The following is a 72,089-nucleotide window of genomic DNA, read 5'->3' as shown; positions in this document are numbered from 1 at the left end:
ATTTTCTTTACAGAAGAACACATCGAATGAAGACAAACACTATCATTATTTTACAAATTTTACATTTGACTAATAAAAATAGCGAAATAAAATCATGATAAAATAGCCTGCCTCGATTTAATGTCTTTTGGGAACATTAAATTTAGCTCATAATTAACTGTCAGGGCGCAATATATTAAAATAGTGCTATATTATAAGATTCCAAATAATGAGGGTGGAAGCCATATTGTTAAATTAAACCAATTTGCAGTGACTGAAGTGATAATAATGTAGCAATATATTGCCCATATACTAATCTCCTTTTAGATGTGTATTTAAATGTTTTCCAATGTCTCATTCATGTCATCATATTCATCTTTTTTATTTTTAATTTTTACATTTTCTCTTGCTTTTATATTACATTGAATTACATGTGAGAGCAATGTAGTCTACATCTTCTCTCATCAGTTTTTTCTGTCTTAAATGTAATTGTGTATACAGGCGGTGGTTTAGATGGTATTGAAAAACTCTTTTACTTAGGAAAAAACTGGCAACTTAGGAAGCATGAACTACACACAGATAACTTTCCCCATATAAATACTGACATAACACTTAAATCACCAACTCTGTATATGCCAACAGTGATGAATTCAGTAAAGAAAAATAAACCAGTTTTTTACTATATCATATCAGTACTGGTGACTGATGAAGCACTAAATCTAGATTGTTTCACTGATTTCTGATTAGCATTCTCATTTGATTATGACCAATATTTTTATTAAGGCTAGGTATGGTTCTCCTGTTAGCTTATCAACTGTGGGTACCAGTGGATTAATACAAATACTTATTTCTGAAAAATGCTTTCAGTGCTCCTTGACACTACAGTAGTCCCATTTCCATGAGGACATAAATGGCTTCACCACCAGGACTGAAAAAAGCGTTTGCATTCAAGGGCTAAAAGCCATTAGCATAATTTATTGTGTACAAGTGGATCATTAATGGAGTGTCAGTGGCTACACTCTTCGGGAACTTAAGTGGCATTCTTTTATAATCGATGGGTTACCTACCTCACATGCATGCACAAATCTCTAACATGACCAACCTACTGGTCCTATTTTTTAAACCAGGGTCAGCGTGGTTAAGGCTTAAAAAGAATGTAATTAAAATTGTGACAGCTGAAAACTTATTACGCTCAGTTCAAAGAGGAGCTGCCTATAGGTTGAGCAAAGGATCGTTCAAAATTTAGGTTTAATCCTCCATAACATTAAAGGCTGGCCATTCATCACATCACCTGACTGCACGCTGCTCTCAAAGCGCCCTGTCGCCTACTTCTCCCAGAACATAATTGAAATTTTTTTCAGCGATACTCTTGGAGGCCAGGGCTTAAATTGAAAACCAACTAATGTCAGTAGATTAAGGGCCGTGTTTTAAGAACAGTAAATAACCCTTTTCTTTGGTTTGGTATTTATATGAATTCTTTTTCAGTTTAGATTTTGTCATGATTAATTCTGTAAATATATTGATTTATGTAGAATTACATGAGACTACATGTGTTACCTAAAATATTTAGAGTAGTGGCTAAGCAGTGTGTGCGTTTCCATAAAGCATATTTTAAAATCAAACTTTTATCAAAGACACAACATTTGGCAACAAATTATATCAAATGTATAATACACCATTACTATTGTTGCACAAACAGGTGAAGATTTTTAAAACAATGCTATTCAAACCCTTAAACCGCTAGGACCCACTCATGGTTCTAGACATCATCATTTCATTTCACAAGTTGTTATTGAATTATATCCATTAACATGAATAACTGAAATAGAAACCATGAGGGGTTAAAAGGTTAAAACAAAACACAAGTCCTCTTATCCCTAGTGTGTTATAATTTGAAATGTTTCTACATTGCCTTGCTTTTCAGGCTTGTTTACCTCCTTCACAGCCCTGGGGGAGATTGTAGTGTGGTATGCTCTGGTGCCATTAGAGCTTGTCTTTTTAGAGGGTGCAATCGTGCAGATGTTTTTGCAGCTGGTGTTGCCAAAGCTCTTCCCAAGCCTTTTTCTCGACATCAGGCTGAGCCTGTGGGTCACAGAGTGGCTTCACTCGGTTGCTTTTTCAGAGTTTGCTGACCCCTGTAATCTGCTGGGTCACCCGCATTGCGCTTCACACCAGCCGAACCCCTGCGTTCAGCCTGGATCCACACCACTAGCTCCTTCACATACTCGTTTCCATCTCTATCTCCCACTTTCTCCTGCTTTTATAGCCAAGAGTCTTTAAGGACCACGCTCATAGCGTCCTCATCACAGTTCAGCTCAGCAGCAGCAGCAACAGCCATAAACTACATCCCTCATCGTTATGGTAGCCATAAAAAAGTGATACATAAAACAAAACAAAACAATGAGTGAGAGAGAGAGAGAGAGAGAGAGAGATGTTCCTATTTATGGATTAAGCTATCTGAGCCTTAATCACAGTTAGAGGACAGTGGAGCACGTCATCAGGGCTTTTCTCCTCCGCTTTATGATGAGATGCATCTGTAGCATTCACTTTGTCCAAACAAATGACTATTTTTCTTTTCAAGAGCATAGTCTGCCAGTGGTGACTATACAGTGTATGTGAACTGAGAGATATACCATTATGTTGGGAACTATGAGAAATATTACGGCTTTCTGGTCATTTTTTTAACCCCTTAAACACCTAGCACTCATCTGTAGCTCCAGAATTATATTCTTCACTTGGTAACTGCATGCTTTGCCTCCTGGTGTCACTGTAGTTACTGAATAATGCCTTGCAGTTAATGAATAATATGATTAAGAAAAATTGATATTTCGATATAATTGATATAATAACTGGTATTTAATAGTAGGATGAGATTTATGGAGTGTAATGTTGTCAGTTTGTGGACTGTGGTCTGGATACTCGTTGTTTTAGACTCAGAACTAAGTACTTCAAAAATACCATAGCAGAGCCAATAAACTTATGAAAAAACTGCCCATAGATCAGCAACTCAGTTGCTGAAACAGTACGGCTTCTGTAGCAGATCCTCTGTTATGGCATCATCCAATCACATCCAATCACATGCATTTATGTAAATTATTTACCTGGATGCAACTCATCAGGCTACAGTCTAGCTACAGAGCTAGAGACATTAAATCAGAAAGGGAGCATTTTCACAGACTTTAATAGATTTTTTTATGTTATTTACCCTCTCTGGTCTGATTAGTGAAAACAGTATGTATGTATTTATTCTCCCCATGTCAAATTTAAAAACAGATGTGGCTCATCTGTCTAGAGTCCATGGTACTAGTCAAAAGTAGTAACGTGAAACATTACAAAACATAACTACTTTGTCTTATTTATAGCCGTGAAATAATTACTAATGGCTCAGCATTAAAGGTAACTACTGTTGGCATTCAGTCATTTCAGTCCTTATCTGGACATTTGTAAGCAAATTTTATTTGAATACCCACGCATACATGTGCTGAATATCCTTTAAGGGTGTAAGCAATGGCGGCTCGTCCATAGCAACAGAGCCCGACCATTAATATTAGGTGTTCTACAAATATTACTCTTTCTCATTAATCTCAATACATTTTAGATTCCATTGTCTTTTGAGTGACCAGCAAATGTCTCTAATTTTTAAATGTCTCTATTATGACAGATATAAACCGATGTTCCACTGATTTACTTGCCTTTCTAGGTGTTGCGCCATCGTGCTGACTGTCCACTTAGCTTCCACAGAGTTTTCCTTGCACCTAGTGGTCAAAAATTGGAACTGCAAGAAGTGCTAAAAGAGGTCCATTTGGGCAGGATTTTCTCTGCCCCATGCTCAGGGTTGCCAGACTGAGCTAGTCTAAAATTATTTCACAGCCCCCAAGATTTTGTTTTATTAGTAAATAATCTACTGTAAGATATATTGTGAAGATTGGGAGAGGGAAAGGGGAATGTGAATAGATAATGTCTGTACATCAGAAATGTGTATGAAATACTTGTTTCCGCATGCCAAAGAAGAGTAATGAGAAAAAGAAGAAAAATGTTTCCCTTTTCCAAAGCTCAAATTTTTTTAGACCTAGTTTCAGGTCTTTTGTGTGGTATTTGAGCTGTAGTTGGGCTGAAACCTGTAGATCATAGTTAATCAATAGTTAATCATAGTTACTGTGAACACAGTCAAATAAACTGCTCAAAACGAGTTGCTAGACTGTATAACAATATGTTCTGCACTCTCAACTGCCTATTATGGGATACACTGAAAATTCGCTAGATCGTAGCCTATAGCATAAGTTGAGTGTGATGGCCTCTTGACTTAATTTTGTTTGAGGCTATGTTGTTATTAATGTAGTCCCGTCCCACCAAAATCTTTGGACATGAGCCGTTGCTGGGAGTAAGATTATTTTTTAAAATTAGAAATACTGGCATGGCTGAATTGTGCCATTAGGACACTCACAGAACTGAACTGTCCTCATATTTGACCATGGCTGTCACACTATGACTGTTCACACAGGCATTGATATTGTGTCAGACTATCAGGTAAGAGACAGTATAACTTCATAAACGTGTCTGTTTAGGCGTGTATGCCCTCCAGGTGGGGGTGCTAATGATATGTTTATATTTATAGGTGTGGGTGCATGGAATCAGGAAACTACCTGACCTTTTTCCAAGCATATATATTTATTTCTCTCTCTCTCTCTCTCTCTCTCTCTGTTTTTGCTGTCTCCTTCTCTTTCTTCAACTTTTCTTTCTTTATCTCCTACGTACACAGACATTCACAGTACTACCATTCTATTTCATCTTTTTCCTTTTTTTTCAGTAGGCATCTGCAAACACTTCCTCTGCACACTTGCATACCCTCAGACACTCATCCTGTCTCCGTCTCTATATTTTTGCAGTCTCTTTCTGCCTTCAAGGCTCGAGATAATTAGAATCTAATGCACCAAAAGTGATTTCCGCACTTCAGGAAAAAATGGCATTTATGTGTGAAGCAAACAACCACTGGTTTAGGCAGAAATAATACTGCAGTGTAGCTCACTAAGGCAACTATGGGCCAAAAGCAGTTAAGGCTAAAAAGCATATTTAAATGCATGAGTTTCCTTTTGCAACTCTTATTAAACGGCTAAGGCATAATCTCTGGCACTTGAATGTTCTATATTATTTAAATATAATTTGTCAAAGACTGTGTTTTACTATGGAACACACCTTTCACACTGAATCTCCCCTTGGTGTTGTGTAAGAAAATGGTGTGTGTGTGTGTGTGTGTGTGTGTGTGTGTGCATTCACTCAAAACAATCATCATTATGCAACTATAAGAAGCATGCCCCATCAACTCCCCTGAGAATTAAGCATGAGACATTTTCCATGCACATTTCATTTCTCCACCTCCTTTCTCCTCTCTATCTTTTTTCATTCCAACATGCCTGTTTCCTGATTTTTAAAGTCACTAAATAACCAATGGGCACAATTTGGACTACTTAAAATGGACAATTCATAAAAGGCACTCAGGGGAAGAGTGAAGACCGGATCTAAAATGTAACCTGCATTATCCAGATGCCGTCTTTGAAGGGACACCGGCTCCACTCTGATAGGAAGAAGATGCAATATGAATTCAAATAGGAGTCTCAATGCTTCCTTGCATATGTTTCCATAGCATCAATAATTATATGCAGAGGGAGGCACAACAATGCCGGTGAGATGGCATTGAGGAGCTGCAACAGCATGCACATTACAATAGATGGAGATATGTTAGGGGTCCATACTAACAAGATAGCTCAAAACCCACAGCACCCACAATGGAGCTATTAAAGTGAACGTTTAATACATTTTGTACGTGCAAAAAAGCCAGATTAATAGATCTTCAAAGGTAAATCAATTATTAATGTACACTATCCACATCACCTCTGTGAGGTGCATGACTTAAAAGAATTTAAAAGGCCAAATATTCTCCAAAGACACTGCATTCTTAAATCACTCTCAACACACACACACACACACACACACACACACACACACACCTAGTTTACTTCTTCCTGTTTGGCTTCACAGTTGTTTGAGGAAAAAGAAACGAATCTAAGAGGGGGAAATGGAGAAACCCATCTCTTCCTATAATTGCTCACTCGGAAAAAGCTGGTTCACTTTGAGGATGTTGAATCAATTTACCAAAGCATTTACCTTGGGAACTCTTCTGTAGTAATGGTGAGGAATTGGGTTACAGGTTTTCGATTGTTGCTAAAGGACAACTATAGCAGAAGGCTAATGGCATGGCTTTGTATATCATGCAGTGTAGCTAGAGCTATATAGAACATATAGGCCCTTCTAGGTGTATATGGATATTTTTGAAAACAATGTCCTCAAAGATAGAGAAAATTTAAAACTCTGTTTTTTCATGAGGACGGGAAAAAGGTATGTTTGAAGTGGATGTTTTTGGATAAGACTTGGTTCTTGTTGACTTTGTATTCAGGGGTAATCTTAAACAGCAGTTCCACCTCATCCTCAGTCCACACATATGAATCCTAGTGTTTGTTTACGCTTTTGTCTATGCTTTTGGTCTATGCTCTATAAATGTCTAGGCTTATATGCTAATATAGAAATTATTTATATAGAGTAACCACAATACATGTGTTGTTGCTACTCTTTTAGAACTGGTAATTGAAACCAAAGCTCTGGTATGAAATTGTATTCTCACTCATTCACTGTTTACTATACAGACTGTTCCATATATAGCACTTTATAGGGCAGCAGTAAAGATGCAAAAGACACCAGGCTAAATTTAATCAACACTTACTTGAGTGTAGGAAAGACTCCGTTATTACAAGCTGCTGGAATGTCAACAACATTATGTAAGCTAGCTGTGACGTTACAAAATATATGGAAGACAGTTTAGTAAGGTTTTCAAATATAGAAAAATGAAACTATTAATATACATCACTGATAAATGTGATTCTATGTATTAAATACACATATAATTTACAGGTTTATTCATTCAGTTGTTCATCTTCTTTTCAGCAGCTTTTGTCCTGGTCAGGGTCATGGTGCATCTGGAGAATCTGAATCTGGAGAATACACCCTCAGTGTGATGCGAGTCCATCACACGGCACCATGCACACACATTCATACCTATGAGCATTTTATAATAGCCAGTCTGCCTATCCACATGTTTTTGGGATTTGGAATTTTAATTGCATTTATATATAAAGTTGACTGCATCAGTCTCAAGTAAAAAAGAAATACTATGCAGTGTGGTATTTTACTGCAGATTTAGTATGCGTTGGTTGTACAGTGAATTTATGATGCACTATGGGTAATAACATAGTACATTATCCATGGAATATACAGTAATTCTCCGCTGAGAATTACTGTAAAATTACTGTAAAATTACTCAGAAAGAACACTACAAAATGGCTGACACCCAAAATGATGTACAATATAATAAAGACGAAACAAATTCAGATATGCTTTTTTGCTAGAATTGATTTCCAGGTCACAAATGATGACATTAATAACAGTGACATGACTTCATACTGTCATCTTCCATTGTGCACAGTGCACTAATTACACTGAAAAACTACTGAATTTAAACATCATTGCAGAACTCAGGTTGACTGAAAGACACGCAGATGTAGAGTTTCAGTAGTGTTTCACCCTGAACTCTTTTCCTAGATGCAGAGGGAGATTGATGACAAAGAAAGGACTCAATTCAAAACATTGTACTTTGAAATACTATCAAGAGACACCAAAGCATGGTGAAAAGAAAGGTCAAATGGTGATTGTGTGTTGAGGTTATGTTGGAAGGTTCTCTATTAGTCAAGATGTCCTTTCATTACCACAACGCTGATGCTAACTCAACAAACCGACATAACCACACTGATCAGTGCACCTGCTTTACTACAAACAATGACAAGATGGCACAGACAAATCATTGTCATACTAGTGAGTTCTTCTGCAGCAACAGTGACTTAACTGCACAGTGAAATATGAAATTACCAGTATTTTTATAAATGTTCTTTAATGGAAACAGCATTCATTAGACTGTCATTCACAGCACGGTTTCAATAGGTTAGCATGTTTCATTACCCAGGAAGATTGTAGACTTAAAAGTGCAACTGATTTGTCATGGAAATGATATGGCACATCACCGTAGTTTAAACTTTTGTTCATGTTAGGATTAAAATACACCTATCTTGGAAACTGCTGGAACTGCTTAAGGGTTACTGTGTAGAGTTGGAAAGCAGAGCTATCAGTATTAGTAATGTGTTTTTTTTTTCTTTTTTTAAATCCTGACTCTAGGGAATGCATAGTGTCAAGCCTAAAGCTACGTGTTGAAATAAATCCCTGTGTGTTTTAGTGAGAGGAGAAGAAAACTGCTAGAACCCTGCTGTGTGATCTCAGACACTCCATCTATTCTGGCTCTCCACCCCTTGTCCAAAAAATAAAAGACCTGGGGAGCTGTTTATAGACCCCCTGTTTGTTCATCAGGGCCGATTTCATTGCTTCTTCCAGCTGCAGCTGTTTCTCTTCTGCTCACAGTTAATGTCATTTATTCTTCTGTTAATTTCACTGGCCTCAGGTGGGACAGGAGAAGAAGGCATAGTAACGCCGATAAACAACGGTATCAACAACAACAACGAAATAAAAAGGCCGTCTGTGCTTAGCCAACCCCCCCCACCCCCCTTCTGAGTCACAGTTTAAACCCACAGAGGAACTTCGAAAAACAGCATCTGCTAAGAGCAATTTATTAAGAAATATTGAGCTTCTGTTTGATGCTCTTTCCCACATATTACACATTTTACCTCCAATTACTGGATACTCGTCTAGATGAGAAAGCTCAACATACTGGATCCTAACCAGTCTGACCTGTACTCCACCAAGAACATCTGTGGAACCCCTGCAATCAGCCAGTCATATTGGATCTATACTATATGGCCAAAAGTATGTGCACACCTGACTATTATACCCATATGTCCTTATCGAACATTCAGTTCCAATTCAGTCCCCCCTTTGCTGCTGTAACAATCTCCACTCTTTTGGGAAGGCTTTCCACTAGATTTTACAACATAGCTGTGGAAATTTCCCTTTCTGCCACAAGAGCATTAATGAAGGTAGGCAGTGATGTTGGGCGAGAAGCCTTGGTGCTTAGTCAGTGTTCCACTTCATCTCGCAGGTGTTCAGTGGAGTTGAGGTCAGGGCTCTTCAGGCCACCCGACTTCTTTGGTACCATCCTTCGCAAGCCATGTGCACAGGGGCATTGTCATGCTGGAACAGGTTTGGGCCCCTTAGTCATGCAGTGAAGTCCCAGTTACTTTTTATCAAGTGATGACTGGTGTACCAATAGAATCCATACCTGGCCATGCCCTCTTCTCTGAGACTACTCATTGGAAATAGTCATGCCAGCTCAAGGCTTCTCTTATCCATACTATGCAGATGATACTCAGCTCTACCTGTTCTTTCCTTCAGAAGATGTCTCAGTCTTAGCATATTTGCCTTACAGACATCTCAGCCTGGGTGAAGCACCACCAGTACCAACCTTTTAAAGACCAAGCTTCTTGTTATCCCAGCAAGTCCCTCGATATAACACAGTATCACTGTCAAAATCTTTTTATATAGAGTCACTCCACTGAGCCTACAGTACACTCTATTCCAATCCCTATGGTCTGTAAATGACACTAACAGTACATGCTACTAAATCTGAAACTTCTCATGCTTGGTTCTGTGAACTTCTCAACCTATTCCACTCAGCAGATTGCATCACAATAATCACTTGTAAGCAATATTTCTAGCACGTCTGTCTGTTAGCATTAAATCTACTACTGTGTTTAGTTGCTTCTCCGTTCTGCTGCTTTCTTCCTCCAGCTATTTTCTGGTCTGATTGTTGATAGTTCTGCAGCACTTATAGTTCTCAAACAGTTAGATGCTTATATTGTATGTTTTGTTAAAGCATGTGCCAAATGTGTAAATTTAAATGCAAATATATAGTCTTATAGCAACCTCACAGTGTCACATTTGATTATTTTTATCAGAAGGCTAGACCATTTTTAAAAATTGCATTATTTATTTTTTTGCTCCTGTATTTACAATAATCACTGCATCCCCTCCCTCTCAGCCATGTTGATTTAGTAGACCAAAGACCTCTCGTACTGCTTATTATGCAGAGCACTGAGGAGTGCACCAATTCAATCTCTGTTTAAAATCAGACACAAACATTTTTTATCCAAGACTACAAAGCATGAAGTCCCCAATGCTTCAAGGCTCATTGTTTTTCCTATATTGTTAACCTGTATCGTTACCAAGATCATCATGGTGCTACAATGCTCAGCAGGAACTGGAAAAATGTTTTTTTTTTCTTTTTTTTTTTTTCCAAGATTTAGCTAGAATGATCTGATATAAATATTCATTTTTGTCTGGCATATTTATGCATAATGGTCTGGAAAAACCCACCAGTTGTGGCTGAATTCTGGAAAACAGACAAATATTGTGGTTTTGTGTCCTTAACATACTTCTCTAATTCTTTAAGTAACCATCAATGCATTTCACCAGAACGACCTAGAAATATTTTTATTTACTTTATAATCTGCTTTTGGTATCTTCCAGCAAGGATCAACTTGGGTAAGGAGTCAAATGTAACAGATGTGGTGGTAAAAACAGTCTTTCTGTATGCGAACAATGCCGCTTGTGTTGCTGCTTCTTTGCACACAAAGTCATGTGTTAAGTATAAAATGGCTTTAAAGTGTCTAAAAAAAACATTGCTCGTTTCCTCACACAGTGACTGTGACACTTTGATCAATTTGTTAAATAGCTATGTGCTATAGCAAAATGAACATAAACCTAGTCACTCACATAATTATAAGTTACATCATCATCAAAACACAGAGATCTTGTACAGTGCCTTAACTACTCAGTTGTATAATAGAGATAAATGTAAGTCGCTCTGGATAAGGGCATCTGCCAAAATGCAATAAATGTAAATGTACAGATACTCACCTCAAACACACATGCATGCACACTTAACGTACACACATCTCATACAAACACCATATAGACCGCCTTGCACAAGTATTCACCCCCCTTCACTTTTCCACAGTTTGCAGTGTAACAACCTGAAACTGAAATGGACTTAACTGGAATTATGTTATGAAATTACACAAAAATAATCCATAATATTGATATGTGTGTGTGTGTTGGGTGGGAGGAGGGGTTGCCAATATTGCTTGCAAAATAATTTACAAGCATAAAATCTGTCATTGCATAAGTATTCTTCTCCATTGCTGTGAAAAACCTAAATTAATGCTGGTGCTACTAGTGGTCATTAAAAGTCACATAATGAGTTGCATGGAGTCCATGTGTACAGTTAGTTATTAGCCACTTCAGTGTTATTATTTTGTGTGGAATCATGACAGTTAAGTCTATTTCAGTTCCCGGGTTGTAACGCTACAAAATGTGGAAATGGTCAAGTGGGGTGAATACTTATGCAAGCCACATACAGTAGATGCAACTGATGTAGCATTTCATTGGTTTATGGTATATTTTCTTTCCTATATTAATCACTTGTGTCACTTCTGTCTTACATTTCTCATTTCTCTTATTTTTAATCTTTAGTGCTTAGCTAGGGAAAAAAAATTGGATATGGAAATCTGAATGAACAACAAAGTTCTGTGATATAATTTGATGATGCATGCATACAGATTGCCTAATATTCAATTATTTGCCTTAAACTAGATTTCTTATTGGAAATGGTTTTACTGCTGAGTCTCTAATTACTGACTAGATTTTCTAATTTGCCTTTGACCTGAAAATTGTGCATGAGGCATAAACACAAGTGATAAGCTTGTTTCTCATTTCACATCATCATTCAGTTTGTTTTGACAGACATGCAGAGCTACCTTTATTGGAGACTTACTTACAACCCATGCCAATCAAACATATTTTCAGCTGCGGCTGCTTTATGTGGCTTCATTTTCTTGTGTATTACCCTCTTAATTTGACCAATATGTCAGTGTGTAACTGACACATGGCACATGATGCTTCTCAGTATTTTAATCAGTTGCTGAAAGAGGAACTGGAAGAGGAAAACATTTGAAAATTATTGCTGAAACAGAGAAAGAGAGAGAGAGAGAGAGAGATAGCATGAGTACAAAGCAAAAGAAAGAGAAAGAAGATTAGAAAATTGCAATCAAGAGAGCCCCCTGACACATAGTTCACTAACAAATACTATCATCATTCATTTTCTGGCCCAATCTGAAATAAGAAATATATCATAACACTTAAAAGGGAACAAAACACCCATTTAAATCAGCAAAGACCCAAATTAACATGCTTTTAATCTTGAAAAGGCTACTTGACTACAGTGAGTGATACAACACAGTGAATGATTACAAAGTAAGTACAGTCTGATCACAGAAATGAGCTGATGTAAGAAATAATGGCTTCCCAAAGAAAAGAGACTGGGTAATGATGTCATATCCGAGCCTCACAGACTGAGCACAAAAATTCAAACAATTCCATTAAAAATGCTTATAATATTTTAAATTACACAACCTTACAAATTACAATTACAAATGCTTGTAATATTTAACAATTACAGAATAAAATTACACAGATGTGTAATTTTAGGCATGGGGATGTGTATGTACACACACACACACACACACACACACACAATAATTCCCCTCTAGAAGTATTGGAACAGCAAGGCCAATTCGTTTTTTTTTTTTTTTTTGAATATGAGACGAAAGGTCAGAATTTCAGCTTTCATTTCCTGATATTTACATCTAGATGTGTTAAACAACTTAGTACATGGGACCTTTTGTTTGAACCCACCCAGTTTTCAAAAATATTGGATCATGTGCCCTGGGTTTCTCCTTGAAGACTAAACTTGTAGTTAAAAAGGTTAAACCAACATGAAGACCAGAGAGCTGCCTATGGGATAAAAGCAAGCCATTTTGAAGCTGAGAAAAGAGGGAAAATTGATCAGAGCAAAACAATGACCCAAAACACACTGCAAACACAACAAAGGACTTTATCAGGGAGAAAATCTGGAAGGTTTTACAACATACCTTTTCAACATACCTTTATTCCATTAATTCTTGTTGTTTATTATGGTTTATACCACAGCTGTGATTTCTCTTGTTTTATATCATTGCACTTGTTGTAATACTTTATTGCTTCTGTAGTAACAGCTCATTCACAGGTCTGCCAGGAAAGGAGGGCAATCTACATAATCTAAGCTAAATAATAAATGGAAAAACATTAACAAAGAAAAACATGTAATTATTGATATCATGAATAGTTGCTATAATGTAAGTGATAACAGGAACTAACTTTCCTCGAGGATTTTCCACAACAATAAATTAAAAAGAATAAAAAACACAATGTGTTCTTCATAAATAAATTAAAAACAATTGTATGTAACTTTTGTTCTCTATTCCTTATTATTCAATATTGTATGACTTTTGTTCTCTATTCCTTATTATTCAATATTGTAAACAAATATTCAATATGTAAAATGTTTATTTGTTAACAAGACTCCTTTCAGTGTCAGTTCTGGGCAAGACACACACTAGAGCACATGGTAGTGTTTATGATGAGATGCTGACCTGCTCCTGCACTTCTTACTAAATAAGAGCAAAATAAAGAGTTGTGGAGAAATAGAAATGAAACATATAATTACATGATATTACTTTTGTTCAGTTTTGTTATTGCATTTTGTTCAAGACATTACTCATTTGGTACTTTTCTTAATCTTTGCTCAGAACATATTTCTATCAGTCGTGATACGTTGAGTTGTTAAACATCTCTACAATCTGTGCTTCTCTGGTGCTCAAGGGCTCAGTAGTGGGTCTGAAATTGACTGATTGCCTACAGCCATAGGATTGCTTGAGCTGTACCATCAGAACTCTCTCTGTGGACATCGTATATTTATAGAGCCTCTTTTTTCTTCTCCTTTCTCCATCTTACTTTTTTTTTTCCTATACTAGCTGACATTATTTCTATCCTGCCTTCAAATTCTATATCTGTTTCTGCCTTTTTTATCCTTGCAACCTCTTTCTTGCAAATTTCACATTTACAGGTGCATTGGAATGGAAAAAAGGCAGTCATGGGTGACCTGAAGCAGCGGGGCTGAGGGATCATGAGAGGGTGCAAAGGAGGCGGTCATTTCCTTATTTATGATCCTAACCTCCAGCCATGCTGCCAATTTGTCAGGGGAAAATCACCCACCAATTCTGAGCAGAGTGGTGTCTGAAGCCCTGTTGCGTTTTATTACCTATTATACCATAGCGAAGAATGAACTGACCATTTCAGTCCCCCCTTTTTTTTCTCACTTATCTTTTGCCTCACATAGCACACCTTCTCATGGGGTTAGCCACTGTTTAACCAAGAAGTCATTATTGGAGGACAGTGTGCAGCGAAAAAGCTGGTTAAAGTCACAGACATTAGTTGTGAGGTCATATGAGGTCAGCTGTATTGGTAGACTGCAATCATTAACATGCCATAAAATAATAGCTTTTTAGTGACCTGAGTGTGTTATTAAGAGATACAGGAATGTTAATTATGATGTTAATTATTGTTTGTGCAATGCTGCTTTAATGGGTCTCTTCTGAAAATACTAATATTATCTGAGGTATGGACATTATGCAGATGAGCTTATTTCACATCATAAATCGAAGGTTGGCATTTTTACATCCAGCTTATAGAATTTATCATCAAACTTTCCCTCACCTTTTTAATTTCATATACTGGACTTTTTTGGGATGAGAATAATTACATTTTTTGACCAGTCAGAAAGCACAGTTTTTCTAATGCGCACAGTGCTGCATATTCCTAAATGTGTATTATAATTAACCTGTATAACAACACACTTATAACTGTATTCATTTTTATTTTATACTCCCAAATGAATACTATAATTTTATAACTGTGACCCTCTATGTGTTGTTATACTGGTGAAATGTGACCTGGTGGGTTTGTGTGTGTGTTTGTGTGTGGCTATGTTTTTACCTTTTTATAGGGACCAAGTATATGTGTGTGTATGTGTGTTTGTGTGCTGGTGTGGATGTATTTGTTGTATGAACAGTGTGAGGTTTTAGTATATGTGCTTGTTTATATCGGGTCTATTAGAAATGCAGAGATCATGTCTTTGAGAATATGCAATTTAGTGAGCAGGGAGTTGGCAAAGGCCAGAAGTAATGCAAAGTGCAGACCTGTGCTGTGCACACACATGCACACACACACAGGTCTGGGAGTCCCTGCTGCCGGTGTGCTGATGAAAAAGTAATGTAGTATGTCTGGAAGTTTCTCTCTCTTTCCCACCACATCCTCCCGAAGGAAATAAGCCTTTCAGAAAAAAAAAAAACAAGGTGGGGGAGAATCTCATTGCTGAGGACACCAGCCAAATTCCTCTTTCTCACTCAGGAATAAACATGTTAAAAAAATTAAAAAATGAAAACCACTGTACCCCTCATAAGTGTAGGATTGGTAGATTCATAAACAGGCTGCAGAAAATAAAATTAAACTACGACTGAATAAAAAAAAATAGAAATCTGAAACTTCATTCACTATTTAAATTGTTGAAAAAAGGCCAAGCTGTCACAAATTTTGTTTTGTTTCTCTCTTGTTTACATTCTCATGTGTGTTTTATTTCAGTTTTGTGTCTTGTTTCTGCCCCTGTCTTGTGGTTGGCGTAGATTTTGATTGTACTCCCTTGTTTCCTGTTTTTCACAGTCTCATCATTATAAATGTGCTTTTCTGAGCCATGGTTCCTTTGTTCCTTTGTTGTTCCTTTGTTCCCTTGTTTCTCGTATGACTTCCTGGTTCTGACCCACGCCTGTGTTTATTTGGCCCCTGCTATGAACTATGACGATGATTTTTGGTTTATGCTTAATAAACACCATGCTGATTTTACACATTTGCATCCTGCCTCAACACACCGCGTGTTACAATAGCATACGCTTTACATCACATGAATCCTCGTGTCCTGTGAATGGGGAGAAGAAATGTTTCATTACAGGATAAAGGTGAAACTAATACTGAAGTGAATTTCAATTGAAAGCCAAAACTAATAAAAAATCTAATCTGTAATAACACTGATGGGAACAAAGATAAATGTCATTTATAACAATAAATTAAAAAAAGCCAAAGTGCAAACAAAAAACTTAAAATATATGTAGACATCTGTGATTTATCTATCCAACATGTTTTTAATCGCTTTACCCTGTAAGCTATTTTATTCATCTCCTACCTACCTAAATTATCAGTGGCAATGCAATGTTACATTTTTATATTTCATAATCTTACATTAATATGCTATAACAGGCAGATGGCCTGGCCGAATCCCAATTTTTAATACATTTTTTCCCAAATACACTGCTCACACACTGTCATGATCTTAAATAGATGCTACCACACAACTTGAGCAAACAGTTAAATGTGGTGCAGTGTGTGCTTCTGAGGTATACTCAGATTAACAGACAGTTGGGAGCAGAACATTGGCTAGAGCTTCATAAATACAAAAACACACATGAAGAACATGCATTAGCATAAAAACATTGCTATGCCAGCCAAAGGAGACATAATTACTATTGACACAATTAACAAACACATAAAATCCCTACATTAATTAGAAAGTCAAATGTAGAAAAAGGAGAGGGAGAGGGAAGGAGAAGCTGTTTGTTATTCATTTAATTTTGGATTTATTTTTCCTTTGCAGTTTCTAATTCATCTCACTAATCGTTTCACCATCAATAAAACTTATATTCATGTCTTTGCTCAGTGTGAGGTGATTTAGCAGGAAGTGCAGTGAAGCCATATGGCACAATCAAACATAATCACATGGAAATTATCGTGCTGTTTATTGACAGACAATTAGAATTTAGATGATGGACACTACAATAGACAAATACTGATTTTGTACTTCATCACACAAATGGCACTGTCCATTACGCATCTTTTTATTTATCTCGATAGGATTTTTTTTTCTATTAGTGGCATTTTATTGTCATCTGTCCTCCTAAATGTTTTTTTAACTCTGCTTTGAAGCAAAAGAACAAATATCATTGTAATTATTACTATTACTTTTGTTGTTGTTTTGTTTTTGTGAATGTAGTTTAATTTTTTTTAGTTGGAAAATACAGTTTCTTCTACTGAGAAACCTTTTTGACTAGTCTAGCTAGATTAAGCCATTAGTATTATTGTAAGACCTAGTTGTTGTTGTTCTTTCGGCTGCTCCCGTTAGGGGTTGCCACAGCGGATCATTGGTCCGCGTATTTGATTTGGCACTGTTTTTTAACACCAGATGCCCTTCCTGATGCAACCCTCCCCAATTTTATCTGGGACCAGCACTGAGAGCGCACTGCTGCATGCAACCCCAGCCACTGGGGTTGGTTCCCTGGCTGGGAACTGAACCCGGGCCACAGCAGTGAGCGTGCTGTGGCCTAACCATTAGTCTTCCAGGGACCCTATTGCAAGAGCTAATTAAAACTTAATAAAGATATTTACTGGAATGTTGAATATCCCTTTTTACACAATTATACCAAAGTCTCTCAGAAAAGCAGAAATATCCAGAAAAGCAGTATGATGTCATCCATAACTCATTTTACTTCCATTAATCTGGACAGCTATGTGATGTGTCAACCCTGTCTGTAAACATGAACTCCATTTCCCAGAATGCTCCTCTACAAGGCTTGTCACCTGTTCTGTCACATGACCTGTTATCGCAGTCTCACTCCCGGGACTTTTAATCACACACACCTGTTTTAAATCACATGTTCACTACGTATACACAACTCAACCGGCTGCTCTTGTTTCAGGCTGTTGCTCCTAGCTCATCACTAGTGACATTACTAAGTCTTTATCTTCGTGTGCACTATTCTCATTTTGACCTTGATTGTTTAGGTTATTGAGTTTCTTTTACCTAGTCTAGTCCACTTTTTTTGTTCGCCTGAACCCTTGTATGTTTTTTGACTTTGATTTGTCTCTGCTTTTGGATTTTCTGCTTTGCCAATAAACCTGCATTTGGCATATCCAAACATGACACATGTTAATACTCTAATGGAGGTGCATGCTAATAAAGTATGATGTAGCTGTGCATTCGATGAAGATTATGAATCGTCAGTTGCGGCACAGTGGCGTTTGCTGATATTATGTGTAGCTGAGATTCTGTGTATTGCACCATAGAGAGTTTTTTGTGCTGGGCATTTCTCACTTCTCTTTTGTCACTGATCATAAAGAGAAATGAATACAGTTTAAATTTGTCTTTCAGAACACTTTCTTATAAAAGCTGCAGCTCCTTCACTTTTCCCCCTTATTTTTGGATCGCGTTTTCAGTTTTATTCTTTTTCACTTTACTCTGATCCTCTGTCACTTTAGTCTCCCCTCCTCCTGCCTTCGAGACATACACTTCAGTGAGTATCTCATTCTCCTTCACTTTGACTGTGGTGTCTCCAACCAGATGGCTGACTGTATGTGGGTGTGTGCTGTCACAGAGGTTTATCTCACATACAGCCAACCCCAAAACATTAAAGGTAATGAACTTTTATTATGCAAAATGCTATTCATAATTCATAATTATTGACCTCTTCTCTGGTGAGAATAACAACACTGAGCCTCTTTCTGTAATGTCTGTCAAGATTGTACCTTCCTTTATGCAGGACGTTTTAAGCATAAAGGGGGCACAGTAGTGTTGCCACCTCACAGCTGCAGGGTCCCATGTTCAATCCTTAGCTTGGACTGCTTGTCTGTGTGGTGTTTCTGTGTATGTTGTCACTGTGTCTGCATAGGTTTCCTTCAGGTTCTTTGGTTTCCTCCCACCACCCAAAAACATGACATTGGATAGATTGGCTGCTCAAAATTGCCCATAAGCGGTGAGTGAGTGTGTGCATGCTGCCATGCAGTGGTCCCATCTGGGTGAATTCCCATCTCACGCCCAGTGTTCCCAGGATAGACTTCAGATCTGCTGTGACCTTGATGAGGATAAGGTTGTTACTGAAGATGATTGAATTAATATATAATATATTAATATAATTAATATATTCTTATATATTCATATAAGTTTGCACATGTAGGATGTAGTCTCTAACTGAGAACACAGGTTCAAATCCAAAGACTGGAATGGAAATGCCAAAACACTGATTTTGTGTCCTGCATCCATTTCTGTGTTTATTTAGAAAATGTCAAAAGCCAGTTGTCCTACTGTTTCCCTACCAGGAAGGGTTTCAAACTTTCTATTTTAGGAAGCTAAGAACCCTTAATTACACAAGAACCTCCTGAGGAAACCCTTTTTGAAGAGTGTCTGCATGTTTGGGGGTAATCGTCTTCTTGAAAGATTCATCTACTTCCAAGTGGTAACTTCCTAGTAGTGGGCTAAAAATACTCGGATTAGAAATAATTGGAAAATCTTGACAACGATGTTTATTGATTTTTTTAAATATAATTTGGGATGTGAAAAATATGCTTTTAAGAGAAAATCATGTTTAAGTTCTTAGGTAAATAGTTTCTCAAATTGCTTAAGTAGAAATTTTGAATCTTTTTTGTATATTTGTAATATATTCATGCTTCTCATTCTCTTGAAATGTGTCAATAATTTTCACTGACTGCACTTCCAGTTAATAGTTGTTAATAGTTACTTCTGACAAATGGTGCATCCTGAATAAAATGCAGTATAAGCCAAGATGGATGGCTGCCAAGTCAATGTATCCCCAAATATATTTGTTACAAAACTGTTCATGTGAAAAATCTGATGTTTATCAGCTCAGTCATTTTTATTTCTTGCAAGCTTCTGATCATCATAATACAGAATTTTAGGAGCCAAAAATATCAGTGGTAAAATTTTATGCTCAAAGTGTAGTTGTTGAGTCTTCAGAAGTCACATAATTAGGATTGACTTCAGCACTGAACATCAGTGGCTTAATCCCAAAGCTCCTTCCAGCAAACCATGCTAAAGTATGAGAAAGTAGGGCACATCTCGCTCCGACATGAAATCATTATCAGAAATACAATTTCTCACTTGGTACAAAGTAAGAGGGCAAAAGGTGAGAAAATGCCATTGCATCTCCTCGGTACTGAAATCCTTTCTCCTCAGCGAGTTGTTTGTCTGTTTATGGCAAATTTATTTCAATTATACGTTGCTATGCATCATTCTTTCCCTAATCGATTAGTGCACTTGGCAACCTATAGCGCTATGCATTGCAAGTCCACTGTCATTGTGAAATATTCACTCTGGGCTCTGTGAGAGTCAAGAGGCATGCTGGCACTGTCAACAGTAAATATAGACATGCCAAATAATTAGCAACCTAATGAGGGTTTAATCGTGTCAAGATGAAAGCCAAGTCCAGTCCGGTTTTTCAATGAAGCCATTTATAACCTCTTTATCTCCATTAGGAAAAAAAACTTGAATGCTTATTTTAATGTCAGGGGTGGCCATTGATTTTTGTACCTTTCCTCTTGGCTTTTGCTCTTCTTTTTGGACACAGATCGAGTGATATTATATGAGGATGTATGGAGTGTGATATCGACTTCTACTCCATCAATATTATAAATGCCTCAGCAGCAGTAAAAGTCATTTGCCATTTATTGGCTTTGCAAAGTAACATATTTATCAGTCTTCCTCACAGGTGTCAGCAGTGCACCAATATATTAGCTCTAGTATGCATTTACAGCATGCTATAATAGATGTTGCTTTAGTGAAAATTTGTTTCTATGAAGTTGAAATAACTGCTACTTGCATTTAGAGTTGTCAACGCTAACATTCTCCCCCAGGAAGACTGATACATTTAATCATATTTGTGTCTTGGGAGGAAGGTAACAAGGCTGAAAGAGACCACAAGGCTTACATTACAGCCTTGTTCAATTGTTATTGTTACTTTTTTCTTGACTCAGCTGTTGATGGCCTGTTTGTCACTGACAGTACAGCACATTTAGCTTAATGGAAGCCAGGATGAAGCGTATGCTGGGTATTTTCAGCTCTGTTTGACTGAGACAGAAGGAAGCTACAGGTGCAACCCTGTCACTGCTGAACATGACATCAGGTGCGAAATCTAAAAAAAGATACCGTCTTCTGCATTGTGTCACTGTAAACATCATTTCGCAAAAGTTGACACATGAGTACTGAGCTATTTTACATGTTGCTCTTGAATGTACCTCATAGATAATATTGAGAAAAGAATCCCACTCCTCAGGTTGTTAATGTCTTTCAGTGGTAGTAAGAGCTCAGTGTCCTACCCTGCTGTCACACACTGCTACATTATGTTACATTTATTCCACACACCTCTGGCTAGGACAGCTACGCTATATTGCCAAAAGTATTGGGACACCCCTCCAAATCATTGAATTCAGGTGTTCCAATCACTTCCATGGCCACAGGTGTATAAAATCAAGCACCTAGGCATGCAAACTGCTCCTACAAACATTTGTGAAAGAATGGGTCGCTCTCAGGAGCTCAGTGAATTCAAGCGTGGTACCGTGATAGGTTGCCACCTGTGCAATAAGTCCATTCGTGAAATTTCCTCACTACTAAATATTCCACGGTCAACTGTTAGTGGTATTATAACAAAGTGGAAGCAATTGGGAACAACAGCAACTCAGCCACGAAGTGGTAGGCCACGTAAAATTACAGAGCGGGGTCAGCGCATGCTGAGGCGCACAGTGCGCAGAAGTCGCCAACTTTCTGCAGAGTCAATAGCTACAGACCTCCAAACTTTGTGTGGCCTTCAGATTAGCTGAAGAACAGTGCGTAGAGAGCTTCATGGAATGGGTTTCCATGGCCGAGCAGCTGCATCCAAGCCTTACATCACCAAGTGCAATGCAAAGCGTCGGATGCAGTGGTGTAAAGCACGCCGCCACTGGACTCTAGAGCAGTGGAGACGTGTTCTCTGGAGTGACGAATCATGCTTCTCTGTCTGGCAATCCGATGGACGAGTCTGGGTTTGGAGGTTGCCAGGAGAACGGTACTTGCCTGACTGCATTGTGCCAAGTATAAAGTTTGGTGGAGGGGGGATTATGGTGTGGGGTTTTTCAGGGGTTGGGCTTGGCCCCTTAGTTCCAGTGAAAGGAACTCTTAATGCTTCAGCATACCAAGACATTTTGGACAATTTCATACTCCCAACTTTGTGGGAACAGTTTGGGGATGGCCCCTTCCTGTTCCAACATGACTGCGCACCAGTGCACAAAGCAAGGTCCATAAAGACATGGATGAGCAAGTTTGGTGTGGAGGAACTTGACTGGTCTGCACAGAGTCCTGACCTCAACCCGATAGAACACCTTTGGGATGAATTAGAGTGGAGACTGCGAGCCAGGCCTTCTCGTCCAACATCAGTGGCTGACCTCACAAATGCGCTTCTAGAAGAATGTTCAAACACACTCCTAAACCTTGTGGAAAGCCTTCCCAGAAGAGTTGAAGCTGTTATAGCTGCAAAGGGTGGGCCAAATCCATATTAAACCCTACGGATTAAGAATGGGATGTCATTAAATTTCATGTGCATGTAAAGGCAGACGTCCCAAAACTTTTGGCAATATAGTGTACGTTACCCAGGTCCACTGTAACCTAGCAGCTGGGCGCAGCCCATTTCTTTAGCCTGTCCATCTATCACACCTCTAGGGGATGGGATCTACACACTTTCGTGAATGGACCCTCCAGCAGTTGTCTTCTATTTATAATGGAGTACATGAGGGATCAAAGCACCTGATATATCAAAGTGAATCAAGCATTTCCTCTTGTGTAGTGGCCTCCTTCTGCGCTGTGTTGGTCTAAAACGGGAATCTGGGAAAGCCTCAGAAGAAATTACTCTACTGATGAGAGAACCACAGGTATGAGCAATGGAATGGTGTATGTTTGATGGTTGACAAATTCATATTAGTGATGTAACAAGCAGGAAATTTCAAGCAGGTGCGAGTGAGGTGTCAGAAAGGAAGCTCGTAGAACAAAGGCTGACATTGCTGCGCCGTTCCATTCCTTCATTCATCCTTAGTAACTGCCTGGTCAATGTTGTGATGGTTTAAAGTAGGCTACTAGTTTATATTTTGGGAAATGGAACCAACTAAATTTATAAGAAAATATCGCACACATCTCTAGTTGAGACCAGTTAATAATTTGAGTGATGTAACTGAGGTTGAGGAACTGTCTGAGCCAGAATTCTCAGACCACTTTATACAAAAATAAGGCAAAGTATCAAAAGGATCTTTGGCACTGTTTTTAGGTGCCTCCTTCTGTCCACGTGCCACCAAGCCACTCTTAACCTGCCTCTGTCTCCACATACAATGAAGGGAGCGTGCCGTTGCCATGGCAGCCCCTCACATGGCCCTATAAATCAACAAGCTGTTAAGTTACACGGTTCCACCTCCTCTAAGGCCTTGTTGTAATGGTACTATCAGCAGCTGCTTCTCATAGACTGAAGAAGCACCTTTTGTGTGCCATCTAGTTAGAGCAATCAGTGTGGGGAAAAGCTGGCACCTGTTTTTTTTTTTTTTTGGTCTGTGTCTATGTGTGTGCGCACTTTTTATGTTTCATCTGTGCTGAAACTTAGGCTAAATGGTTACATGGGGAAACCCTTAAAGCTTCTGTAGAACCCTATAACAAAGGGTTTCTCTATCAGAGAGGGATGCAGGTAGGATATCTTCAGGAAGCTAAGAAGTCTTAACTATCCAAAGATTTTTTGAAGAACTCTTTTTTTTTCCTAAGAATGTAGTAATTAAAAAGCTGTTAAGCCAGGTAACATGCTACATTCTTTTTTTCTTAATAACACTGTGTAGGATGGAATCTCACTGCGTGTCTGCAGATGCATCTATATTCTTTTTCTGGCTTGTTTTGAAATATGGCCCTCATATTTCACCAACATGCCTTGCATTTGTAAATGCCACCTCCTTCTTACGTATCCGATTTCTTTTGATTGGATAAAGTAGCTTGTAAGGCTGTGCTTTTAAGATATTGAAAAAAGTCATCCACGGTGAAGACCCTGTTAAAAGGAAACAACATTACTATGCTCCACATATCCGCAATATTGAGCCATGCCAGTATATACTCTTAACAAAGATAATTGTTCTTTTAACCTACAACAGACAGAAGCCATATTTTACTGTACAGCTGTCCAACAGCCTCTCCAAGACCCGCCACTCAGCAGCAGACAGAGGAATCGTTTTTCCAAGAGTTCAGAGGATATCCGGCAAGAAATGTGATTTCTGTAAAAGTGCTTTTATCAAGGGAATGTTAGAACTCAGAGATTAGAGACACTCTGACTTCCTCGCTTCCCATAACCCCCACCCCCCACCAACCACTACCGCAAATATCTAGACTAGAGTAAATTTATAACTGCCATTTCAGCTGGCGGTCAAATATTATCACTGAAGCCTCACTGTCTGTCACTTAAGCCTGGGTACACGAAAAGGGTTTCTACTAGACCTAATGGATGAAATATTGTAAAGAGGTCTTATGCTTCCTACTTCAACAGCGTCCTCTAATAAAACACAATACCCCACCAGCCCAGCTTTACATGTATTCTGACCCATTACAAGGTCTCACTGCCTCTTATTTGACACTTCGGTCCTAATAATCAGAATGACCTCCTTCCTTCACTTGATGCCTGGCTGAGCTGAATAAAAAATAGCTTTATGCAGTGCCCAGAATAAAAAAATTAATCGGTTTGCCCCAAGTGGAACCAATATTTTAACATTTCTGTTTTTGCATTTCAACCCCAGCATAATGTTTCCTAAAACAATTAGAACAAAATAATTAAAAAAGGTTAATTCTGTTTCTTTTACTTAGGCTGCATGTAGGCTTAATATGATAAAATACTAGTTTTGGAAAGCTATGAGACATGGCAGCTGTGTTTGCATTAGACATGGACGTTTCCACACACACGCACACACACAGGCCATGGAATTTTACTCTTTGTCCTCCAACATATGAAATAGCCCATAATAATTTACCCAATGCAGTGTTACACATTGTCAGTAGGCTTAGCAAATGTCCTGTTTTAAAAATGCATAGACATGCTAGCTGGCTAAGCGCCCATCCTTAGTCTGAGTCCCTGATTTACTAAGATCCCAAATAATGTGCACTAATTTATGTGTGCAAGGGGATACTGAGTGTGTTGTGGACAAACAATAATTGTGTGAATTATGTCATATGCAGAGCAGGGGTAGAAAACAACATGTAAATTGGGTTTCTGCTTAAGCTATTTGTTTTAGAAAGCTGTCGCAGGAGAATCTCGGAAGAGTTAAACTGAAAATAAGCCTTGCCACATGCACATAATTGTGCATCCAATATAACACTGATTAAAGGCTGAGAGTTGTGTCAAAAACACTGTACAAAATCTAGTATCAAAGCAAAATAAGAATTAAACTTCTTTTCATAAGAGCTGAATGAAAATCTTTTCAGTGTCTCTATTTAAGTGCTGTTTGCATCGTGTGGACTTGCAGATGAATATCTAATATGAAAACACCACTTTGAGGTACTGAGACATAATGTTTGTATTGAAGTATTTTTAATACAAATTTAATGCATGCTCTCCAGTCATACTAATTTGCGCATGCTACAATCCCTGTTACTGAAGGGACTTTCAGTCACAGTAAATCACATTGTGGTGTTAAATTAATCTATTTGCATTGACTGCCCTGTATTTTGCCCAAATTGCCTGTTTATTAAGGCAAACACATGAAACTGGATATATAATTTCGTTCATTTGAAAGATGCAATCTTGTGTAGTCATGCACGCATAAAATTATACACGCATTGTGTAGCACGCATAAAATTATACACTGAAGAAAATTATGCGAGATGTGTTATTGCTCCAAAAACATTTGGGAGATTGGAGGTAAGACAAATAATAAGCTAGTGGACAACATGGAAGGAAAAAAAAAATATATATATATATATATATATATATATATATATATATATATATATATATATATATATCTACACTATATGGCCAAAAGTATGACACCTGACCAGCTCACCCACTGGAACCCAAGGGGCCCAAAACCTGTTCCAGCATGACAATGCCCCTGTGCACACAGCAAGGTTTATAAAGACATGGTTTGCCAAGGTTGGAATGAAAGAACTTGAGGCCTCCTCACCTGACATAAGTGCCTGATCAGAATCTAGTGAAAAGCCTTCCCAGAAGAGTGGAGGTTATTAGAACAGCAAAGGGGGACTAAATGGGATGTTCAACAAGCACATATGAGTGTGATTAGTCATGTGTCCACATACTTTTGGCCATATATTAACTGGTAACAGGATTTTCTAATTAACATTAACATCTAATTAACATCTCTCTTTCTCTGAACAGTTAGGTTTCAGCTGCATTTTTGTTCTTAGAAAAATACCATTTATTTACAGTTTTGGTTTTCATTCCTCAGACAGGTTTGGAGCCCTGGCTTTAAGTTTTCTGGTAGGATACGTTTATTAACTGGCCTCTGTAAAATCTGTTAGATTAAGCATTTCCTTGTTTTGGATGGGACTGTTTGGGTGAGGGTGTGTGTGTGTGTGTGTGTGTGTGTGTGTGTGTGTCTTTCTGAAGACCTTACATGGCACTCTGATAGACCCAAGCTGGAGATGCTTGTCATTGCTGGCTGCTTTTCAGTCAGCCAGTCGACATGACAGCTGTGTTTACAGCAGAAGGAGCTTTCTAGGAGCTGACAGGAAATAGGAGGAGGAGAAGAACAGGACATTGGCAGAAATGGATCCAACACAGGATTAAACACAGCCAAAGGAAAACATGGGGGAAAAACAAGGGCTGGGAGGAGGAGTGATGGAACTGACGGTAGTGATCTGTGAGGCAAAGTCATTGTGAGCATGCTGATGACTGCTTCCCTTCGGGCACTGCAGGTCCATTACAGCCCTCATTTAACCATGCAACAAAACTTAATGAGTGGCCCTAAACCTTTATTGATGAGGTGCTGACATTTAAGATAGGACACCCATCAGTGCCTCTGCCAAAGGTCTCTGAAACTTCTAAAACTTCATGCCCTTACTAGCTAATCTCCATTCTACTTATTTGGAGCTTAGCAACTGGATAGCATGTGGGATGTCTGCCTCTGTTTTCCCCCTCTGTATACACTAGTCCAGACAGCATGGTATCTAAACAGTATCCATAAACCACTGGCTATTAAAAAGTGCCCCTGAGGAGCACTGCCAGATTGATCCATCTTGTAATCTTCCTGCATATCATTCCTTTAGCGTTTTTTTCATCTTTTAAGATATGCAATTCACATGCAGGCGGCTAATAATAGTGACTTCCATTCCTAAAAACAAGAGCTGCAGTCAGATAAATGCTTTTGTTGGCCTAGACAATAGGCAAACTTAACGCTGAAACTGAATCCTCAATTATATCAGAAGCAACTAAACCTGTAAATTTCAAGGTTTTTTGAAGTGTGTATAAGAAAAGAGGGGAAAAAAGCTCAAGCGGAACCTTGTAAAACAAATGAGTTGTGTCATTTCCTCTGGCAGCTCTTCTCTGTGGGAAAAAAGAAATGAGCCAGCATCAACGATGAATTGTGACGTACCTTATTTCCTGGGGCCTTGCAGTGAGAGTCGATAAAAAGGAATAGGCTTGGAATGACCTACCATCGGCCGTAATTGACCTATTTTGCATACTCCATGGAACATTTTGTGCTGCACAGAACAGCCGTTTTATTTGCCCAGTTATTTATTGGCCAGCAACATGCGGCTAATGTCTGACCAGGGATTTTGCTGGAGTGTGGGTATAGATTATGATGATTGCCACTTATTAGCATCAGGCAGCATGTGTGTGGATAGGGTTTGTGACTGAGTGAGGGAGTGTTTGTTTGTGTTGATAGACTTTGAGCTTGAAGGACACATCACAGAGCAGCCTTGTGCATTTTTATGCATCCTAATGTACAGAGGGACATACAAAAGGGTGATAAATTAAAAGAAAAACCAGTGTTAGCTGTGCGAGACATTTTCCTGGCATGGTTTGGGTCCACTTGTCCTCTTAGAGTGAAGAGTCACTTTAAATCAATAAAAAAATTCTTCTGATGATCATCTTTATCCTATCATGAAATGATTCTACCCTCTTTCAGGATGACTCTGCCCCAACCACTGGGCATGGGGGCTCACTGAATGGTTTAATGAATATGAAAATGATCTAAATCATATGCTATGACCTTCACAGTCACCAGATATCAACCTAATTGAACACCTATGGGAGATTTTGGACTGACATGTTCGACAGTGCCCTCCATCAACATCATCAAAACACCAGCTGAGGGTGGCAAATTAAAGAAAAAAAAAGAAAATATTATTATTTTTATAACATTGTTCATCCCTCCAGTACAGTTATAGAGTCTTGCTGAATCTGTTCCACTGTGCATTAAATCTATTCTGGTGACTCACCTTACAAACACTTTATGTTGGTTTTTCCTGTCTGTGTTTCCTTATATTGGGTGTAAACCGAGTTAATGATGGGGTGATCATCTTGTGTTGTCACCCTCCAGTAGTCGAATGTGATTCAGCAAGGTGTTTGTGTAGTTTAATTTAGTACTGCTATCACTGCTGGAGCTAGAAATAATTGTGAGAATGCTTAGTGAGACTGCATGAGAGTGCTGCTTGGTCTCTAGTCCCATTTATACCATAGGCGTTAGAGCTTAATCAATAAACAATCACATATGTGAAACCATCCCTTAGTTGACATTGGAAATTGTAATGAAACATTGGGTGCCATCTTTGACTTTGTTCCATTTTAGCTGGGTTAAAATTAATGATCTATAATATTTACTTTCGTGCATGTAGACCAACGATGAAAATTCTGGATAGTCTTTGATACAATTCTCAATACTTGACAAACGGCATTGTAACATCTGACCTTGTTTCTGACTGAACTGATACAAATTTCTAATGAAACTCTTATGCTATACTTGATGCTAAGGCCTCACTTATAGGTAACATTGAAGTTTCAGGACCTGGGACAGCGACAAGAATAAAATCAATAATATGAGCATGAGCTCAAGACAGAATCATGCCATTGATCCTTAGCTCTGTTTCTAGATCCAGGCTTGAAAGCAGCCCATACCTGACAGGATGCCAGATTTACTGAAGTTCTGCACTGTTGTCTACTATTGTTCACATGTTTGTGTTTACATTCTGATACACCTAAATTGTGGTGGGGGTTAGTAGTACAACAAAAATGTGTTTTCCCTATTGTGAGGTTGAATCCTGACCAAGTCACAGCCATTCATGACCAGGAGTCAAGAGAACATAATTGCCTCTTGCTCGCTAGATAGAAAAGATGGCGTTACTCTCTCCCTTGTCGATTTGAGTGGAACTAACCAATCATGGGCATCTGTGAACTCATGTATACAGAAGAGGGTAGTTATTGGTCTCCTCCAGGCATGTTTGGCTGCCTTGTGATGTAGCATGTGCATCAGTTGTGGTAGAGATGCACATGTCTTTGAAGAAACACTGTGTTAGCTCTCACCCTCCCAAGGTGTTTGCTTTCATCCCATAGTTAAGAACCAGCTAGTGGGTGGATTCATCAATGACCAGATTGGGAGAAAATGGGCTGAAACATTTCCAAAACAAAAACTAAAACTATATAAACTATAAAAAAGTTTACAGTGGATATAAAAAGTCTACATACCCCTGTTAAAATTGCAAGTTTTTGAATTTTCACTTTTAATGTGATATAGGAACCAACTAAATTGAAGTGAAAAACAAATGGAAATGTTTTAGGGGCCAAAAAAAAAAGTCTTACAATAGCCTGATAAGTTTGCATAATTGTGCACACTTTTTTATAGTGGGGCATGTGACTGTGTTCTTCCGAATGAACCAAGCACATTCAGACTCATGTTCAAAAATAATTATCATACAGCTGTGGTCAATAAAGTGATTGTGATTAACCCCAAATAAAGACCAGCTGTTTCTGTAGGATTTTCTTGACATCTTCTTGGTTCCATCAGACTGCTGAAGCCGTGATCCACAAAGAGCTTACAAAACATATCTGGGATCTCACTGTCAAAAGGTATCGATCAGGAGAGGGGTACAAAAGAATTTCCAAAACATTAGCTGTACCATGGAACACCGTGAAGGCCATCATCAACAAGTGGAGAAAATGGGACACCATTTAATATTGGTTAAAGGGTATGCACATTTGTGCAACCAGGGTTTTCTTTTAGTTCCCATAAAACAATTCTATTTGTTTTTTTACTTGAATTTTTGGTTGCTATATCACATCAAAGGTGGAAAAAGATCTGACATGATTTATTTTGATTTCAATTTTAAATCACAGAAACCTGCAATTTTAGCAGTGGTGTGTGAACATTTTATATTCATTGTATATATTTGCATATAATAAAGTCAATTGAGCATCATTTTGCTTTATTATTTCATAATTACAACATATTTATTTTGAGAAAGCCAATTGCATGCCTTCAGTCCATGTTCTTTTTTTTTGAGTAGTTTGAAGGGAAGCTTTTATTTTTATGTGACACAAAATCATTTCACCGTTTCCTGGTCAAATTAGTAGAGCCAGCTACTTGATATTAACTACTGTTAGTAGCTTTAGCTCTGCTAAACAATCCATAAAAATAAGGTTTTGAAACTCAGGATGAACAGAAAGGACTGATTTATAACAAGATACCACGTCAATGAAATTTAAGCTATTACAATTTAAGAATTGTTCTATCTTGCTACTATTTCTTAATGCTAACAACTTATCATGCAAGAAGAATAACTATTCATCTGTAATAGGCTGCATGACAAGGGCTTCAAGTAGTGCTTAGCTGTTAAGTGTGTGTTTGTGGTATGATGTGTGCGGGTTGAGGAAGGTGGGTTTCTCATATTGCTGGTGGAAACTGTTTATCTCTTGCTCAATGAGAGTTAAGCTAAAGGCCTCAGCAGGCAGTAAATGGTCCCTGTAGGTGCTGTGTGGAGATAAATCTGAAAGGGTACAAGCAGGCATGGTGTACTGGGCTTGGGTAATGGTGTGGGAAAGGGTGCCAGACAAACCCCTGCACAAGCCAGGTTAATAGTGCTCTCCCTCCCCATTCTCGTCCTGTCTTTCTCTGACTTTCACAGCAGCTGCGCTTGTTTTTGACGCGTTCTGCCATTAAAGCGTTGGTCCAGCACAAGGCTAATTAGCCACGGCATGTATTAATCATGATGTTAGCAGCAGTGGCCTGAGGTGGAGCTGCACAGGTCCTCGACCTTCTTCTCCCTGATAGGTTGGCTTGTCTGTGTTCACCACGTCGCATGCATTAACCTTCGCTTGGCCAACTCGTTTTTCTTTGATGGCTGCCACTGTGCCGTCTGGCCTCCTCAAAGCCCTCGGCTCTCACAAGACGTGCTAATCACCAATAGCAACTTGAGGAATCAGGACAAAAGGACAAACATACTGAGAAGTCTAAACCTGAAACCAGTGTTGACTGTAAACCTGGCAAAATACACATGTTCTGTGTTAAATGATGGAAAAAATTCAACAGCATTCCAAAACTTGCAGAGCAGTAATGTTACTCTTAACATTAATAGTAGCAATGCACTTCTACACAGCCATCACAATTTAAACTTTCAGGCAATGTCAGTGCCAGGAAACACTGGAATGTTCCTACTTGGAGAATGCTGTTGCTTTTCTAATATAAGCCAGTCTTTTAAATTGTTAAAAATCAAAGTTGTATGAAGCAGAATTTGCTGCCGTTCTCCTTTGCACTCCCCAAAATAACCATAATATTCTAGAATACAATACAGTTTATGCAGTTTTTAGATTACTATGCTGAAATCCAACAAATTCTAAAACAAACTAAAAATAATCTGATCTAGTGAAAATACAAATCTCTTGAAAGAGTATTGTGAAGCATTTGGAAAGTAGGCATAGTCCTGTTGGCATAGTCCTGTTCCACTCTTTTTAACCAAACGTCCACCATTTTCAAACATTCTCATTCCCACAAAATGGCTTCCGTTTCCTCTGCCTATGTAACGTCTCTATCTAAACTTTGACAAGCCATTAAAACTAAGCCAGCATTTTCTGTTCTGTCATTGCATATCAAATCACACATCTTTCCCCATCTGCGCACCCCAGCAGTTCCACACTCAGCCAACATACAGCCATCCTCAACATTTTGATTTAATTATCACCATGACTGATTATTCATATCATTTTTAGCACTCACACCTGAAATGGAGAGCCCTCCTGCATCATTCATGGGTAAGGAACAATGGGGCGTGGTCCCCACAGTTAGTGTCCGAGTGGGAGCTGCTCACAATGACATTAATCATGCATATAGATCCATATTTATACAATTTTTATGTACACACACATGCAGCAGTCATGGTCCCCCTTGACCTGGTGGATCTCTTCAATTAATTGGTCTCTGTCAGTGAGTCAGTGGTGAGTTTGCTGATGGGAGATCCTTGGGGCTCAGTTGTGCCGTGCAGTCTGGTGTTGATATTTGCAGTGACTGGCAAGTGCAAATACTCTCCTGCAAACTGATAGTCATGTCGTAGCAAAATATCAGGGACCGATCTCTCAAACTCAGCCATTCTGTTCTGATTTAATGTGGACTTAAGCACACAGATATGCAGTCTAGAGAGTGACAGTGTGGTGCTCTTGTAGTTGTTATTCCAGCTTTAGTGTGGTGTAATGGTACATTTAATAGGCAATATGTTGTAGTAATGAAGCATATACACTATATGGCCAAAAGTATCTGAACACCTGACCATCACACCCATATGTGCTTATTGAATATCACATCCCAAAGTCGGTCCCCTCTTTACTGCCGTAACAGCCTCCACTCTTTTGGCAAGGCTTTGCATTAGATTTTGTAAGGTGGCTGTGGGAATTTCTTCCCATCAGCTACAAGAGCATTAGTGAGGTCGGGCAACAATGTCAGGCAAGAAGGCCATCCTAAAGGTGCTCAGTGGGGTTGAGGTCAGGGCTTTGTGCAGGCCACTCGAGTTCTTCCAAACCAACCTTGGCAAACCAAGTCTTCACGGAGCTCGCTTTTTCATGCTGAAACATGTTCGGGCCCCTTAGTTCCAGTGAAGAGAAATCTTAAAACTACAGCATACAAAGACATTCTAGACTTTCGTGTGCTTTCAACTTTGTTGCAACAGTTTGGTGAAAAACCACACATGGGTGTGGTGGTCAGGTGTCCACATACTTTTGGCCAAATAGTGTATTTGTTATTATATAGTTTTCAAAGGCAGACCGTTATTCTTAGTGTTCTTGAAAAAAAATCTTTCATGTCAAAACTGGTAACTGTCACAAATTGTGACAAAGTGTTAGACTAATTGGTCTGTCATCTGCAAGTGCTTGCTAGGAGCATAATTAAGCCTTGTCCATGTTTATACTCCTGTTTGAGAAGAATGGCAGCCATGGCCTTTTGTCTCTGCCTGTAGCCTGTATCATTTTCAGTGAGTTTAGCTACACTAATCCAGCAGGATTTATAAAGCTTTATTCCAAACGTGCTGCATTCTCTCATCTCACCAGTGTCTGCTCTGCCTTGCTTTATACTTCAATTTTAATCCTGCCTTTTCCCCCATTGTTGTGCTGTAGTGAATGCCTTGTTACTCATAATGGCCAAGAGGATGGGCCAAGAGAACCAGCATTTACATTTAGATTTACTATTATTCATGTTGGTCCAGATGCATGTTTATTCCATCTTGCAACACAGCTAAGAGTAGGCTCTGTGCAATGGAAACCTTTTACAACTGCTTTCTCAATTTAAGCTTTGTTTCTCTTCTGAGTGCCTCTTAAAACATTGCTTTCTAGTGTCAACTTTGCCCCTACCGTTTCTGTTTGCTCTTCAGAATAGAATAGTATGGCACCCAGATTACTTTTCTCTAAATATGTATATTATTGTTGAAATGTCTGGACACACAGCTTTTTAAACCGTTTCTAATAAATTAGGGTTTTTTTTCTGGCAATAATTAAAGTTTGCAATATTTTATATAAAGTTCAGGTTTTAATGAAAGCAGCACTGCATGTAATGTCATATGATATATATATATATTTTTTTAAATCTTATGCATTTCTTTAGCATCTATAATTGTTACACACACTTTCGCCCTACAAAGAGGCATCTTATCCTGGCATTTCTCAAAGATGTGATGAGATGCTTCTTAACTTTCCGGAGATGTCCTGTGATGCCTTCTGCAGAGCTTTTCAGAGATGTGCAAAGCTGGATGGCCACTCAAACCTTTCAATTTGACTCCTCCTAGAGCAGCGTGATTGGGTTTAAGGCTGGGTCACTAGACAGGCCATTCCATAACATACAACAGTGCTTCCTTCCACTCCAAATATCTCCTAGACAGCTTTGAGGCATGGTTAAATCAAACATTCACCAGACCTCAGCAGAACACTATATCTTTGCTATTTCCTAGCATTGATAACATCAACCTTTAGATTCAATTTAGAAATCTTCTTCTTTGATTGTCGTGGAGTCATTACTGCTATTGACTTTTTAAAATTTTTGATTTTATTACTTTTTTTTTATTTAATGTGAACCCTAGCACTATGCCACTGGGAGCACAAGAAAACACTGAAAAAAGGGCTGCTGGAAAAGAAGTCATTTTTCATTCACATAATATAACAATGAATAGAAAATTGCAGAACATAACTTTATTCAACTCCTGAACTTCTATAGTTCCTCAGCCTCAGCCACTTCACTCCAGTAATTGGTCTGAACCAGATGTCCTGTGGATGTTTGTGGAAAGCTTTTTGTATTTAATGTGACTGAGTATGCTAGGGAGCTATCTTTGAAAATAGCCACGACTTTGCCAAATCAGGGAACTATTGATTATAGCAGGGGATCCCAAACCTGGGGTTGCGACTCCACATGGGGTCGATTGATTTACAGGTGGGGTTGTGAGAAGGAATGTTGAAATGTTAGTGTAGACTAGCCACATTTAGGGTACATGTTAATTTAATCTTTTGCACTATAATGACATGCTGCACTGGGGTAGTTTAGTAATAAAAAATGGACAAATTTCCCTGTCGATTTACTGCTGGTAAACAAACTAGTATTGTATCTCAAACAGCATACTTATATACTATTCTAGACCATTATTGGGGATTAACAATAGCTTTACTATTACAGTTTTCAGATTTCCTATTACAGTCCTATTCAGATTTGAGATGCAGCTCATGACAACAATCAAGACAGCAACAGAAAGTTTTAAAGAGAAACAGAGCTTGTCAGTGTGTTTAACACTGCTGTGCATGAAACTGCTAAACATTTTACAGTACTACTTGGAAACCTGACAGACAGAAATTTTTTAGCACATGAAAGTGAATGTCACTTTTAAATCTTCCAGATGTACATAAGATCCGCTCGCATTGCTGCTAGACTGGTAAGTCTAACTTTGTTTTTAAACACTTATGTTACACATATTTAGTAAAAAAAAATGGGTCACACGTACTTTAGTTAGGTTATTTGTTTCATTATTGGGTTAATTTGGTAGCAACCCAACATGTTGGTTTTCATCTTCTGGTCTTGTGACAGCATTTTAAATTTGAGCAGTCCAGCTTGTAACAGACAGAACTCACTGATTTGATCTCCAGCCTGCTGCTTTCCTTTAAAGTTAGCTATATATATATATATATATATATATATATATATATATATATATATATATATATATATATATATCCCATGTTGTTGACTGATTTCAGGTAATTAATGTCCACCTCTTTACTATCCATAAATAAATAAACAAATCCCAAGCTTATTAGCTTTGTTACTGTCACACATATACGTAAATAACCTTGAAGGTGTAACTGGGATAAAATTTAAAATTAGTGTATTTTTGCTAATAACATCATTTCTGTTAGTCGCCATTCATCACTGTTAAGACAGGATGTTATTCACTATAGAGCACTCAGTAATGTTAGGCTAGCTACACTCAGTGGAGACAGTGAATGTAAGCTCATGGTTAAATTTATAGCTAGATTTGTGATGGTTTGTACACACGCTGCTGCACTCCTGACTCTTTGCAGTCAAATATAGAATTACAAACATGAGAGACTACAAATATCAGCAAAACAAAGTATTGTTTTTAAATACTTTAATAATAGTAATAATAATAATGATAATAATAATAATAATAATGATGATACAGCAGATAACAATTTGGTCATGTTTTGACCCAATAGGTTAGGTAGAGAAACTTACCCAATAACCCAACATTGGGAAGGTGTTATAGCAACTCTTAGAAGGGTCACTAGGTTGGTTCTTTTTGGCCTGACATTTTTTAGTTTGTACATATGTTACAGACATTATAAAATGTTCAGATATTACAGTAATCCTAAACTGTAAATCTGGAATTAAAAAAAATGTAGACTGGTCAAGGATTGGGGTTGCCGAAAATTCATAATGTCCATTTGGGGTCTCTTGCCCCAAAAGGTTAAGAACCCCTTGACTATAGCCATCTGATAATGTTTTCTCAGATTTATTTTTTTGGGTTTGTTAGACTCCAGAAAGATCAGAAAAGTTCGATGGCCACTCTATCAGAATGTACTACAAAGCTGGAACATGCAAGTTAATATTATAAAAATTAATTTACTGATTAGTTTTTGTAGACCCCAGCAGAGATGTACTGCTCTGTGCAGAGCACATGGTCTGCAGCAGCTATATGGAGTGGTGGTTCTATAAATAAAAGAATATTTCTAGAAATTTGGGCCAGTATGTATATAAATATGGTAGAAATATGGCTTCAGTTTGGAGCTCAGGCGGTGTTTAGGTCTGGCTACTCTAGCAAACCACTGACAATAAACAACAAAAAAGGAATAATGCGCCTCTTATTCATATATGCATTTATTTAGAACATTCATACAACTCCCCTTAAACAACCTGCTCGTACAACCTGCTCATACAATGTACTCAGACAAATTCCTCATACAACCTTCTCATACATCATCCTCAAAAAAATTCCTCATACAACCTCCTCAAACAACCTCCTCATACAACCTCAGCAAACAAATACCTCAAACAAATACCTCAAACAACCACCTCAAACAAATTCCTCTGAGTTAAACCAAACTTTTTTTTTCCATCTTTCTTACTGATAATAGTTAGTTAGCTGATGCATACACGTTGCATGAGCCCCTTTTACTCATATCAGCACTAAAGGTGCTCCGGTTAGCAGTTTATGAAAGCACCCTAAGAGATATTTGAAGAGGAAGGAGACACGGTTGTTTGTAATAGAAAAACCCAGTCACCCTGATCTTAAACCCAATCAGACTGCCCTGAGAGGAGTCGATTAGAAAGGTTCAAGAAAGTCTCCAACCAGCTGCACACAAGTCTAGCGCAACATCTCTTAAAAATATGTAAAATAACCAACTGTCCATAGGAAGAAGGTATGTGCAGTTATAGCTGCTAAGAATTTGTATTTTGAACGTATGATTTAAATGAGTCTTTTTGTGGTGTAGCCATTTAAACATTTCATTCTTTCTTAATAAGCATTACTGTAGATTTTTTCAAGATGTCATAAATAGTAATTTTAGTAATACTAATTTTTAATAAAAAGTGAAGTCTACAGATAAAAGACTTATAGACAATGCAAGAGTCACTTCTGGCATTATTCAGTTGGACTGATTACTTTTTTATTTTAGGTTTCCACTAATATAAAAAGTCAAAAACACATCTCATTTTCCTTACCCATGTACTCCATACTTAGTACTAGTTTTAGTGTATTTAAGAAGAGCTGATTGCTAGTTCCCCAAGTTAACCTGTTGAAGTCTCAGCTTATTATTGATTTATTCATCTCACCCATGAATAATGTAGTAAATATTAATTATTTTGTAGCTACAGTGTAACTAATAGGAAAAGTAAGCAGTTATGAGAGTTCGGAATGTAAATCTGGACACACTGACTGGACTTGGGAGTTTAAGGTGTTAAGTTTAGATGTTACATTTCGACTGACATGGAGTCAAAGTTTAGTTAAATATTTGATTTGTGTCCCTGTTGAATATCTGGAATGTTGGTTCAGTTAAAACTCTCCACTGCCTACTGCAGTGCCTATATGACTGCATATACATGGTGTAGGGGTGCACATGCCAGGAGTGATGAGGTCTCACAGGGGTTCACTGTGTGTGTGTGTGTGTGTGTGAGAGAGAGAGAGAGAGAGAGAGAGAGAGAGTCATTGAAATTGTGTATGTCTCAAAGGTCCACACTGCTTGATCAGATGTCACCCAAGTAGAGTCTTGAAATACAGCTGCTGAGTGAGTGGGTAAGAGAGGTGAATATTTGCCGTGTTTGCCATGCTAAGCAGTGACACATGTTACATGATATTCCCTAAGTTCCTGACCACTTATTTCTCTTATTCATGCGTACATAAACACACTGTGAATAACATCAGTACTTGGTTGTGTGATGTTTGTATACAGAAATACTGAGCGGTGAAATCAAGTCCACATTTCCACTGTGAGGTTTTGCTCAGCTCAGTTTACTCAGTTTATAGCTATACTGGAAGTCATCCATTATCTCACCTTTCTAATTGTTTATTTTTTAGACTTCATTTTTTATTGATCCTTTTGCATGCTCTCTTCTTTACAATTACAGAATCATTAGACCCCCTTGAGGAAAAATGAATATAATACTTGTTCTTATTATATAAAATGTATAGCACATGAAATAAGTCAGATTTTAAGCTTTAAATGTATAACCTGAGACAGAAACCTTAGCTCAGGCTCAAACTCAGGACCCTGAATTCAACTCTTTTCATAGGTATTAACCACTGCATACTGGGAACACAGGTATATATATATACATATATATATATATATATATATATATATATATAAGCATGTATGTATGTATGTGTGTGTGTGTGTGTGTGTGCTATTTTTTTTTAAATCCACAATACCTGCAAGTTGAACCTGAGTGAATTATTAGAACAATAATAACATCTGGAATAATTTTTGCCCTCTGCATTAAAGGGTTAAGGATTTCTCCCTCTCAGTGGTTGCTTTATATCATTTTAAATGCATGCTTTTTAACCATCTTGCGGCACATCAATTTAATGGCTGAATGATTTACATAACGTAACTTGAAAGTTGTCTGGAGGAGGAAGTAAAATGGTGTGTTGTTATTTTGGCACTATTGTATCCAGTGCATGTGCATTTGCATCGCAGCCAATGAGACCCAAATGAAGGTCATTAATGGTTACTGAAACTTAGCTTGTGTGGAAAACGATGTGTGATATTACTAATTAAACTCAACGATGCGACGGAAGCATCTCCGTGCTGTAAATACAATCCTCCCTCCCCCTTCAAGGCACAAAACAATTGATTGTAATATGTTTGAATTGCATGCTCGCAGGTACAAGAGGTGCTTTCTTCAGCATAGAGGGATATACGAGGTGAAAAAGGCGCAACGGCTCAAACACATACAAATAAGATCTCATTGGCGTAGTTATTACTGTAATTCAATTTTCCTTTGATAGATTGAAGCAGCCCCCTCGTTGAGCGTGCCACATGGTGTCAGGGAATATTTTCGACACCGTGGTGGCCTGAGTGTGTGAGAGATGAGAGTGTGGAGAGGAAAGAAGAAAAAAACGCTTTGCTGATATCAATTACCAGCTGACTGTTGATCAATCGTCCTGGTACCCATAATGATTTGTTGTCACATATTTGAGGAATGAGTGATGGCACCCGCTTCAGTTTCTCCTCACACCTTTTCTTCTTTTCCTCCCCAACTTCCTTACTCACTCTGTGAACCCTGAAGCGAAGGATGAAAAGAAAAGATGTGTAATAAACACTGGGATTAGTTTGAGCTGTTTTTTTTTTTTTTTTTACTTTCCAAAGTGGAGCTCATTTAGGGAGAGACAGTTTTTAACAAGTTGGAAAGCTAATTGTGTTCTCTTTGCTGTGTAATTTCCCTCTGATGGGCTGTGCTGACACAAACTGCGACCACAAATGCCCTGTCTGACACTGTGACAGTTGCCATTACCCCAAACACATCACACGTCACGGCGGATTTTAGCCTCCGACACAAGTAGAGAGTGAGGGTTACATTTCTCCTCGCACTCCTTCTTAATGAAGCGTTTAGCCTGTGCCTAATGGAGACAAATGTCACTCTTTTTGCTGCAAACATCTTATATGCAGGAAGCTGTCCTTAAAATACACATGACATAAAAAACCACACAAACAACAAAACATCTGGTTAGGAACAGCAGTCAGATACTTTATGACAAAACAACATTTTGTATTTTGCGATGGTTGAGAAGGATAAAAGTACTGTAATTACTAGCTCTGTTCAGATGGGAAGCCAGTCGTATTGATGTTCTGTTTGACGACTGTGTACAAGTATAAAAATGCCATGATGCAGTTTTGGGGAATCTATATTGAATCTATTTTTTTTATTTAAAATAGCTACCTTTTGAAATAGCTAACTACCCTTTGTATAAAATAGCTAGCTACACTACAAGCTCCTAAAAATAGTAGCTAACTACACTGAAGCTACTTCGTCAAATTGAGCAAAATCAGCTGTGATGTTTTCATTTTATTGTTCAGCTAATTTGTTGCACAAAAGAAAACATACAGTACAGTACTTTGTACAGAGTTTTTGCAGTTCTATTTGTAAAACACTCTTAGTAAGAAGCAGTTAACGTAACTGTAAAACAACAATCATCAAAAAAGAAAAGCAACAGATACAGATAGGGCTCACTCACTACTCTTGCATCAGTTGGTTTCTGGAAATATCTATCTAGCTTGTTAGCTAACTAATATATATATATATGTGTATGGTAATCAATATAACACTGAACTAACCAGTTGTGTTTGGATGTTTGCAGCAATATGAAGAATAACGCTCGTCATCCTTGCTTGTTATTTCATATTGTTTGACGCTAGCTATTAGGCTAAACCATTCCTGAACTGGGCTGTCATGCTCCATCTAAACAGTTAGCTATTTTGATCATTCACTGTTTAATCAAATTAAAACACCTAATGCTATTACTCCTGATCACTGTCTTAACTTAGCTACCTAATCAAAAACATTAACACAAATCAGATGATATACCCTCCTTTATGTATCTTTAAATTGGTGCCTAACGGTTTGTATTTTAACAGCATTTTCATTCTGGTTTGCACAGTTTACATACAAATGTGCTTTCATCACTGTTTTAAGCTTTCACGCTCATAAACACTGATAAATATGGCCATGGATGTTCAATAGTCTTGTTTTCATTGCTAGAAAAATGCCTCCTGTGTAGCTGTAGTGCAATCCTGTTATTCTCCAGCCTGTTCTACACTAATTAGAAATGTTAGGCTTGATTCCTGACACAGTAGTTTGCACCTTGTGATTTGTTTGATTTAAAAAGCGATTTTGGTTATGTGAAAAGAAAGAAAGTGATGTAGCGTTTTATTGTGCTACTTGGTGAAAAAAGTAGCTTGTTATTGGAAAAGCTGCATTATTTTGAAATCATGCCACAGTATTGTAGAAATCTTGAATCTGATTAGACAGAATGTGTTAATTTTCTATAACAGCACTGCCCTGATTGTCTCTAATTCAAATGACAAGTTTATATTAATGCATTTTTTCGAACACCTTATTGTTTCTATAGTAATGGCTAATTCACAGAGACTTATGGCATAGTCTAATCAAATAAATGGATTTAAAAAATTTGTTGTTATTTAAGAAAGAAAAACATATACTCTTTGATATAGTGAAGTTTTTCTGTAAAGAGACGTTTAACATTTTGTGGAAGGAGTCTCCACTGTCAGCACTTTGGAACGGTCGTGGCCATAGGAAAGTCTTCAGAACTTTGAGGTTTCTCAGTATCACGATAAGCTTCATTTTTTGCCTTATAAACGTCAAGAGAGGAAAAAAGAGAGGCTGGCTAGGGAACTAACTTGTCTCATGGACATTCTATTAAATGATCTCTAAATATAAAAAGCATGATGCGTCATTTTGCATTGGACTGTATCGCACCACCCTGTCATTGATTATTTTCCTATAACAGCACTGCCTATCATGTTTTATTCCTTACATAGCACAGCTACTGCAAAAATTAAGTTACACTAGTAACATTGCTACTTGTAGCTAACTATTCCCCCAAAATGATCACAGCGATGTGCAATACTGTATGGTCAAAAGTTTGCAGACACCTGACCATCACCCCCATATGTATTTGTTGAACATCCAATTCCAGATTTAGTCCCTTGTCACTGTTATAATAACCTCCACTCTTCTAAGAAGGCTTTCCATTAGATTTTTGAGTGTGGCTGTGGGGATTTGTGCTCATTCAGCCGCAAGAACATTAGTGAGGTCAGGCACTGATGTCAGGCGAGGAGGCCTGGGGTGCAGTCAGCATTCCAATTCATCCCAGAGGTGTTCAGTGGGGTTGATGTCAGAGTTCTGTGAAGGACACTCGAGTTCTTTCACTCCAACCTTGGCAAACCATGTTTTCATGGACCTCACTTTGTGCACAGGGGCACTGTCATGCTGGAACAGGTTTGGGCCTTTTAGTTCCAGTGAAGGGAAATCTTAATGCTACAGCATACAAAGACATTGTATACAATTGTGTGCGTCCCACTTTGTTGCAACAGTTTGGGGAAGGCCCTCATATGGGTGTGATGGCCAGGCGTCCACATACTTTTGGCCATATAGTGTAATGTAAAAGCAGTGAATATATATTTACACAGTAAATAACAGTGTCATCTGAAGTAAGGTGGGTTAATATTGTGTAATTACATTTCTTACATTTATTCTAGTACAATTACATTTCTAGTGTTTATACCACTGCTCGTACATAAACAGTCCTTAGCTGTCAGAGTGACATGTACTGTATTGGTTGCTGGCACGCAGAGTTATCGTCTTCAAGGTGCTGGGGAGGTTCAGGTTTGATGGATGGTTGACACAGAAGAGGATTTGATGGTGCACACTGAGCTACTGTTATGCTGAAGCATGGTGTCATGTGGGATAGGAGACTGAGTTGCTCTTTTGCAAAAAAAAAAAAAAAGCCAGCACTGTGATATGGTAAGTGTCACAGTTTGAGGGATTTACTTGAGTGTTTAAGGAGGAGAAGCTACATGCAATTTAGTGTCCATCAAAGTGTTTTTCATATGTTTGGCTTCTCTAGTGCTGAACGAGTGAAAAGACAAAATTACTCAGCACACTTCATGTCAGCATTATCACTTTTAGCATTCAGTCGATTATTCTCCAGAACATTATTCTGTCCCCTGTTTCCAGCCCTAAATATGATCTCTACTTCAGATCTTTTGTGTTTTTCCTTAAAGGCTTTGAATTTCTTAAATCTACTCATCTTGTTTTTATAACGATGTGCTAATATTTGAAAGGCTGGTTACTGATTACTTTGAATTGCTGCATTGCATGTTTTGGGAATCGTCTCACAAGTACTCATTAATCAAGCCATATGTCTTTCTTCACGGTGGAGGACTAGCAAATTGGTTCTATATTACAATCACGAAACCACAGGACTAATTCAGGCTCTGCACCTTTGTCATGAGAGTAACTGGTGATGACATTGTGAAGGAGAGGAGAGGAATCAGCTGACTATACACACAATGTTGTTGCCTACAGTTTGTAAGCTTCTGAGCTGCTCTCCAAAAATCGCCCATCACCCAAATTTGTCCTTGTGTTCCTCTTCTCTTCCGCCTTCTGAATGCTAATGATAGCTAATGCTAATTAAAGCTATTTTTTCCCCTTGCCTTTTCTACCCTGGTTTATATTGGGCCATCCTCCACAATTGACTTAATCTCCCCTCTTCTGTCTCTCCCCTTTTCTGCAGGCTGTTTGTAATTAACACTCACAACCTTTTTCTCATCCTTTCAACCACTCTGTCGGCTTCACTCAGTTCAGCCATTTTTTCCCTTTCTTTCTCTTTTTCTCTCCATGCTGAGAGTCGAACTTGATCTGCCCATCAGGCTTGTGACAGCGTGTCCTGGTGGGAGCCTCCTTCCACACTGATCTATCGACACAGCTGGCTGAAACTCTTTGCAAAGTTCGAGCCTTTAACATAACACTTGGGATTGTGTGCATTTTCCCAGTAGCCTATTATTGCTGCCTTTTTACATTCAGAGTTTGTAAAGGCTGATTTTTCCCTCTTTTAATGTCCTGCTGTTGAAGTGAGAGTTGCTTTTAACTTTTGGTGTGCCATGAATTTACTAATCATTTTGAGCTGATTTATTAAAGTCCCCATGAAATGGCTTCTTAGCTGTGATTTGAATCTGCATGTTGATGTATTTCCTTCTGAATCAGGAAGTCAGTGTGACATTGTGTTGAAGTACTTGACTGACTTAGGACAACAGCCAGTAGCATTCGGGATAGGCCACTCTCCCACCTAATTGAAATAACTCTGGACAAGCATTGAGAGCTTGACATTGGTAAAACACTCCTCCGAGAAGCCTGCCTGTCTCATAACTACCACCTCCTACAAATTCTTCCCTATTCAAAATGAATAAACTACTATCATTTTTTTTCTTAACCAAAGAATGGATGGAAAAGGGAATAGTACATGGGAATATACATGGCCAAAAACACACTGATGAACCATGTTTACTGCTAATGACAGGGTGGGACATGTATGGTTCTAGAGATTATATAAATGGACAATCACAATGTTTTGCCTAGATATCAATCATCAACAATATTTGATCGTTTTTCTGGAAAAATTAAAATAAGAATATTCCCAAAACTATTTTATTTTCTTTTGTTTCAAATATAGTATTATACTGGTGTTCATAACACTAAGGGGCAGGTACAAAAACACTGAAACAGCAATTTTGATTTAAGGGGCACTTTTCTACTTAAAATGTGTGATGTGCATTTCATGCTTACAACATGGAGAGCCAGACTCAACCACTACTAAAATATTTCATGTGCAAAAAGCCAGAATTGTATTAAAACATTTCTGTGTCATTTACAGAGTGAGAACGAATAAGTGGGAGGGCATTAGGCTTCCGACAGAGGGATAAGGTGAGCTTTTTTGGTCAACGAAAATACAAACATCCCAACACACCTCTCCGTGCACGCATTAGCAAAACATACAAGCACAACTTGAAATACTATGGATGAGCCTTTCACCACCATTGCCATCTAACCCAACAAATTACCTATATTATCATGGACAATGCAAACATGCTTGTTATTATAAGATATCTTAAACCTAGCAGGTACATTTTTAAAATGCTAGCATGGAGTTTTATGCTGTATGAAGAGCTTTTCTCCTCTTCCTCCTCCTCCTCCTCCTCCTCCTTCTTCTTACCTGAGAGTAAAAGGCTATAGATGGTAAAGATCTTGAAGAAGCCTCATGCAAACATTCCCATTTGTCCAGGCATCTCTCCAGCAATTGACTGCCTACTAATGTTAACCTATAAACTTCAGTTAAGACATCAGTGATGTAGTAACAGAATCCAGATTAAGAATTATACAGAATAACTCTACACTCCATGAATAACTGTATTTCATTTTATTACATTTTTTATTTTAGAAGTGTTAATAAGCATTATTCACTTCCAAGTTCACTTTTTCAAGTCTTCACATTTCTCTGAACAAACCCACTGTTTATTCTATGACCAAAATGTACTACAACTACAAGTACAAAAATACTGTAAACATGCCTTAAAGTAAAATCTTTTATCAAAACACCAGACAACTAGTGGCATCACCATAGGTTGTGCTGTAATTGTGTATCCTCCTTAATGCAATATGCCATATACAACAGTAGGAAAAAAATAACACATGAAAAATGATAGAAGCAAAAACTACAATTATTACCATAAATGAAAAATTAACTTGAATAAACTTTCCACCACTTATGTGGTGTTAAGTAATGGTGAATAATGTGGGTGGAAAACCACTGGTTGGACTGTAACTATGTGTTACTTGAAGAGGATGGTGAAATGCCATGTTGTCACTTGCAAATGTCTGCATGTTTACTGTTTTCTTACTGGTTTCCTTACAGGCTCGCATAAAGGTCATTCAAAATGAAATTACGCTGTCTGTATTGTAAGGCTTAATTCAGGATTTGTGATTTGGCAATCCACTGTTTGATATTTCTGCAAACATCCTGTACAGTTGGCATTATATCTTTCATTACTATAACAATCAGTTTTAGTGTTTTGATTTAGTTCAATATACAGTTTGCTACTTAGGTAACCAATATTAATTTGAAATCCAACTACCTAGCGATTTAATTTGGAACTTTTAATATGTGTAATCAGTTTTGAAACAAAGTATGTATGCCTTTGAAAACTGGGATGTATGAATACCAACCTAAATTATATAATACCAACCTATATATACATACATATGTATATATATATATATATATATATATATATATATATATATATATATATATATATATATATACATATACATACACAGTCAGGTCTGGAAGTATTTGGACAATGACAGAGTTTATGTGATTTTGCCTTTATACACCACCACAATAAATTTGAAATAAAACAGTCAAGATGTGATCGAAGTATAGACTTTCAGCTTTATTTTAAGAGGTTTCACAAAAATATGGCATTTACCGTTTAGGAATTACAGCCATTTTAAGCAAAGTACTTCCATTTTCAGGGGCTCAAAGGTATTTGGACAATTGCCTGACAAGAAGTTAATTGACCAGGTGTGGTCCATTCTCTTGTTACTTCAAGACAAATGAAGCAGATAAAAGGTCTGGAGTTGATATCAGGTATTGAGTTGGCATTTGGAAGCTGTTCGAATGGAGCTACCAATATGAAGTCCAAGGAGATCTCAATGCAAGGGAAGGAGGCCATCATTAGGCTGAAAAAAACAACATAAATCTATAAGAGAGATAGCAAAAACCTTAGGTGTGGCCAAATCAACAGTTGGGTACATTCTTAAAAAGAAAGAAAGCACTGGTGAGCTCAACAACATCGAAAGGCCTGAAAGACCACGGAAGACAACTAAAGTGGATGATCGCAGAATCCTTTCCTTGGTGAAGAAAAACCCCTTCACAACATCAACAGAAGTCAAGAATACTCTGGAGAAGAGACGCCTTCATGAATGTAAATACAGAGGGTTTACAACAAGGTGCAAACCACTGGTAACATTCAAGAACAGGAAAGCCAGATTAGACTTTGCCAGAAAACATCTAAAAAAGCCTCCCATGTTCTGGAATAAGATTCTTTTGACTGATGAAACCAAGATTAACTTGTACCAGAATGATGGGAAGAGAAAAGTATGGCAAAAGAAAGGAACAGCTCAGGATCCAAAGTATACCACATCATGTGTCAAACATGGTGGAGGCAGTGTTATGGCATGGGCATGTATGGCTGCCAATGGAACGGGCTCACTGGTGTTTATTGATGATGTGACTGCTGACAGAAGTAGTAAGATGAATTCTGAGGTGTATAGGGCTATACTCTCTGCTCACATTCAGTCAAATGCTACAAAACTGATAGGACGCCGCTTCACAGTGCAGGTGGATAATGACCCTAAACATACTGCGAAAGCTACTCGAGACTTTTTAAAGGCAAAGAAATGGAATATTCTTCAATGGCCAAGTCAGTCGCCTGATCTCAACCCAATAGAGCATGCTTTTCACTTACTGAAGACAAGACTGAAGGCAGAAAGACCCACAAACAAGCAGCAACTGAAGGTGGCTGCAGTGAAGGCCTGGCAGAACATCTCCAGGGAGGAAACTCCCAAAGTTTTGAGAACATGGGCTCCAGACTTCAGGCAGTCATTGACTGCAAAGGATTTTCATCCAAGTATTAAAATTATGGTTATATATATATATCCACTGTGGTGGTGTATATTTTTTACATTTTGTAACTTTCTCATTATAAATAAAATTGTCATTACAGTCCAATTGACATTATCTATAGGTGTAAAACTTTTGATGATGGTGGATACTAATTTTTTAACAGAATTAGGAAATCACAGACCTCCTCGCTCTACGTCAGCAAACAGTTCACCTTAATCTGAACTATCTGGCTGTGGTATGTATATATTTTTAACCATATACGCTCTGTATGTTTAAGCAGAAGTAGAAATTATTTACAACGCTCATCAGTTATTCTTATTGAAATTACTTTTCAAAAGAATCTCAAAATAAGCAATATGCAATGACCATCTTGAAAATATTTAACCAGCTCTCCTTCAGTTTTAGTTCATGAACACTGATTACTACAAACTGTTTATATAGGCTTAGTGAAGCTGATCGATCTGTTTAGTGCAGTACACACTAATAACTTAATACATCAGCACAATAACTTACTCCCATTACCACAAAAATCAGATGGCATAAGACAGTCTAGGGGGTCTGTGCTCTCTTTACAACATAGAACTGTATTTCATGGTGTGGAGCCCCATAAAGGATTTGCTGAAAGAGCTGAAGCTCTCTCTCCTGTAAGTATGTCAGGTGTGTGTGGCTGTATGTATGCATGTATGCACACGTGTGAATGCACGCCCCCAAGACAGGTTGAGGTTAGTATGTTGACTATGAAGGATCGTAAGCAGTGAGGTATGAAATAAGAGAAGGAGGGAGCCCCCAGGTCCTTGTGCATGTTCTCACTAAAGGAATCGTCAGGGAATAGTGACATCGAAAGCCACTGCTGGGGTGCTGGCTGATGATGTCATGAGGAAGACAGAATTAGAACGAGGTTAACGTTGGGTGGTTAACCTTCTGCTTTCCTGCACTACCAGAGAGCGTGGAGTATGCCAGCAGTAATCTGTTAAAGGTAGTGTCTTACTGAACATACAGCCAACTTACAGTGACTCGGAAAATACACAGAGGTGTGTGATTTAGGCTGAAGCACTATTTATGGACTGACTCATATTCAGAATGAAAATTTTGCAGTCACATCAATGTATAAAGAGTTTTTCAGGTGACAGAATTCCATGTTAGAAAGATTAGCATGGATCATTAATTTAAAAAATTGCCAGATTATTTAAGCCTGGGAAATTTATGTAAGTTATACTCCAAATTGCAAGGGTAATGTCTTAATGTCATGTGACTCCCATCTTGGGAAAAATGGATTAAAATATTCTTTGAAAATGGAAAAATATTAAATCTCAAGATGACACTTTATTGCTTTATTGGGTGCTGCTACTCCCAACTTTGACTTAAATGAAAATGTTTCATAGCTAGTATATCTTTGCATTATAACTACATCAAGAGATCCTTCATGTCTGGTATAATCTGTTATTGCCTGCTAAAAATCCCATTGTCACCCCACTTTCTGTGAAATGAATACAAAATCCTTCCATTAAACTAGATAAATGTGAACTTTCTGAAATGGAGAAAATAAAAGCACTGGCTGCTGGATGTTGTTCTCATGTCTGTGGGCAGCAGCGAGGGAACAGAACTGGACAGAGAGTGGAGTTTCTCTGTTTATCGGCAGCAGCAGGCCTGCTGTTGTGCTGCTATAGGCCTGGCACTGGGCCTCTGGCGAACACTCTCTCACCAACCATCCCTGACTTAATGGATGTAAATGATGAGGGTGTAGTGGGCACCCGGCTCCATGTGCAGGATGCCAGACTGTGGAGCTGAGGCAGACCCTGCTCACTGGCACACGCCCACCAGAGCTGGAAGAACTGGCATCAGACAAGGGCCTGTGGTTGTAACTCAGTGAGAAAGAAGGAGAAGACTTTGTAGTGTGGCCAGGTAGTCCAGAAAGACACACACACAAACACACACACACATATTGTACATCCTATTCACAGACAATTCAGTATACTACCAACCTGAATACATAACTGGTTTTGTATATTCTGTAGCAATAAAATCTGTTTCTCCAGAAGTAAAAAAAATCATGGTGCATATCAGCCATTCTTTGTAAATATTTTTTTGAAAATGTTTTGAGTGCAATTAGTGAATATACAGTATATGGACATGAATGGTCAGTCATGCAGGTTCTATTTATGAAAATACGTCAACCGTCACACGGTTAATAAAAGCTAAGCTAATCCGAGCTGTTTGTGTACATCAGTACACACTACCACATTACTGCCGAAGCAGAATAATTCACTCTGAAAAGACACACTCCCAACACCTCTGCTCTCTCTCTCTCTCTCTCTCTCTCTCTCTCTCTTTCTCTCTCTCTCTCTCTGTCCCCAAGCACTGGCCATTTTTCCTGTCATGACTTAAACAGTTGTTCCCAGGGCCTGTGCAGTTTGTTATTTCTTTCTCTCATGCTTTTTTTTTCCTGCTGGCAAGTAGGACATTTTTGAACGGGTGTCCCACGAGTTCCCCCAAGGCAGCACTGGGCATGACAGCCGTTCGTTTGAGGCGATGTCAGTCTGAAATTATGCTGTTTGTGAAGCCAAGTAACGAAGCAGGGGCACGTCTGAGTGCAGTGAGTCTGCAGAGGCCACACAGCACACACTTACACAGCTCTAATATGCAGAGAGAACACTGAGCAGATCCTATACAGTGCAAACTAGACTAGGACAAGTGAAATGCAACAAACCTGATCTCATGCAAATTATGGATGGATTTAATGGATGTGAGGAGTTGATGTTAGATTTTGTTCAATTTCATATGATGCCTCTAATCTAAACCTTTGCAACTTTTGAATTGTTACAGTTTTGCCAGCATGAGACTATGTGGGCATTTATTGAAAAAAAAAAAATCAAAAGTAAACTGTTAAGATTGTACAGGGTGTCCCAAGAATCTCCCTACATAGTGGGGGTAGCTTTAGATGTAGTGGCAGCACCACATCAGTTGTGCCTTCGTCAGTGGATGTTCGTGAACGTCCACTTCTCAGTTGGTCCGCGACACTTCTGTCCCTGTGAATTTGTTAATAAATTGGGTACAGTGTGGTGTGTGATGTGTTTGCCATGTTTCCTTTTAAAGTCCATCACAACCTTGCGACAGATTTCTGATCCAGCCACGAGAATAATTTCAATACATACTTCTTTTGTCAAAGGCATTCTTAAAGACTCCATGAAAAAAAAAAAAACTAAGTAGGAAAAATTTTGGAAGCCATTTTGCTAAAAACTGTTAATTTAAATTTAAAATTAATTAAAAATAAAATAAATAATACAATTTAATTTAAAATTAATATATAGAGACTTTTGGGATATCTAACATTTAGCTTTTTTAAAAAAAAATAATTTTGCCATGTTTCATCTCTTTTTAAAAAACTTCTTTTCCCACTCCCCATCCTCTAGCTAGCTCTCCCCTATCACGAGACAGCTACCAACTGAGGAGAGTGAAAGCTAGCACATGCTTCCTCCATGATCTTTTTGACGATAGCTCATGCCTCATCACAGCTCACACTCACGATTGGCAGCTGTCACTCTGATTGACAGGGAAGAGAGCAATGCTTTTTGCTCTTGTGGACTGCCGGCTCCTGATGGCTGTGGCAATGTTGGGATTTGATCTCTTGGTGTGTGGTTCTACACTTTCACTCCTCACTCCTTTAATATTGCAATGTTAGCTTAATCTCATTGCACTGTTTACTTTGTGCTTATTGGCTAATAAGCCTTAGGGTTTAGAAAGGAACATAAGAGGTTAATAAAATTTCCATTAGCCTGTCTTTACCTCGTTTGTATCTCGTATTTTTTAATATTGCCAAAATTGAGGAAACTTTGAACTTGTGCTGTAGTCAGTTAGTTCTTTTGATCTTCAGAAGTTCTTGCTACACACATTAATGAATTCTGGACTTCACTTGGAGAATTAACATTACATCACTGCATATGAAATAGCACAGTTGAGTAGCTGAGCAGCATCAGTAGTTCAGAGATCAGACAGGAACTCCCATGTCTCTTGTGGAGAGAGTGAGACAGTTGATGCACAGACTGTGACGCTGCATTTTAATTGACTCTACGTCACTGTGGAGACTGCGCTGATGCCCCAAGAGCCAAATACCCATCTTGGCTCTGTGCCTGATCTCCATTTTGCCCATGTGTCCGGTGCTGGAGTGACTCATAACACATTTTGCTCACACCATTCTGCCTGACTGGCATGAACCTTGGCCCCTGGCGGAAGATGCCTCTTTGGAGCTTCACTTGTCAGTTCTATTTTAATCTGAATCCCTTAACTGCACAAAGTATTGGGCACTTGAGTCTTTGAATTGTTTTATCGACTGTACTCTGCATTAAATATTTAGACCAGGAATTGCTTTAATGGTGTTGCTACAGAGAAGTTCTGTGTGTGTTTATATGTGTGTGTGAGAGACAAGAGAGTGACAGAGTGCTGTAATTTTTACTGGCATCAGAAACGTATCTGTATAATATTCTGATGTAAGCTATTCCCAATAGGAAGAGCTTGTATTGGGATGCTGCTGTATTTATTAACGTCTCAAATGTATTTCTTGGCTTATTTAGATTTTCAGTGCTTTTGTATATATTGTATATATTGTATATATGTATATATGTATTTCAGCTGCAGCAGCAGTTCACGTCTCACCCAATGACCTCGCCACTGATGGCCTATCACTCTCACGCCACACACACACATGCACGCGCATTTGCACGTTTGCACGTGGCACTGCCCTTTCCACATGAGTGCACATAGCACACACCCGTACACTTGTCACTCCTCTGCTTTCCTTAAAAAAAAGAGCATGTGTTGTATGCTGCCATGGCAGCGTTCATTGTGATTCGCTGGCCTGGCCCAGCCGTGACCCTCAGTGTCGTGTGACAAGCACAGATCCAGTATGTGGCGGTTACAGAGCTGCCTTCTCCCATTACATCTGCTCCACCAGGCCTGACGCATGCTCCAAACCAGGGTGATGATGACAGCAAGCTGTGTTTGTTTCCGCTGGACACTGACGGAGGAGACTTGCCTTTACTTTTCCACCGCCGAGCCATTCGGCTGGATCACTTGCTGCGTTAATGAGTTACCACTTCTGAGTAAAGTGTTAAAGAGGTTATCCTGACAGTCTCAAATTTGCGAACCCAAGAATGCAGCAAGTCATGTGTATCTCCTGCTAAATACTTAACTTCATTCTAATATAGATAGCTCGGCAGCATGTGACAAGACATTTAGGCCTTCCTATTTTCAAGTGTGTGTGTGTGTGTGTGTGTTTGTGTGTGTGTGTGTATACACTGGTATGATATAACAGAAAGGAATTCAGAGCTCAATGTCCATTCACAGTGTGCACTGGTGCATTTTCCTTCCCCTACTCAACATGCTCTGGGATTGAGTTTCAGTCTCATGACTACACAAACGCTGTGATCCCTTAACCAGTGTCAGCTGAGCTCAGAGTACAGCGCACACCTCAATCACACTGGAGCCCTCAACCACGTATCAGCTTTTCACCCTGCACGGAAGGCCAAGGCTGCCCTCCAGCTTTCCAGGCTTCCTAATGAGCCCTGGCTGCTAGTTGAGACCATGAATGGGCTGGAAAAAACACAGGGCTGATCACTCAAGCACAGGAGCCTCGTGGCAACAGAGAGATTGACAGAGACAGAGAGACAGAGAGCAAGCAGCTCCCACAAATTGATTGGAATAAGGAAATATTTCAAAACATTCAGTGTTTTTTTCTTCAGTTATCATTGCATGAAAAATGCAGACAGCTGCATGTCTCAAGATAATGGGACATGGTACTGAATATTCTGTTTGCTTATAGCAAGATATTGAGATAGAATGAGAAAACAAATTCTGCCTCTTATATAAGCCACTGCTGTAGCAACGGACCTATTTATTATATAAGTTATTTCTATATGCTATAGCATGCTAGTTAGCTGGAATCTGGAAAGTTGTTAGCTGTATAGTAACATTATAAATAGAGTTTGAAGACTTTGTGTTAATTTTTGTCTTAAAAACATTCAAACACATCACAAGATACTCAAATAGATATTTATTATCTACAATATAGGATATGATCTGCTTCTGAAGTCAAGCACTAGCAGTGGATGATCCAGCTATAATGACTGTAAACGAGTGTTTTCTAAGATGTAAAGCAAATTAACAATGCAGATTTATTTGACTGAAATTCTCAGGGGTCAGCACTGTTTCTAAGAGCAGATTAGCATTTTTTATACCCAGTGCATCACAAGACTTAGCCATAAATGGTGAAATAAGACTCTGTTAACTGGAAATTTCCAAGAAAGCCACACTGACGTAGTTAATTAATAAATGGTTGAAAAGGAGAGTGCTACACTAGATGTAGACTTGCTTAGGATGATCATAATGGACAGATTTCAACTAGTTTGACACCAGGCAAGTACAGAAAATAGAGTTGTTTTCCTGTGGCTTGTGCTCTGCTAGCTGTGATATTTCTTTCCTCTGACACAATTCGAGGAAGCGCTCCTATTCCTGGAGCTGCAGGTTAATATCTGTCACCTTCATTTAGGCCGGTAATGGCAGAACTCCATTAGCTCAGTCCGATGGCCAGCCAGAGACGGCCAAATGGCTGCACGTGGCCACAGCTGTGATGACAGGGCGTTGATTAAAAAATGAGGGCGCATTCTTCCTTACCTCCTTTTCTCCTTCTCCTTCTTGTGCACGGCCCATAAGTCATTTTTGTCATTATTGGCTGCCGTCGCTGTAAATCAGCTGGACCTGTGAAATATGTTTTTTTGATAAAGTAGCAGCTTCTTCTCAGTCTTTAGCCTTGCCATTTCCAGGCCTCCCGCTTTCTGAATGTGAGGAGAGGAATATTGATCCGGTCTGCGTATTATTGTCCACCATGGGGGTATTTTAAAGGCATGACTGGAACTGGAGCCATGATAATCATATATTCACATATAATCAATATTCATTGTGTGACGTGCTTGCTCCATTACCTATTTTAGGTAGCTCATTTTGTATGGTCTTGTATGGTTGTATGCATTTAGAACACCATACTGCAAAAAACACATGGAGATACAATTACACACACACACACACACACACACAGACACTCCTGCCATCGCAATTACTTGCACTATGAACCAAACTCAGGAGAAGCATCCGCATGCCTCCCCTGACGTGTCGGGCCTGAAAAGCAGAAACGGCCATGCTGAAGGAGACTGATAGAAAAGCCATTCTCCCGTAACGCTTTATCAGCCCTGGCATTGCACATCAATAAACTCCCCCCTCCCTTTTATCCTTCTCTCTTCTTTCTCCATCCCTCCCTCCCTCCCTCCCTCTTTCTCTCTCTGCCCTTCCCCCGCACTTTTAATCTTTCAAAACAGAGAAGCCAAAAGAATAGAAATCAAAAAGCAAGCAAGATAAGAGTATTGTGTTTGTGCTCGGTGTATTCAAATACCCCGTTTGGATGCACACCGATCACCTGTTTGTTTGGGGTTTCACTCGATTGGCCTTTCTTGGGTGGGATTTGCTTTTTGATACTTTTCCTAAACCAAGCTTGTAAGTCTGGTATTGAATTTCTAGGATGCTCTATATGTTATATTTCTTAAGTTTCAGTACTGATATACCTGTGTTAAGGAATGTTTGAAATGATTAACATCTGAGGCCTGCAAGTCATCCTCTGGGAAAATTTTTCTTCCATGTCAGCATCTCTCATATAACTGCATGCACACACACACACACGCACACACTCCCTCGAAAGAAAAGGTTTGTTCTTCCTTCTTTCAAATTCCTGCCTAGCAGGGAGCCAACCACATAAAGCTGAGTACACCATGACTATTTTTACGTTCTATGTGTTTGTTTCTATATACCCCAACAAGCACTTATGTAATAGTAGTGCTGGAATGAAAAAAAAAAATGTGTGAGGCTTCCTGTTTCAATTCACTTTCAGTTCACATACCATGCCTTCCAGCTGTGAGTGGAGTGGTTAAAACATGCAAAGTTGTTTTACATTAAAACCACAAGAGCTTATTAAATTCTAACAGTGCTGTAGTGGATTATATTCACATTACTATTTTTATAACTGATCCAGGATTTGTGTAATGGATTATGCACATTTACTGTTAATAGAAATGGGCATTAATGTGATGATCAAAACAAATCTTTCAGATTGTCTTTAGAACAGATAAAGAAATGTATTCAGGATGAGGAAATAAAGAAACAAAATAGCTTCAGATGTAGATATTCAGAATTCCTTCTGTAGAATAGACTGAGGAAGATCCACTTTATTATATTGCTCTGTGATGCTTTCAGTTCTCAGAGAGAATTGCATAAGTAAGAAATAAAACACAATGGGACATGCTGTTATAGGAAAATAATCAACAACAGGATGATGTGACTTGGCGTGATGCAGAGTTACTCAAAACACTCTACAGTTGGTCATTATCCCATCATAGTACATCCTGAAATGTGTTATTTCTCCTGTACTGCAGCATTGTGCCAACAGTTACAGTTGGTAATTAGTTAGAACTCACATTTCGTACTTTTTATTAGCTGCGTTATGTTTAATGCTGTGGTTTAATGCAGTGCTGACACTGGAGACTCCTTCCAAAATGCTGAATACACATCTCCTCACAGAAAACTTCACCATAGCAGCAATGTTACATGTTTAAAACTGTTTCTGTACAGCATCTGCCATACAGGTGTTTTTACTGTAGAAGTTGTTACCATAGAAACAATAAGATATTAGAGCCGAGCTGTGCTGTTATAGAAAAATATTTCTAAGTAAATAATATTAATAATTAACAATCAGAATCGAGCATTTTAACAGCACTTTGGTATAATACTATAGTCCATTATCTACACTTACCATATAGATCACTTTGAACATGTATAATTGCTGTAGGCCAGGTTGCTATGTACAGTTTGTACCTTGTCTGTCATTTGAAAGAGACCACCTTAAGTCAACCATCACAGCACCGACACTGGTAGTATCTATGATGCTGGTACAAGGTGCAGCTTTTCAGGGATTTTTAGGAACTGGGTACATTGTTTGGGCATTTTATAATACCAGCTCAGTGGTTTTCCTGTGATGGTTCCTGTCCATTAGTGTGTGGGGTAGAGAGGAGCTGACGAATTGCATAGCCAGTGGATATGCAAATTTTTAATGTTGTTACAATGACAGAACCCACAACATACCATTATCAGAGTTATTATACTTAATAATATCAACCGGAATCTAATAACAGTTTTAATAAAAATGTGTTCTATAGTTGGAATGATTAGTAATTAAAAAAATCTATCTGGCTTCAATATCGCCAAAATATTATTGTACATTATTTTTTTTGGACTTTCATGATTTTCTCCCTAATTTAGTCTTATGCAGTTCCCACCCAAAAGTTAGGTCTCCTCTAACCAGCTACCTGACAGCCACCAGCCCGGGAAGGAGAAGGCTATCACATGCTTCCTCTGAGTCACATGAAGCCTGTCAGCCTCATCTTTACAAACTGCTGCTCATGCTGTGTCACAGGGTGGCGTAACACACTCAGAGGAAAGTGCCCCCTTCTGCATACATGAGCTTACAGATGCCCACGACTGGCTAGTGACACTGTGATTTACTGTGTGGGACAGAGAGAGAGCCACCCCTCCCATCCAGAGAGCATGGCCAATTTTGCTTCCTTGGACTGTGGCATCATTTAAGCTCGCAATCTCCGGATGTTAGAGTAAACGCTTTTCTCTTGCACCACTCAGGAGCCTAAATAATTTTTAATAGTTTGTGTATAAATTAAATCTGTTTATAAATTGAAACTGTTTTTACAGTTAAAGGGGTCTCTGACTGTAAAAAATTTGAGAACCACAGTTAGTAATTTTATACCAACAGCTACGGTAACATAGCTACGTGATAAAAATGCTAAGTGTTTGTAATGGTATAAAATGTGATCTGTGACCTCACTTTGAAATTCTCATCTTGTCTTGTAGTTATTAACATATGTATAATTTGAAGACAAAGAAGTTGTAGTGTTTAGAGGTACGAGAACCCTGACCTGTGTTCACATTCAGTATTAAATATACACAACTAGAGCTGTGAGGTCAGCCGCAAGGACTAATGTCTCACTTCCATGCTATTCAATCGTTGACTCAAAAGCAGGTTAAAAACATTATTTCTCATTCATTCTCTCTTTCATTTTTTCTTCCTTTTCATTTCTCTCTTTCATTTACATTCACTCTTGTATGTCTACTAAGAAAAACATGTGAGACAAAGAGTTATGCAGCCTTGTCCACAAATCTCTTTCAATGAAGCCCTATAATGTCTCTTTGACTTATCACACCTCACCCACTCTCGTTAGAAAAGAAATTAGCCACGCATTCTGTTTTAATTAACCTTCTGTAGCAATGGAGCGGGACAGGGGTGGGAGTCCAGGGCATGTGTGGAGGTCAGAGTAATTGAATAGAGACGTAACGATGACATCGCCAAGGAGCCATAGCCATGGCGTTAAGGTGAGTGATGGTGGCAGAAGGGCACATGTCATGTTGTGCAGACGCACCTTTGAAGGCACGGCCACACAGACTGCTAACTATGCCAAGATATACACTCAGGATAGTATAGCTCTTTCCTTCCATCAAACCCGATTTAACCTGGTAGTGTTCAGAATGAACCATATTAAATTTTTGGGCCTCAGTTTATATTAAGTGTCTCTAATACCAGTGTAGTTCCATATCAGTTATACAGGTAACATTATTATAAGGTTCTGAAAATGAAGAGTCTGAATATAAAGTGTGACCATTTTTCACTTTACAGTTTCTCAAAAAAATCATATTTACATTTTCTTTAATAATTCTTAAAATCTTATGCCATTGTTCATATTTAAGTGTGGAATCTTGAAACACTCACTGCCTACCTCATACACACTCATACACACAGAAATGTTATCACAGCTTCATTGCATTGCTGTTGGAAAACACCCTTGTTGTTCGAAAACAACCCCTCCCCTTCACCAGTCACGATCCTGTGCAGTGTGATTGGTGTCAGTAAAACACACCTGGTTAGGGTCATTGGTGTGTGTGTGTGTGTGTGTGTGTGTGTGAGTGTGTCTGCTGGATGCTTTGCTGCTGGAGCGTCACAGGCTGCCTGATGAATGGTGGTGCGACGTGGTGGGCAGATCGATACGGGGGGCTCTGTGGCTGGAGAGCAGGTGTGTCCTGCTGAGCTGGAAATCCCATTAAAATTCAGCCAGATCCAGGGAGCTGCTATGGGGGGATGGAGTGCTGCTGATCCATGTCCCTTTGGAACCTGTAGACCTTGTTGCTAGCTGGCTAGGCTTAGATGAACGGTGCTTAAATCTTCTTGAAACACTACACGATCAATAAATAACAGTGGAAAGAAACACAAACCTCTACACAAATAATGTAGCAGTGGCCCTGATGTATGGGCAATTCTGTAAATATTTACACAGTTATCAAGTGTTAAGTTTGGTATTGTGGAATGAATTTTGTCTGCTATAGCCTCTAAAATGTAAAAGAGATTGTGTTCACTCTACAGCACACTGGTGCATGGAAGAATTATTTGTGGAATCTTGTGGTACCTTCATTTCAGCCCAGCTACAGGTAACAGTGCTGAGCTATATAACAAACTCTATTTATACATAATTACATAATCACTACTGCTGTTGTTGTGGAGATATCAGGTTGCTAAAAAAGAGCTGACTTTCAAAGCCCATTATTTTGGTTTTCTCTTGGGAAATCTACCTTGTTTTTCCACATAACTAGTACGTTAGCATGTGAGTTCTCTTCTTATGCTAATTGAATCATTTAGGCTCTTTTAGTGCAGGCATGAGGACTGTACTTTATGTAGGTCTTGTGTACTTGTCTGTGACGGAATGTGCACATCCTGTGTGTTAGTTCTGCTTGATTTATTAACATCATGTGTAATTGTACACTAAGTGTCCTGTCCCAGTGAATATGGCATTGGCATGCAATGTCCCTCTCTTTTTCTTTCACCAGAAGGGGCTTGAATGTGACACTCTATCTGTCACACATCTTTCAGTGTCTCTCTCTCTGATGATACCAGCATGGTGACAGATCACCACACACCCTTGTCATCCACTCACTGATGGAGAGAGAGAGAGTGAGAGAGAGAGAGAGAGAGAGAGAGAGAGCATTTGGTGTGAAGTCTCTCTTTCTCTCAGCCAATCAGAATTCTGTCAGGCTCTATATAAACAAGCCCCCGGCTGATAGAGAGTACATTAGTAAAACTAGAGAGAGAGAGAGAGAGAGAGAGAGAGAGAGAGAGAGAGAGAGAGAGAGAGATGGTGTGAGGATGATGGAGGTATACACACTGTGTGTGCGTGTGTATTCATGTACATGCCTGCTTGCATTATTATTATTATTATTATTATTATTATTATTTTCATTTTCATTTTCATTTTCATTTTCATTTTCATTTTATTTCTTTTTTTATTCCATTTTCAGAAACATTTTACTGGCCAAAACCAAATAATATTCACATTTATTAAATAATTAACATTAATTAACATTGTACATATAAGAACATATAAATCTGCTTTGTTTTATATGTATATTCATATTTGCAAGCAAAATTTGCAAGGAATTTGCTGCTACCAAAAATTTTGCATCACAGTCTGAATTTTGAATCCATCATGAATTAATGTGATGAGCAAAACTTTGTGTCTTGTTCAGCTTTGTTGAACTTGGTAAATGAATTCATATAGTTAAACAACAGAAGACCTCTTTGACAATGTTGATCTTTAAAATGGCCGTCCTTCATACTACAACAGAGAAAATCCAAAATGAAGGAAGTGCTAATTTTAGCAGCATGCAGGCATGAGATTGTATGTACGATATTTCTAGCCACAAAATGCCTAGCCATAACTAAAATGCTAAATGGTTAAAGTGATAAAATTCATAGATTTTGAACTGAAGCAGTTTTTTTGCCATTCCCTTCTCCTACTGTCATGTCTAATTTTTAAAGAGATGTGTGAGATGTTACTTCAAGCATTATTATTCATACACATGAAGTTCTATGCATAAATACATTCAAATACGTTCAACTGACATTCCTGCTAATTGTGTGTTATGTTTAAACACTTGTTACTTGGTTAAAATGGTTAATGAGCATCAGCTACAGAGCAGCATCCTGTGTCCTTAAGCGTCTACTCTGCTTCCCACTTTAGATCACCTCGGCAGGTAGCTGCTGATCTAGAATCAGTAGAATCAGCTCTCCTAAATCTTTTCTTCATTTCCGCACCGTGCAGCCAGCCCATGATGAGCAGCTCAGTCATTCTGAATGTGTGCAGAGTGTGTGTGCAGCCAGGTGGCCTGGTATGCCCCTGGACGCTTGAAGCTCTTAACCTCCTGCCATCGCTGCAATCCCATCAGCACTGTCACGCAATGGAGTACGGCTTATGGCTATCACCACCAACCCCCCCTCTATCGCTCTCTCTTGCTCTTTTGTGCTCTCTCTCCCTTCTGAGCTGAAGTCTACTATATATTGTAAAGCCACACAACTACTTGTGCTTAACAGTGGACTCCAGTTCATTTCCCAACTCCTCCCTGCAGCTGTCAATTTTTTACTGTGGTGTGTGGATTTAATTTTTTCTTCTTAGTGTGCACTAGGACTGTGTCCGGTGACAGTTAACAGAGTCACTTCAGTAACAGCCCCTAGTTGTGGTAAAAACTTTTTTGTGTTATAAAATGATATTAGTATTATAACAACTAGGTATAAATCTCTGGATGAGCTGTAGTTGCTGTTTATAGTGGTGTTTTGAGTTGGTTGTTCAGCAGGTAGGTGAGCAAGAGCCTGACGTTACATTTTGATATCAGTTCATCATTAGTGACAAAAGTGGTGATGACCTTCAGCAACAAGAAATATGGTGCTTTAAATTCAATTTCAAATAGATAAAGTCTACATGAAACATATATGTTTTATTTAGAAGAACTGAAGAAAATAATCCAATACGCAAGCAATCGATTAAAGACTGAATTAATGTTTGATATAATATTATATCACATCATTGGCTCATACCTACTCAGACAGATTATTACAATGTTAGAATATCTTAACCGAAAAAAAAAACAGCTCAGGACCACCCCAAAAGGTGGAAAAATGACAGAAAATGGAGCCTTAACCAAGCATTGTGAAATACATAAACTGCTACCAAAATTAGTGATTGTATTAATCCAACTAATGTTCTTTTAACTCAAATGCAATTCCTTGCTAAATCAGAAAGATTTGCTGTTATATATACACAGGGCTAGGGTAACTCAAATAACCACACTTTACAACTATGGTGAGTAGAAAAGCATCTCAGAACACACATGTGAAGCCTTGAGTCAGGTGGGCTACAGCAGCAGCAGACCATATGTTGTGTACATATGATTGGAAAATATTGCCTTGTCTTTTTCCAATTTTCAACTGTCTAGTCTTAATGAATTAATATATATGCATTGTCTAAGTATAAATGCATAATTCTTTGCCAGTCACTTTCATTAGCAGAGAGAACAGAAGGGAGGTGTTGGCGGTAAGCTGGGTGTTGGTTTCATGTCTATCCGTGTGGATAATTGAATGTTGGAGCATTCTTCCCCGCCTGTCTTTGTTGTTCAATCAATACAGGAGCTAATCTATATTAGCAGAATTAGATGCTCTCAAACTCAGATGTCTGGAGCCTTTCAGACGCCTTGTACACGTCTGGTACTTTTTCCCCAAATCATATAGTGAAATCATCAGCCCTACATTAAAGCAGGTGGATCCCACACAACATTTTCCACAGAGGGAGATAGTGAGTGAGAACGAGAGAGAGAGAGAGAGAGAGAGAGAGAGAGAGAGAGAGAGAGAGACAGAGAGAGATTCATTCTTCATCCTCTATGAGGTGAGTTTAAAATGCATTACACACTGAACTATCATTATATCATTAAATTATTTGGTTCCAAAAAAAAGCCATGGTTGCATCAGATACCTAGCGTATGCACAGGAGCCAGGCAGGTTAGATGTTAGGAGTTTATTTATAAAGTGAACAGGATGCTGTGGTGAATTAGTATTAGGGCTGAGAGGCCTGGCCTCTCTAATTGGAGGTGAAAGGAAGATGGTAATTAAATCTCAAAGGATGAAAGTGGAGGCACCAGAACGGAAAAACAACACACACACCAAATGTGCGCTCTCAGCGAGGGAGGCAACACACTCTCCCATGAGCTGTGATCTAAGGAGGAGAATTAACACACCTGTCCTAGTAGTATGTATCTGCATGTATGAGTAAATAAGGGCAACATGCAGAGTGCTGCTGAAAACATCCACCACTGATCATTGTACAAGATGCTCGTTCACAGTGTTTTTGAAATGTCTACAATTCATGATACCTTGTCATTTGTAAGTAATATCTAACTTAGTTTCCTAGATAAAGCATTTTGTGAGTGTAATCTACATTTAAATGGTCTTTGAGGTCATACACTGGTCATCATTTCAGGTCTCATCTGAAGTGACTTCTACTAAGACTTCTACAAGGAAAAGCTGAAAAGCTCTGCACAAGATCCTCACAAGCTCCACAACTACTCACTACTTCACTACTCAACCCACCGGCTCCTCCTGCTCCGTCCTCCCTGACTGCTGAAGACTTTGCCACCTTTTATGAGGGGAGATTGAAAAAATCTGCCAGGCCTTCACTTCTACCCCAACTCCTACACTACACACTGAGGATTCTCCTTCTCCTACGCTGGCACATTTTTCTAAACTAGCAACAGAAGAGATCCTGCAAGTCATCTTGTCCTGCAATCCTACCACCTGCCCATTGGGTCCAATCCCTTCTACAGTACTCCAGACCATCTCTCAAGACCTCCTCCCCTTCATCACCACTATCGTCAGTGGCTCCATAACAGCTGGTCATGTACCAACCTCATTCAAGAGAACAAGGGTTATTCCCATCCTGAAGGAACCCACTCTGGATCCCTCTGACATCAGCAACTACCGACTGGTATCACTTCTTTCTTTTCTTTCTAAAACCCTTGAATGAACTGTCTACAATCAACTGTCTCTCTATCTTTCACGGAACAACCTCCAAGATCCTAATCAGTCTGGCTTCAAACTGGCACACTCCACAGAGACTGCCCTTTTGGCTGTCACTGAGAAACTACATGCTAGATCAGCCAAACTGTCTTCAGTCCTCATCCTCCTTGGCCTTTCAGCAGCATTTGACACAATGAACCACAAGACTATCTTGTCCACCCTCATGAGTCAAAGAATTCGTGGTGCAGCATGGCAGTGGTTTGCTTCCTACCTGGAAGGTCAGTCATATCAGGTGAGGGGATCCAAATCTGCTCCACGCAGACTCTCCACTGGTGTCCCACAAGGCTCAGTACTTGGTCCTCTTCTGTTCTCCCTCTCTACTTGATCTCTTGGTGTGGACATATCCTCACATGGGTTTTCATACAACTGCTATGTGGATGACACTCAACTCATCCTCTCCTTCCCTCCCTCAGACACTCATGTTTCTGCTCGGATATCAGCATGCCTGGCAGACATCTCATCATGGATGACAGCTCATCAGCTGAAACTTAATAGTAGCAAAAGTAAACTGCTGTTCATCCCAGATGATTCATCACCATGTCAGGAAGTTGCGATCTCCCCGGACAACTCTCTGATCTCACTTTCGATTACTGCAGGCAACCTTGGAGTAACCATAGACAATCAACTGTGCTTTTCCTCTCACATTGCTAATGTTCACACTTATGCTGATTTTTCTGCAGCTGATCCAGAATGCAGCTGCACGACTGGTTTTCATCCTTCCTAAGTTCTCTCACACCACCCCATTGCTACGCTCCCTCCAGTGGCTTCCTGTAGCTGCCCGCATCAGATTTAAAACACTGATGCTTGCCTACAAAGCCAAAAATGGACCAGCACCCACTTATCTTAAAGCACTTATCACATCCCGCATGACATCACACTCCCTCCAATTGTCTAGCACTGCTCGACTGGTCCCAACATCTCTCAGGGTACAAAAAAGGCATGCATGAACTTCCCCTAGATGTCCGAACAGCTGAGTCACTGGCAGTCTTCAAACAATATCTAAAGACCTAAATCTTCCTAAAGTACTTAAATTAGCACTTAAAAAAAAAAAACCTTTGTATTGTCTGAGCACTTGTTACTATATTAGCTCCCCAACAGAGTTTTTCGACTGATGGTATTCTTAGTTTGTGACCTAGCGAACCACTATCAGAATGTATTTATTGCTAGAGACTTCAAAACACTTTTGTAAGTCGCTCTGGATAAGGGCGTCTGCCAAATGACATAAATACGTAGCATCGTGAACTTTACTATTCAGCAAATACAAAGGTTCCTGTTCTCTGTTCTCTTCTCAAATGATCAATAACTGGGATGAACAAGCTGTACCTATGTATTGTATTCTTACCCATCTATAACCATACTATCTCTACTAATCAACTACCCAATGCATTTCTCAAACTATACTGGCCAAAACCAAATAATATTCACATTTATTAAATAATTAACATTAATATATATATATATATATAAATCTGCTTTGTTTTATATGTATTTCATACTTGCAAGCAAAATTTGCAAGGAATTTGCTGCTACCAAAAATCACAGTCTGAATTTTGAATCCATCATGAATTAATGTGATGAGCAAAACTTTGTGTCTTGTTCAGCTTTGTTGAACTTGGTAAATGAATTCATATAGTTAAACAACAGAAGACCTCTTTGACAATGTTGATCTTTAAAATGGCCGTCCTTCATACTACAACAGAGAAAATCCAAAATGAAGGAAGTGCTAATTTTAGCAGCATGCAGGCATGAGATTGTATGTACGATATTTCTAGCCACAAAATGCCTAGCCATAACTAAAATGCTAAATGGGTAAAGTGATAAAATTCATAGATTTTGAACTGAAGCAGTTTTTTTGCCATTCCCTTCTCCTACTGTCATGTCTAATTTTTAAAGAGATGTGTGAGATGTTACTTCAAGCATTATTATTCATACACATGAAGTTCTATGCATAAATACATTCAAATACGTTCATCTGACATTCCTGCTAATTGTGTGTTATGTTTAAACACTTGTTACTTGGTTAAAATGGTTAATGAGCATCAGCTACAGAGCAGCATCCTGTGTCCTTAAGCGTCTACTCTGCTTCCCACTTTAGATCACCTCGGCAGGTAGCTGCTGATCTAGAATCAGTAGAATCAGCTCGAAACTTCTGCACAGAGAAATAAGGTTATTTAAGAATTTTTGGAAACTCTTTATTTGAAGGGTAGCCAGAAATTTATGAAAGGCTTATGTCGAAACCCATAAGATGACATTAGAGGTTTTATGAAATGTCTTGCATAAAAGAGAGAAAGATTTTTGTAATTATTTCATAATTTATTTCATAATTTATTTCATAATTTTTCATAATTATCATTATTGATAGACTGACTTACTGTAATTATTCTTATTCTTATCTTGAATTTTAATTAGTGTGTTTTTAGTTATAGTACATTCATGACATTCAAGGTATATGTAACAATGTTATAAATGCAAATTTATTTACCACTTTAGTTGAGGGCACTAAAATCATTCATTTGGCTGGCATATGGGCTTCATAAATAAGTAAAGTTCATTAGAATGAACCACCAAGGCTTCAGCTGAAGTGTTCAGTTTCATGCTTCTACAGGTACATGTATATATACATGTATATGTACCTGTACTCTGTATATGAAGTAAATACAGGAAAGAGGGAAAGGTGACAGGAGGACACTTAAAAAAAATTCTCAGTACTTCATTAATGTATTATTAGTAAAGACAAAGTAATCACTTCCAAGATAAACAAAGATGCAATATTCCCAGTCAACCTATAATGATAATTAAGGGGATCTTCTCTAATGTGTATAAGGAGAAAGTGATAGACTTCTTAAAAAAGTTATGTCTTTTTTTAAAAAAGGTTATGTATCTCACAAGTTTTGATTGAGGACAAAAAATAATTATGCAATTCTTATGAATGTGAAAATTAAATGTTACTGGATTTTCTTCCACTTTGCATAATAGTTTGGAATTCTTGAAATATTACTCTAGTCAATTTCACTTTCTCACTTCTATGTCTATGATTTCTTCACAGCAACTGACCTGAGAATGACTACACATTTAAAATGGATGGATACATGTCTCATTGCAATTTCAGATCTGTGTAATTTGTAATGGCTGCAAGTGGTGACTGTATGCATGCCCAGGACTGGCAGAGATAGTAAAATAGGAATTGATATATGGCCCAGTCAACCTTTGATGGAGGACATAAAAAGCTCAGTGCCGTCCAAGCAATGCTAGGGCACATTTAGACCCTCACACTGTTCTACAACTGCACCACCAAACCAAAATACACACTCCACCACTCCAACAAGCAATAACTCTTAACAAAAACAGCAGCTCAGTTTACAGCTTGTATACAACTAAGTTTTTATTTAAATGTAAAATAACACAAAGTATGGACTGTATGCTGAGGAAACAAATGATTTATTAATGTAAGAGGGCAAAAAACTCATGGTAAAATTCATGGTGAAATGATAAGAAAAAAATACAATTACAATTTTTTGGCTCTCAGAACAGTGCTAATACTTTTGTGCAGCCAGTAAGAGGGAAGATACAAAGTGCACAACAATTCAAAATATATATTACAGTTTAAACTTTAAAGTACAAATTATAATGTACCAATTCAAAAGGCAAAGGTCAAGTTATGATTCATGTTGCGTTATTTTATGGTTACAGCATGCTCAGGGGTTATGATACATGTGGTGTGATAGGAATCTGGGTGATATCCAGCTCAAGAGTGAGAACGCAGTGTACACTCTCATATAATTTTATGTGCACCTGATCAGTATGTCCCCAGACACAGGCCATTTTCCAGTGTATATTAAAACAGTGGTGCTTCTCATGGCAGAAATAGCATTAACAAACCTCCGTATTCTGTGGGGATTCTTTGTGTGTATATGATAAGTACTATTAGGTCCTGTAGGTTAGCAGGTACCAAAAAGCTCACAAATGGAACCTTCTGGTCCTGGATCTTTGGCCAATTTAAAAAGCACACTTTCTTTTTGTTTTGGTGCCAAAACGTTGTGGATGAAAATGAATGAATGAATGAATGAATGAACATTGCAAAATTAGCTAGCATGCTTAATAATACGCTAAGCTTGTTGGCAAGCATGATGTCCCAGGTGGTCCGTTTGAAAGTAAGTTCGCATGGCTTTGTCCTCACCCTCCTCCCACGGGAAGCACTGAGTGGCCAGCCTTGTTGATAAGGGTAAATGCAGAGAGAAGGCTTGGCCAGTAGCTGGCAGCCACTCCAACAGCTGTGGCTAGCATACCTCCTGGGCCATGAGGAGCAAATAGCCACATGCCCCAACTAATTTTGGGGGCGGTAGAGGAGGGAATAGGCTGCGGTCATGCCATGTGCTCAAACTGTCGAGTGACAGGGACAATAGAATGGACCTTGGACTCTTTAGTGGCTGCCTGTGTCCGTGCATGGCCATTACATACAGAACATGGTAGCCAAATATATCCAGTCCTGAGAGGACAGATTTATGTGCGTTTGAACAATGTGTGGGACTGCCGGAGAGCATGAAAAAGAAGCCGAGAGATCTACCTCATAAATTAAGGGTAATGGGCTACCTTGTCAACGGCAAAAGCATGAACAAACTGTCAGATATTCTAATATCAGATTACCATACTGAAGTTTAAGGAAAGGAGTTAGCATTTCAAGGCCAGCATTTCTCAGTTTTGTGAATAGCAGCACTATGATCGTGTGTTTTTATTTATGACAAACCTTATACAGTTCCTCAGCTAATTATCAAATTATTCGTGACTTGAAATAGTTATCAGGAGCAATGGGAAAATCTACATAATCCGATACTATCACATGGATGCTGAGGAAGGTTTGGTTGAAAATGAAGTCCCATATTGTATTGAACCTGATGAAATCAGCTCCGAATGGACATTTGCATTTACATTATTCCAGGTTTGCTGAAATACAGTTTCTGAATTCTCTGGCTATTCTACTGAAAATAAAAATGACAGCTATTCTGTAAACTATATGAATTCTACAGTTTAGTAGGATTTTCGCTATTACGATATTGCACACCTGTGCCTTTAACGAGATGAAGTAAATTGTGGATATAGCTAGAGTGATGTGTGTTGTGATCAGTTTGTCTGATTTATTTGGCCTGTAATCTGTATGGAAAGGAAAAGCAACAGCCCTAGGTCATGTAGCAGCCATTTAAGCATCTCCATGGTTGTACAGCAGAGGTGAACAAATGCTAAATGTTCTCCTGGGAGCCAACATTCACTATCGCTCTGTGACTAGTGGTTTGAAAAGCATCTTGTGCAACAGAAAAAGCATATGTTGGCTTCCACACAAAGCTGTTACAAGATGGAAATGAAAAACATTCTGAAAGGTTAAAAACAGTTGCTATGCATGTTTTTTTTCTAAATAAATATTACTATGTTATAGTAAATGTTATAACAATCTTTCTTAAGTTACTAGCCAAATGTCTGAATATCTGACTAGCTAGATTAGAACAGAGCTGCTCCTGTTTTACACAGACCAAAGTCAAGCTCAGCCATCACCTTCCCCTTATTCTTTCTTCTTCTTGGCCAGACATTCACATCCATTTGTTTGGATCACTTCCGCCTCAGGAGTGCTAATCCGCTAACTGCTTCATTCATACGGATGACATCATCAAATCCTTATTCCGATACAGGCTGACTTAATCCTGCTCATTCTCTCCCTGACTGAGTCTATTATGAAACACAAATCCTCTAGGTTTCAAGCCAGGGCCTGAACTGTGCTAAAGAAGCACAGGGACTGTTGGTTCCCTCAGCATCTGAGAACCGTGTCTGAACATTCACACAAGGATTGAATCCTGCAAGGCAAAGCTCTCAGCTCTATTACCGGTATATAATTGTGTGCTTACACAGGTCCTGCATTGAATGAGTGAGGATTTTTAATGATTACTGCTGCTAATGATAGAGCATGTAGCAGGTCATGGGGTGAATCAGTATGCTTGGCTGCTCGTGTATACAGTATGACATGACTTGTGATGTGTATGAGACTGAAAAGAGTGAAGGAATCTCCCTCCAGATCATATATAGAGTATGTTTTCTTGTTGTGTAAGAGTAGTAGAGACAAGAGAGCACCACACTCTCTATTAAAGATACGATTTAAACACTATAGCCTGAGCTTTGAAACCTGATAAAGACGTGCACTGTTGTTTTTATTTGTTTGTTTGTTTATTTATTTTAGGCTGCTTAAGACTGTTGGATGCTTTTTGTGTAGGCTCAGCATGATAAATGAATACCACAATGGCACATAGTGCCACGCCCCAAACATGTTCAACCATGTTTCTCGAACATGTATCTCATCTATAGAAGGTACAATGAATGTGGTATTGATGTCACAACCTTCTCTTTGTGCTTGTGTACTTATTTATAATATCATCCTCAGGTCCAGTCTACAAATGATTTTAGATTTTTAAGATATGAACCATTTGGATCTCATACATACATAAAGACTTGAAAAAATACAAATAATAAATGCTATGTATTAGTGCACAGTGTAGAGTCATTCCATGTACTAAATCATGTGCACTGTCATAATTGTGCATTATTTTACACCTGCACTGACAGTGCTGACTTTTACACCACAGTACCTGGTCCAGCTGAACAGAAGTAGGATGGAGAGAAAAAGAGTAAAGCTCTCATCACTCACACAGTAGGAGGCCAAACTATCTATAACATCTTATCTTCTATGCCTAGGTATCATTAAAGCTGCATGCTCATTATAGCAGTGAGGTAATATTTATTTTACAATAATCCTTACACAAGAGTGCGCACAGCTCTTTGGATCATAAATAATAAAATCCACACCCCTGAAATCAAATGAAATATTTAAACTGCTACCACTTTGTCGATGCTATGAATGAATCACAGTTGCATGTTAGCTTCACAGGGAAAATAAAAAAAGGATGATAGGGTTCTGTGCTGTGCTGTTTTACATTTGCCACTGAGGTTTAGGTAAAATATTCTGCTGATTTGTGCACACAGCCCTTGATGATCTACAGCTAAAGGCAGTGTGGTGTATTAGTGCTATAATATAATGCACTGGTGTGGTAGAATTCATGATTTTGCTGCTTGTGATGGCTGCAGCTGTATAAGCACTGTGGGTTACTCATGTGACTGCTCTGAAAACATGGAGCACACGTGCTAGTGGTTAGAAACTAAAACATGATGTCTTCTACCCTCGCTCATTCTCCTCAAGAAGGACCAAATACAGATTCGTCAAAAAACATTCCTCTGATATTTTGCAATTTATAATGTCTAGATTTGCCGAATCCATATTATTCCCTTTTAGGAGACTTTTTTAAAAAATGCAAATTTTGTTTTCCTACATATATTTATATATATTGAAATGATATTTTATAAGGTCAGCCATGGATAATTTTAAACACTGCACGCTTTACTTACTCTAATATTCTCAATTATGGCTGCAGAACTTTAGGAACATTAATGGGGTCTTTTGAGCATCTTGAAATGCGTTTCATTTAAGTCTTGTAGAGGACTTAAAATGCATGCAAATTGTGTAATACAGTTCTGTGAAGTTCTCATGCAAACTTTAAATCATCTTTACATATTTAGAAAAGTCATATTTATAAAAAGTCATATTTATAAACCTTATTATTTCCTTGAGTATGTCAACATGCATTTCTGTTTGATTGTCTGCTTTTTGCCATTTAACCAGAACAAAGCTATCTGTATTTTACTGTCGTGTTTTTATTAAGAATTGTTATCAATGGACACAGCTATATAAAAGAGAAATGTAATGCTATACATACCGGCAGCAACTTTTAAGTGCTGCATACTGTTAAAAAATATGGTTAATGATTCATTATTGATTCATTGCCTTCTATCATTTAATTTCGCGTTTATTCCTGCATTATCAAAATGCCGTCAAGGTTCACAACAAAGCAGATATTAAGGAAAGGACTGCACTTCAGAATACACTAAACAGAGCATGCTGTCATAGAAAAATAATCAATGATGGATACTTTTAATTTATTAATTAAGTTAGGTCCTGCTATCACTTATGGTATACCTGCTGTGTTAGTACATGACCAGCAAGACTGACTGTGTTTGAAGAGAAGAGGAGAAGTTTCAGGAGCCTGATAAGTCTAATCATAAGTCATGAAACGCACAAACTTTACACATGAAGTGGGCAACGCTCAGGATGTTAAAAAAAGAGGTGAAATTATTTATTACATATTGATCTTGTTCAAAGAGCATAGTAGTAGAGGTTAGCTTGGTTAAAATATGTTGGTGCAGAATATGTTGCTATGCAACAGAATAATATTCAACATATACATGGTGCTGATGATAAGTTGCACGTGAGTGTTTTTTTTTTTGTTTTGTTTTTCCTGTGAGACTGGATTGGTTCTTCAGCTACACACTGTTCTGCAGAAC

This window comes from Pangasianodon hypophthalmus, chromosome 4 (assembly GCF_027358585.1).
Source record: "Pangasianodon hypophthalmus isolate fPanHyp1 chromosome 4, fPanHyp1.pri, whole genome shotgun sequence".
Taxonomy (NCBI): domain Eukaryota; kingdom Metazoa; phylum Chordata; class Actinopteri; order Siluriformes; family Pangasiidae; genus Pangasianodon; species Pangasianodon hypophthalmus.
This window is presented reverse-complemented; position numbering follows the sequence as displayed.